The following is a 72,089-nucleotide window of genomic DNA, read 5'->3' on the forward strand; positions in this document are numbered from 1 at the left end:
CGTCCACAGAAGCCGGCTCTTGCTGCCTGCACATTTAGTTGTTGCTCTGTCGCTGTCACACACAGCGATGTGTGCTTCACAGCGGGAGAGCAACAACTAAAAAATGGTCCAGCAACAACCAACGACCTCAAAGCAGGGGCCAGGTTGTTGCTGGATGTCACACACAGCAACATCGCTGCTACGTCGCAAAAGTTGTTCCTTAGCAGCGATGTTGCTAGCGATGTTGCTTAGTGTGACGTGGCCTTTACAGCATTGAGTAGATGTTTGATGAGATAGTGCTTGTTGTCCAACTGACCACTGCTCCACTAATTCTTAGCTATACAGCTAGAGTGCTGTACTTTGCTTTTTCCAGCCATAAGGAGTGAATGGAGCTTCAGTCATTGATGCCAATTATTTCTGGGAATAAAAGTGACCTATTCTAGCTACCATTGGGGCTGAACTCTTTACCAAACTATTTACAGATTACCAATTTCACTATAATTGCATTATTCTTGTATGCATAAGGCATTATAGTCACTTTGTCCAGTGTATTAAGCATCAGCAAGGTTGAATAATTAGATATTTGCATAACTGATCAATTATATACAGTTGATTAAATTAATAATTTCAGATAAAAATAAATAGTCTAAAAAAAATTCAAATTAGTTACATTTTATTTTGTTTTACAGTTTTTCATTGAAAACTAATGATAATTTTGAGATACTTATACCATGCCTGAAATTTGGAGAACTTGCAGTTAAAAGTCAATCATGGATAGACCATATTATCATCCAGATTTTCCATCTGTTTTGTAGACATGGCCTCTGGTGCACAGACATTTTAATTGCTCCTTATTCTTGGGTAATCATTTTACGATAGGTTTATTGTCACATCTTCCTAATCAGGGCAAAGCACTGCTATGTACCCTAGTGACAAATTATGCGTTGTGACAGAAGACAGGTCTATGTTTATATGTGCAATAAAGCACTTTTCAAATGAAAAGAGTTCAATGCATTTAAATTCATGAAATACTCCTTGTGATTTTACACAGATTTTATACTGATGATTAGCTCATTAGTGAGGTTAATTGGATACATTTACTGGCAGAGTTACACAGAGAGAATATGAACCAGAAGATGAAGCATTTCAAATGGCAAACGCACTAGCAAATATAGCTGCTGGCTTCGGAAAATGTTTTTATTTATTTTTTTAATATTATGCTTCCATTTTTTATTTACTATAAAAAATAGCAGACTATGCATTTATATGTACTACTTTTATTTCTAATTATCTTTAAATTTAACAACCATAAATTCTTACATAAATTCTTTGATGGAGACTTTTCAGATTTATTACAAGTCACTTACATCATTTGAAAACTTTAATGGAGAAGGTAGCACCAGCAATTTTTGTTTGCAGATATAATAGTAACTAATCAGCAATATTCTGGTTGTTTGATTTCTTTAATCCATGCTGACTTGAATTCAAACATCTCCAAAAAAAATTGGAAACAATGGTGTAGGTTTCCCCATAGTTTGATACCCATTGCACAAAAAGAAGCAAGCTGGAGGCTGCAACAGACAGCTATGTGCTTCATCTTGGCTGTGTATGAAAATATGAGAACCCTAGAATTTTTTCTTAATTATTTAATGAAATAATTAAAATAAATAATTTAAAAAAATGTTGCGGACTCTAGTTTTGATCCTAACTAAAGAATGTATGTCTGGAACACCAATGGTGTGAACAGGGTGCAAGACTCAAAAATATACAACTAAACAATAGGATAAAGAGTTGCACACCAGTCACAATGTATAGGGGAATAATGAAAAGCATAACTGCTATAGGAATAATAGACTGAAAAATACAATGGACTATGTGAAATAAGTGAAAAACATGAAAATGGTATCTGCATAACTGCTATGAAAAATAGAAATGAGAGATATTTAGCCATTGTATTGATCAATGCAAAGGAGCCCCAAAACCAAACGCCAAGGTAATCTCTATTTTTGGGGTCCCTAACCTATGTGTAACCTCACCTGCAGTTAAAAAACTTGCTCTGTATGGGAAGCAAGGGACCAAGCTATATATGTGTGAAATAAGAGACATGGCTATGGGTGGGGCAGGGTTCTCAGACAAAAAGTGCATACTAACTAAAGAATGTATGTCTGGAACACCAATGGTGTGAACAGGGTGCAAGACTCAAAAATATACAACTAAACAATAGGATAAAGAGTTGCACACCAGTCACAATGTATAGGGGAATAATGAAAAGCATAACTGCTATAGGAATAATAGACTGAAAAATACAATGGACTATGTGAAATAAGTGAAAAACATGAAAATGGTATCTGCATAACTGCTATGAAAAATAGAAATGAGAGATATTTAGCCATTGTATTGATCAATGCAAAGGAGCCCCAAAACCAAACGCCAAGGTAATCTCTATTTTTGGGGTCCCTAACCTATGTGTAACCTCACCTGCAGTTAAAAAACTTGCTCTGTATGGGAAGCAAGGGACCAAGCTATATATGTGTGAAATAAGAGACATGGCTATGGGTGGGGCAGGGTTCTCAGACAAAAAGTGCATACTAACTAAAGAATGTATGTCTGGAACACCAATGGTGTGAACAGGGTGCAAGACTCAAAAATATACAACTAAACAATAGGATAAAGAGTTGCACACCAGTCACAATGTATAGGGGAATAATGAAAAGCATAACTGCTATAGGAATAATAGACTGAAAAATACAATGGACTATGTGAAATAAGTGAAAAACATGAAAATGGTATCTGCATAACTGCTATGAAAAATAGAAATGAGAGATATTTAGCCATTGTATTGATCAATGCAAAGGAGCCCCAAAACCAAACGCCAAGGTAATCTCTATTTTTGGGGTCCCTAACCTATGTGTAACCTCACCTGCAGTTAAAAAACTTGCTCTGTATGGGAAGCAAGGGACCAAGCTATATATGTGTGAAATAAGAGACATGGCTATGGGTGGGGCAGGGTTCTCAGACAAAAAGTGCATACTAACTAAAGAATGTATGTCTGGAACACCAATGGTGTGAACAGGGTGCAAGACTCAAAAATATACAACTAAACAATAGGATAAAGAGTGGCACACCAGTCACAATGTATAGGGGAATAATGAAAAGCATAACTGCTATAGGAATAATAGACTGAAAAATACAATGGACTATGTGAAATAAGTGAAAAACATGAAAATGGTATCTGCATAACTGCTATGAAAAATAGAAATGAGAGATATTTAGCCATTGTATTGATCAATGCAAAGGAGCCCCAAAACCAAACGCCAAGGTAATCTCTATTTTTGGGGTCCCTAACCTATGTGTAACCTCACCTGCAGTTAAAAAACTTGCTCTGTATGGGAAGCAAGGGACCAAGCTATATATGTGTGAAATAAGAGACATGGCTATGGGTGGGGCAGGGTTCTCAGACAAAAAGTGCATACTAACTAAAGAATGTATGTCTGGAACACCAATGGTGTGAACAGGGTGCAAGACTCAAAAATATACAACTAAACAATAGGATAAAGAGTTGCACACCAGTCACAATGTATAGGGGAATAATGAAAAGCATAACTGCTATAGGAATAATAGACTGAAAAATACAATGGACTATGTGAAATAAGTGAAAAACATGAAAATGGTATCTGCATAACTGCTATGAAAAATAGAAATGAGAGATATTTAGCCATTGTATTGATCAATGCAAAGGAGCCCCAAAACCAAACGCCAAGGTAATCTCTATTTTTGGGGTCCCTAACCTATGTGTAACCTCACCTGCAGTTAAAAAACTTGCTCTGTATGGGAAGCAAGGGACCAAGCTATATATGTGTGAAATAAGAGACATGGCTATGGGTGGGGCAGGGTTCTCAGACAAAAAGTGCATACTAACTAAAGAATGTATGTCTGGAACACCAATGGTGTGAACAGGGTGCAAGACTCAAAAATATACAACTAAACAATAGGATAAAGAGTTGCACACCAGTCACAATGTATAGGGGAATAATGAAAAGCATAACTGCTATAGGAATAATAGACTGAAAAATACAATGGACTATGTGAAATAAGTGAAAAACATGAAAATGGTATCTGCATAACTGCTATGAAAAATAGAAATGAGAGATATTTAGCCATTGTATTGATCAATGCAAAGGAGCCCCAAAACCAAACGCCAAGGTAATCTCTATTTTTACACCATTCACCATTCACACCATTGGTGTTCCAGACATACATTCTTTAGTTAGTATGCACTTTTTGTCTGAGAACCCTGCCCCACCCATAGCCATGTCTCTTATTTCACACATATATAGCTTGGTCCCTTGCTTCCCATACAGAGCAAGTTTTTTAACTGCAGGTGAGGTTACACATAGGTTAGGGACCCCAAAAATAGAGATTACCTTGGCGTTTGGTTTTGGGGCTCCTTTGCATTGATCAATACAATGGCTAAATATCTCTCATTTCTATTTTTCATAGCAGTTATGCAGATACCATTTTCATGTTTTTCACTTATTTCACATAGTCCATTGTATTTTTCAGTCTATTATTCCTATAGCAGTTATGCTTTTCATTATTCCCCTATACATTGTGACTGGTGTGCAACTCTTTATCCTATTGTTTAGTTGTATATTTTTGAGTCTTGCACCCTGTTCACACCATTGGTGTTCCAGACATACATTCTTTAGTTAGTATGCACTTTTTGTCTGAGAACCCTGCCCCACCCATAGCCATGTCTCTTATTTCACACATATATAGCTTGGTCCCTTGCTTCCCATACAGAGCAAGTTTTTTAACTGCAGGTGAGGTTACACATAGGTTAGGGACCCCAAAAATAGAGATTACCTTGGCGTTTGGTTTTGGGGCTCCTTTGCATTGATCAATACAATGGCTAAATATCTCTCATTTCTATTTTTCATAGCAGTTATGCAGATACCATTTTCATGTTTTTCACTTATTTCACATAGTCCATTGTATTTTTCAGTCTATTATTCCTATAGCAGTTATGCTTTTCATTATTCCCCTATACATTGTGACTGGTGTGCAACTCTTTATCCTATTGTTTAGTTGTATATTTTTGAGTCTTGCACCCTGTTCACACCATTGGTGTTCCAGACATACATTCTTTAGTTAGTATGCACTTTTTGTCTGAGAACCCTGCCCCACCCATAGCCATGTCTCTTATTTCACACATATATAGCTTGGTCCCTTGCTTCCCATACAGAGCAAGTTTTTTAACTGCAGGTGAGGTTACACATAGGTTAGGGACCCCAAAAATAGAGATTACCTTGGCGTTTGGTTTTGGGGCTCCTTTGCATTGATCAATACAATGGCTAAATATCTCTCATTTCTATTTTTCATAGCAGTTATGCAGATACCATTTTCATGTTTTTCACTTATTTCACATAGTCCATTGTATTTTTCAGTCTATTATTCCTATAGCAGTTATGCTTTTCATTATTCCCCTATACATTGTGACTGGTGTGCAACTCTTTATCCTATTGTTTAGTTGTATATTTTTGAGTCTTGCACCCTGTTCACACCATTGGTGTTCCAGACATACATTCTTTAGTTAGTATGCACTTTTTGTCTGAGAACCCTGCCCCACCCATAGCCATGTCTCTTATTTCACACATATATAGCTTGGTCCCTTGCTTCCCATACAGAGCAAGTTTTTTAACTGCAGGTGAGGTTACACATAGGTTAGGGACCCCAAAAATAGAGATTACCTTGGCGTTTGGTTTTGGGGCTCCTTTGCATTGATCAATACAATGGCTAAATATCTCTCATTTCTATTTTTCATAGCAGTTATGCAGATACCATTTTCATGTTTTTCACTTATTTCACATAGTCCATTGTATTTTTCAGTCTATTATTCCTATAGCAGTTATGCTTTTCATTATTCCCCTATACATTGTGACTGGTGTGCAACTCTTTATCCTATTGTCTAGTTTTGATCCGACATACTCCACAGACACGACGTCCCACGACGATCAAGGCTCTGCTATGTCCTGAGGTTGCAGTCCCTGATGCCACAGTGATTGGTCACATTTTCTAATATGATCATATACTGCTGCCTCAGGATGTAGCAGATCTGGGATCATTGTGGGATGTTGTGTCTGTGGAGTACGTAGGACTTGCAGGGGTGTTTTGGGGTTCATAAATTGGAGGAAGAGGGTGTTTTTTAACAAAGGATTTTTCTCTGTGTTTTGTGTTAATTTCTTTTTACTTACTCTCATAGACCCATACCCATTACTAATCCAGGGCTTTGTAACAGCTGTGATTTTTCACAAACCACAGCTGGTTAGGGGCCCAGGCAGATGTCCCCCCCCCAAGCTCAACCCTTAGCTACGCCACTGCACACAAGTCAAACACAAATAAATCTTACTTTATTCTTTTAATAATTGCTGGAGTGCTGCTCTAAAGTATATGATCACTCACAAAATATTAAAAATACTTAGAGGGAGTCTGTCATCCTCAACATGCAAATTCAGCTACTTAAACATTTATATAGGGAACTTAGCCCCTGTAAAGCTCATACTAGTATTATACATTTCAGTGTTGTACTTGTAGATTAATATAGTTTTAATCCATATACAAATGAGGGCAGCATGGTACACCCTTAACATGTTTAATGTCTGTGTTTAGAGATGAGCAAGTCTTTTGAAATTCCACTTACCCGAAATTATCCCCAAAATTTGATTTGCGGTGAATTAGTTTGTAGGAGTTTCAATAATGGAAAATAATTATTCATAAAATATACATAGGGAACAATAAGAACTTTCAATTTACTGGTAAGAAAATGAGAGAGAGGACCCCATTGGCCATAAGAACTTACATTTTAGAGGAGAGAGAAGACCCCACTGACCATTAGAACATACACTCTGCAGGTAAGAGAGTACCCTACTGACCATAAGAGCTTATAATCTACAGAAGAGAGGACCCTGCTGACCATAAGATCTTATAATCTACGGAAGAGAGCGAGAACCATTCGGACCATAATTACTTATAATCTACAGGAGAGAGGACCCAGTTGATTATAAGAGCTTACCCTCTACAAGAGAGAGAAAGAGAGAGAGAAAGAGAAAGAGGACCCCACCGCCCTTACACTCTGTAAGCAGTAGACAGAAGACCCCACTGACCATTACAGCATACACTCTTCAAAAGAGAGAGACTTACCCAATGACTCTGGAGATGGAAAATGGCCATGCCATGTAAGCTGTGATAAACTGGAAACCACTGATTTCTGATGGCCCATGTACTGATCAACAAACTACATAACAGGATGATCCAAAAGTTGTCATTGTAATAAGGCATTATGAGGAAGCACAGGCAGCAGTGCAAAAGGATTTTTGTTTGCTCTCTGATGTTTCCACAGAGTAGGAATTGGTAACTGGCAAGTTCTTTTTTTTGCGGAATGCAAATCGAATCTAAAAATGTTCTAAATCACATGAAATCACAAATTTCAAGAAATTTGACTGAAACCCAATTTTCAAGGTCTGTGCACCATTACATCCTTCAATTTGCATATCCAGCACAGTCTCTGCTGCGATTGACAGCAATAGCTTTCTTCCAATGAGCTCTCCTTAAACTCAAATTTCTGTTCCCATGAGTGCGCGCAAACAATTGAAGATAGTGGCTGCACAATGTCAGGGCTAGTGCACACTCAGTTTGGGTCAGGCAAGCTCTAATCTATGGCTTGTCTCTAAACCAACTTGCTTGCAATACTTACAGGTGTAGCGGACAGTGACCACAGAATGCCAGAGATCCAAACATACCCAAAAAAATCTTTTCTTAGCCATAGAGCTACATAAAAACATTTTGTTTGCTTGTAGCCATGACCATGAATATATTACTACCTTTAAACAAAGTTTCATGTAAATGTTTATACGCCGCAGATTCATAACATCATAAAGCACAGAATATTGTTCTCTAATGATATTAATATGTCGTTGGGAGAGTGTTATTTTCTTAATACAAAAAAAGGTTAAAAGGTAGCTACTTAATTTCAGAAAGGCAAAAACAATTCTATGTAAATATTTTTTACATCTGTTCTCCCTACTTGACGTGTTCATGGATATGAGAATGTATGAAAACACTTATTCCATTGAGAAATTAAATAATCACTTTGACCTTAAAGGGGAAAACATTAGTAGCAAATAGTTAAGATAATGCCTTAAAGCAGAAAGTAGCCTTTTCATGCCACCAAAGCAATTTATTCTGATGACCTTTACATTATTCAATCAAAGTAATGGTTTGATATTATTTTATAAGTCCACATAGAGAAAGAATGGAGTAACACATTTTCTTCTTGTTTTAATATGATGTGAGATAAATGTTAATATATTTATTGAAACATCACATATCTATAAATAGTTAATAATCTATTTATCCCTGTTTAAAATACTGAAAACACTAGCTTATATAGAAATTGGCTGATACTCACCCTTCAGTACTTGTTTATGATCATGAAAATAATCTTTTTGTAAGAACCCATTGAAAGTTTAAGAGAATATTTTTAATGGTATTTTTTTAAGGTACATACAATTGATTAGGATTATTATTATTATTATTATTAGACTTATTGATTAACGGATCTTTTGAAATTTGTGTATAAAGTGTTTTCATTTGATTTTCAAAGTTTGTGAACCAACATTTAAGGGGGAGGAAGGTTTAGGAAAGTTAACTTTATTGGGAAAACCTGGGAAAGATTTTGGGGAAAAAGAAAGGGGGGGCAGGACAGTAAGGGGGAAAGGAATGAACAGTTTACATAATGATTACATTTTAAAACAATTTACTAAGTTTTACTAAATATTTTTCCCATGCTTAATTACCTGAGAAAAGAGAACAATCATTCTGGATGTTTTTTAGTTGTAATGGACTCGTGAAGATATCAGTCCAGGGTTTCCATCTTGTGTTATATTTTCCTATTTGTTTTCCTCTTAATGCGAAGTTATATTCGTACGTGTTATGCAAGGACACTCTGTCTATTATATCATTTATAGCGGGTACTTGAGTTTGTTTCCATTTTGAAGTGATGGCTAGTTTGGTTGTTAACAAGATGTGGCAAATTATATGTCTGAATTTGACTGGGACTTGATCCAAACCTATTGAGAAAAGGACTAACTGAGAGGTTAAACTGATATTTAGTTTAGTAAGTCTTAAAATTAAATTTTTGATGTCCCTCCAAAGGAGGTCAAGTTCCTTACGGGACCAAAATATGTGCGACAGATTAACTATCTTGCCGCAATTTCTCCAACAGTCTGATAAACAATTGGGGTTTATTATGTTTAATTTATAGGGAGTAAGATACCATCTTGAAAGTACCTTGTAATGAGTCTCTTGGAGAGTGAAACAAAGCAAATTTGAGTAAGTTATTTCTAACGCTTTCCGAAGCTGATCCTTGTCAAGTATAATATTGAGCTCATTTTCCCATGCTATTATGTTTGTGCCTTTGTTAATTCCCATGTCCTCATTAAAATTATTATATATTATTATATATATTATTATATATTATATTTGTTTTCCAGAATAAAAGGCTTGAGGGATTGTTTAGGAGGTTGGTTATGTCTATAGGGAGTGTAAAAGTAATTTTCTCTTTTATTAAATAGTAATTAATATTTTCCCAGTTTATAATTTCTGAGTTGGGGATTTTATACTTAGACTGTATTGTCTGAAAAGGGGCTAAAATATCCTCTTCTATGATTCCAATAAGATTACCAATCCCTTGTTTTTTCCACTCCCTCAGGTTAAATCCTGGTCCAATAAGCTCCAAGACTACTAGTGGTATATATTTTAAAGATGTTTTATCCTAAATCTTATCAAGCAGGTTTAACAAGTATTTCCATGACAGAATAGTGGTTTTTAATAATTCATTTTTGGGAACAGGTTTCTTTTTATCTATTAGATGTGAGATAATTAAGGCTTGTAGAGATTTGGTTTACTCAAGAACTCTTCGATTTTTAACCATGAAGATCTGTCATTTTTCTGCAGCCATCTTTGGCTCATTTTGAGTATACCATGGTAATAGGCAAAGAGATTTCGGAGGCCCAAACCTCATCTCTTTTTATGTTTCACCAATATATTTTTTGCCACTCTTAGTTTGTTGTTGTTCCAAACAAAGGCTGTTACAATTTTTTTAAACTTTTGAAACGTTTTCTTTGGGATGATTAACCCCTTCACCCCCGGCCACTAAAACACCCTAATGACCGGGCCATTTTTTGCAATTCTGACCAGTGTCATTTTCACAGGTTATAACTCTGGAACGCTTCAACGGATCCTGGCGATTCTAAGATTGTTTTTTCATGACATATTGTACTTCATGTTAGTGGTAAATTTAGGCCGATATTTTTTGCTTTTATTTGTGAAAATTTAGAAAATTTTCCAAAAATTATGAAAATTTCGCAATTTTCAAACTTTGAAAATTTATGCCCAGAAATCTGAGAGATATGTCACACAAAATAGTTAATAAATAAACTTTCCCACTTGTCTACTTTCCATCAGCGCAATTTTCGAAACAAATTTTTTTTTCGTTAGGAGTTAGAAGGGGTCAAAGGTCATCAGCAATTTCTCATTTTTCCAACAAAATTTACAAAAGAATTTTTTTTAGGGACCACGTCACATTTGAAGTGACTTTGAGAGGCCGAGGTGACAGAAAATACCCAAAAGTGACCCTATTCTAAAAACTGCACCCCTCACATGCTCAAAACCACATCCAATAAGTTTATTAACCCTTTAGGTGCTTCACAGGAACCAAAGCAATGTGGAAGGAAAAAATGAAAATTTTACTTTTTAACACAAAAATGTTACTTTAGCCAAAAAATTTTCATTTTTACAAGGGAGAAAAGAGAAAGTGCACCCTACAATTTATTGTGCATTTTCTCCTGAGTATGCTGATACCCCATATGTGGTAAAAATATATTGTTTGGGCACATGGCAGAGGTCGAAAGGGAAGGAGCGCCATTTGAATTTTTGAACGCAAAATTAGCTGCACTCATTAGTGGATGCCATGTCGGGTTTGAAGACCCCCTGAGGTGCCTAAACAATTGAGCTCCCCCACAAGTGACCCCATTTTGGAAACTAGAGCCCTCAAATAATTTTTCTAGATGTTTGGTGAGCACTTTGAACACCTGGGGGCTTCACAGAACTTTATATCGTTGAGCCGTGAAAAGAAAAAAAAATTTTTTTTTACCACAAAACGGTTGCTTCAACTAGGTAGCTTTTTTTTTCACAAGGGTATCAGGAAAAAATGCACCATAAAATGTATTGTGCATTTTCTCCTGAGTATGCAGATACCTCATATGTGGTGGAAATCCAATGTTTGGACACACGGCAGGGCTCGGAAGGCAAGGAGCGCCATTTGAATTTTTGAGTGCAAAATTAGCTGCACTCATTAGCGAACGCCATGTCGGGTTTGAAGACCTCCTGAGGTGCCTAAACAATGGAGCTCCCCTATAATTGACCCCATTTTGTAAACTAGAGCCCTCAAATATTTTTTATAGATGTTTGATGTGCACTTTGAACCCCTGGGGGCTTCACAGAAGTTTATAACGTTGAGCCGTGAAAAGAATTTTTTTTTTTTTTTACCACAAAACGGTTGCTTCAACTAGGTAGCTTTTTTTTCACAACAGTATCAGGAAAAAATTCACCATGAAATTTATAGTGCATTTTTTCCTGAGTACGGCGATACCTCATATGTGGTGGAAAGTAATTGTTTGGGTGCATGGCGGGGCTCAGAAGAGAAGGAACGCCATTTGACAGCAAAATTGGTTGGAATCATTAGCGGACGCCATGTCACGTTTGGAGACACCCCTGAGGTGCCTAAACTGTGGAGCTCCCCCACAAATTACCCCATTTTGGAACTAGACCCCCTCAAGGAATTTATCTAGATATTTAGTGAGCCCCTTGAACCCCCAGGGGCTCCACAGAAGTTGATAACGTTGAACCGTGAAAATTATTATTTTTTTTTTAACCACAAATTTTTTGCATCAATCAGGTAGTTTTTTTTTTACAACGGTATCAGGAAAAACTGCGCCATAAAACGTATTGTGCAATTTTTCCTCAGTACGTAGATACCTCATATGTGGTGGAAAGTAATTGTTTGGGCGCATGGCATGGCTCAGAAGAGAAGGAACGCCATTTGACTTTTCAAACGCACAGACGCGGTGCACTGATCGGCCGCTACAGGACGCGTGGTCGGATCGTAAAAAAAAGTCACGCCAAAAATTGACCATGGATGCAGATACGTTATGTGCATCCCTGATCAGCGCTTGGCGGGATGCACGGACGGATGCGATACAAAAAGCGTCAGGGATACGGAAAAAAAGTCACGTCAAAAATTGACCATGGATGCAGATACGTTATGTGCATCCCTGATCAGCACTTGGCGGGACGCACGGACAGATGCGATACAAAAAGCGTTGCAGATACGGAAAAAAGTCACACCAACAATTGAGCAGGGATGCCGATCCGTTATGTGCATCACTGATCAGCGCTCAGCGGGACGCACCAACGAATGAGATACAAAAAGCGTCGCAGATAAGGAAAAAAGTCATGCCAAAAATTGAGCAGGGATGCAGATACATTATCTGCATCCCTGATCAGCGCTTGGCGGGTCGCATGGACGATGCGATACAAAAAGCGTCGGGGATACGGAAAAAAAAAGTAACGCCAAAAATTGAGCAGGGATGCAGATACGTTATGTGCATCCCTGATCAGCGCTCGGCGGGACGCACGGACGGATGAGGTGTAAAAATGGACAGGGGATACAGAAAAAAAAAAAAGTCATACTCACAGAGGGGGAGGGGGAGAGGGGGGGAAAGCAGAGGGGGAGGGGGGAGGGGGGGAGAGCATAGGGGGAGACCGGAGAGGGAGCTGCAGAAGCAGAATAGAGATAATGGGGGAGGCAGTCAGATCGCGGGGGGAGCAGATCGGGATGTCAGGGGGGGGGCGCAGATCGGGGCGTGGGGGGGCAGATCGCAGGGGGCCATGGGCAGGGGCCAACACGGGAGCATGCAGGGGGCAACACGGGAGTGCGCACGGGCTGCAAGGTGAGCACAGTACTCACATGCAGCAGGAGCGGTGACCTCAGCTACGGTGGCGGCAGCAGCAGCGGTGGCGTGGTACCACAAGTACGCTGCAGACATGTTGGGAGAGGGCTCGCAGGCCAGGACAGGCCTGGGGGGGCGGCCACCGGCAGATAAGACTGCCCCACTGCACACTGATTGGTGCGATTGCGCGTCATAGCACGATCGCTCCAATCAGTGCTGCAGGGGCTGGGGGCGACATTTTAGAGCTCCGGCTATGATTTGTTGAAGCTGCTAGAGCAGATCATAGCCGGATCTCACAGTATCGCAGTAATTCTGGCATTATTTTTGCCGAAATTAGTGCGAACGATGTGGTTGGCGGTTCAGATTTGAACAGCCAATCACATCGATCGTCGATAGGGGGTGGCGACGCCACCCCCCCTGGGTCAAGCAAAGGTCCCCTGCTGTAAGAAACAGCAGGGGGCATCATTTGAAAGCCGTTGCTATGGCTACGGCAATCAAATGAAGTTTAGGCAGTAAAATTACGTCCCTGGTCGTTAAGTCACGTTAAAATAGGACGTAATTTTACTGCCCACGGTCGTGAAGGGGTTAAAGGGATTGACCTAATTATATATCAATTTGGGTAAAATAAACATTTTGAAAGCTAATATTTTCCCCATCTAAGACAGCTCTGTTTTTTTAATTTTCAAAAAATCTTGCTGAATTGTTTTGTATAGGTTAAGCCCGCTTTACACGCTGCAATGTATCTTACAATGTGTCGGCGGGGTCACGTCGTAAGTGACGCACATCTGGCATCATAAGGTACATTGCAGTGTGTAACAGCTACGTGCGATTGAACGGTAAAGCGTTCATCGCACGCTCGTCGTTCATTCCTCATGAATTGAATGTCAGATTATTCATCGTACCCGGGGTAGCACACATTGCAGTGTGTGACACCCCGGGAACGATGAACAGATCTTACCTGCGTCCTGTGGCTCCCGGCCGGTAATGCGGAAGGAAGAAGGTGGGCGGGATGTTTACGTCCCGCTCAGCTCCGCCCCTTCGCTTCTATTGGCCGGCTGCTGCGTGGCGTCGCTGTGACGCCGAACGTCCCTCCCACTCCAGGAAGTGGACGTTCGCCGCCCACATCGAGGTCGTATGGACGGGTAGGTACGTGTAACGGGGGTTAATCGTTTGTGCGGCACGTTCAACAAATTGAACGTGCCACACATACGATGGGGGCGTTGCAAATCACATGCGATATCATATGCGAAATTGCAACGTGTAAAGCAGGCTTTGGTCATATTCGTTTAAATAATATCCTTGACAGGTTTCGTTAGATAGATACCTAGATACAAAACTTGTATTTTCTCCCATTTAAATGAGAATTCCTTTTGCATGATCTCCTGTAATTCTTCATCAAGACAAAGTCTTAAGATTTGTGACTTTGCTAAATTCACTTTGTACAAGGAGACCATAGAAACATTTTGTTAAGGTTTCTATTAAATTTCTGGTAGAATTCAGTGGGTCCGAAAAAGTGATAAGAATATCATCCGCAAATAATGTATATTTGTATTGCCTCTTATTAAGACTTATCCCTTTAATTTTTTCATGGAGTCTAATACTCTCTGCCAGTGGCTCTATGAATAATGCAAATAGACTCGGAGACAAGGGACACCTTTGTCTGGTGCCATTTGAGAGGGGAAAACTGTCAGATAGTTGATTGTTTTTATAAATTCTCGCTGATGGTGAAGTGTATAATGCTGTGATGCAGTTTAGTATTTGGTCTCTAAACCCAAATATATTTACAGTGGCAAATAAAAAACCCCAGTGTACCCTATCAAAAGCATTTTTGGCATCCAGAGCAAGAACTACAGAGGGAAATTTATTATTTTCTATATGTTTCATAATATTGATTACTTTCCAGGTTGCATCTGAGGTGTGTCTGCCTTTGATAAAACCAACCTGATCAATGTTAACTAGATCAGGGATATAAGTCTGAATTCTTGAGGCTATTAATTTTGCCAGAATTTTTGTATCAGTGTTTAATAGGGATATCGGCCTATAGTTTGCTAAATCATCATGGTCGCCTTTCCCTTTTGGTAGGACTATAGTCGTAGCCTAATACATTTCCTTGGAAACCAAGCCTCCCAGAGCTGCTTTGCTTGAAAGCTTTGTTAGGTGAGGTAAAAATAGTTGGGCAAAATTTTTATAATAATCTTTTTGAAACCCATCAGGGCCTGGTGATTTCCCTAGCTTTAATGACTTAATTCTGTTTGCAACCTCCATTTCTGTATATGGCAAGTTTAAGTACTCCAAATCAGTTTTGGAAAGTGAAGGGAGTTGCAGGGAGTCTAGGAACTTATTGATTAGGGCCTCCATTGGATCTAACAAATTAAGGTCCTGCTTTAGGTTGTATAATTTTGAGTATTATTGGGCAAAGGCTTCTGCTATGTCGTTTGGATGTTTGTATGTTTGGTTTAGATTATTTTTAACTTGTAAAATTCTAATTTTGTTTCTTTGCTGTTTGATTTTAGTTGCAAACACTTTAGAAGGCTTGTTATTTGAATGGTAGTGGTTTGTTTTGACCCTTTGAATAATTTTATCAAATTCTACTGATTCTTTTGAAATTTGAACTCTCCAACTTTGCGAAATTTTCTCCAAAAATTTTATTTGATGTAAATAGATTTGCGCGAATCCTAGGACTGAAAAGCTTGTAATTATTAGGAAAATACAAGTGTTGGAGAGGAGAGAGAGAGATAACCTTGCTTAGGGTACCTTCACACTTTAGCGATGCAGCAGCGATCCGACCAGCGATCTGACCTGGTCAGGATCGCTGCTGCATCGCTACATGGTCGCTGGTGAGTTGTCAAACAGGCAGATCTCACCAGCGACCAGTGACCAGCCCCCAGCCAGCAGCGACGTGCAAGCGACACTGCGCTTGCACAGAGCCGGCGTCTGGAAGCTGCGGACACTGGTAACTAAGGTAAACATCGGGTATGGTTACCCGATGTTTACATTAGTTACCAGCGCACACCGCTTAGCTTTGCTCTCCTAGCTACAGTACACATCGGGTTAATTAACCCGATGTGTAATGCAGCTACATGTGCAGAGAGCAGGGAGCCGCGCACACTGCTTAGCGCTGGCTCCTTGCTCTCCTAGCTACAGTACACATCGGGTTAATTAACCCGATGTGTACTGCAGCTATATGTGCAGAGAGCCGGAGCCGACAGCACAGGCAGCGTGAGAGCTGCGGAGGCTGGTAACTAAGGTAAACATCGGGTATGGTTACCCGATGTTTACATTAGTTACCAGCGCACACCGCTTAGCTTTGCTCTCCTAGCTACAGTACACATCGGGTTAATTAACCCGATGTGTAATGCAGCTACATGTGCAGAGAGCAGGGAGCCGCGCACACTGCTTAGCGCTGGCTCCTTGCTCTCCTAGCTACAGTACACATCGGGTTAATTAACCCGATGTGTACTGCAGCTATATGTGCAGAGAGCCGGAGCCGACAGCACAGGCAGCGTGAGAGCTGCGGAGGCTGGTAACTAAGGTAAACATCGGGTATGGTTACCCGATGTTTACATTAGTTACCAGCGCACACCGCTTAGCTTTGCTCTCCTAGCTACAGTACACATCGGGTTAATTAACCCGATGTGTAATGCAGCTACATGTGCAGAGAGCAGGGAGCCGCGCACACTGCTTAGCGCTGGCTCCTTGCTCTCCTAGCTACAGTACACATCGGGTTAATTAACCCGATGTGTACTGCAGCTATATGTGCAGAGAGCCGGAGCCGACAGCACAGGCAGCGTGAGAGCTGCGGAGGCTGGTAACTAAGGTAAATATCGGGTAACCACCTTTGTTACCCGATGTTTATCTTGGTTACAGCTTAGCGCAGCTGCCAGATGCCGGCTCCTGTTCCCTACTCACTTCATTTCGTCGCTCTCTCGCTGTCACACACAGCGATCTGTGTGTCACAGTGGGAGAGCGCCTTTGAAGAAAACGAACCAGGGCTGTGTGTAACGAGCAGCGATCTCACAGCAGGGGCCAGATCGCTGCTCAGTGTCACACACAGCGAGATCGCTAATGAGGTCACTGCTGCGTCACAAAACACGTGACTCAGCAGCGATCTCGGCAGCGAGCTCGCTGTGTGTTAAGCACCCCTTACTGTGTGTGCTTATACACTACAGATAAGAGATAGAGGACTTTGCTGACTTTAGGATTTTACATACTTACAGGAGAGAGATAGAGAGAAGCTTTTTGACCATAAGAGCTTACACACTACAGAAGAGAGAGTGAGGACCCCATTGACCGTATGAGCTTAAACTCTACAGGTGAGAGCATGAGAGAGGACGCTGCTGACCATAAGAGGTACACGCTAGAGGAGAGAGGACCCTGCTGACTGTACACATAACAGAAGAGAGAAAGAAGACCCAGCTGACCATAGGAGCTTGCACTCTATAGGAGAGGGAGAGAAAGGACCCTGCTGACCCTAAAATCTTAAACCCTACAGGAGAGAGATGACCCTGCTTACCATAAGAGCTTACACAATAGGAAAAAGAAAGAGAGGACTCTGTTAACCATAAGAACTTACACTCTACAGAATAGAGACTTAACCAGAGATTCATAAAACGTAGTCCTTGCGATTCATTAAGAACAACATCAAATTGATTGAATGAACCAGGGCATTAATGTTTATTCCATCATGGTTAAACTAAAGTATAAAAAACAGAAGTTCATGAATTGGCAAACATATTTTTCCAGGTTTTGTCTTATTCATGGCCAAAATCTTTAGAGTTAGTTCAGATAGCTGTACAAATCTTAAGGTAAGTCACATCTCCAAATTGTCAACATAATATACTTTGAGTGCTTGTCTACGTGGAAGGCTTTAAGAGTTGCTCCTATTTCATATATGTGGCGCCCCTGAGGCTTTCATCACCACAGAGGTACTGCACCTCAGCCAGAGGTGTGGTATCCCATCCTGGGTAGGAAGGGGGTCATCTACCGGTTCACAGATAAAACCTGCACACTCCAATTGTTAGGTTACACACTGGGTTTAAGGAAGGTACCCCATTAATGCTGGGAGTAGCGACCAGTATACTTGGTTATGGGGCCTTAAGTCCCATTCACTGTCCTGAAGGGGTAAAGCCTGGCAGGGGGGAGTGTAGGAGGAGTCAGTGGGTCAGTTATAAAAACCGGTTAGCTCAAGTTTGAACAGGGCAGTCTGTCAGAGAAGTGAAAGTTGACAGGAGTCTGTGAGAGGGTCTGTGACAGAATGTCTGAGAGAAAGGAGTGAGGAGACTGGGTTTTTGTGGTGAAGACCCTGGGGCCCTGCTCGGTCCAGGTGACACCGAAGAGGAGGAAAAGGGTTCCAGAGTGCCACAGATGTGCGGGAGGCCTCCGTGGACTTGTTCCACCAAGAACACCGGGGTGGAGGAATCTGGTCGCAACAACGGGGACGGTCCCCAAGCTAAAGGAGGAAAACATTTCCCTTTAGTAATCCGAAGGCTCGCGAGATTGCTTCAGGCACCTGAGGCCACAACCTGCCAGCCATCACCTGCAAGGGGGAGCAATAAAAGGACTGAGGTCAGCCACCCTTTGAACAGGCTCAGTGGCGGAGGCGCAGGACAGTCTAGTGAAGGTCGGTGCTAGTGAGACAGCCAGTGAAGGCACATTGACGGGTGCACCGGTACTGACCTTTGAACTGCTCGGGATCGGCGGAGGCCCAGAACAGTGAATCCCGACATACCACGGGTAACCGGTCAACGCAACAGTGCCTGTGTGTAAAATTGATCATGTGTCCTGTCACTTATGCTAACATTATTCAATGCGCTGTCCATACAATGTCCATTGTGTGCATAGACAATGCAATCACCAAAAATGCAATTGTATAAACGAGACCCAAATTTAAATTCTTCTATATCCAAAATGAATGAGTTTTTACAATGTTATGTGATTATGTTTTTGCTATCACATAGGAACTTTTTTTTCAGGTTTCACATGTATTGATAATTGTAAATCAGATGATGAAGGAAAAATGATGTTTCCTCTTTGGGCCAATGAATGCTATTTATTCAGCAATTTTGAGCCTCAAGAATTTTAGCACTAACTGCTCCATGTTTGTGTTTTTATCTTTACATTGAGCTAGTCCTTCCATATTGAACTTAACATCCTTTTCGACAAATTTGTTAAAACGTTATTTTTGCTTTTATACTTTCAAAAGAATTATGTTTAATTTATGAGAGTATGCTAAATAAGCTGTAATATAAAAAGCAAACATTGAATAAAACAAATAGAAAAGTTATATGGGATCCAGTTTTGGGCTCCACATTTTAAAAATGACATTCAGAAGTAAAGGGGGCTTTACACGCTACGATATCGTTAATGTTTGGTCGTCGGGGTCAAGTTGTTGATGACGCACATCCGGCGTCATTAACAATATCGCAGCGTGTCACACTAACCAGCGACCTTAAACGACCTCAAAAATGGTGAAAATCGTTCACCATAGAGATGTCGTCCCAAACTCAAAAATCGGTATGGGTTGTTTATCCAGGTGGTTCATTGCTCATGCGGCAGCACACATCTCTATGTGTGACACCGCAGGAGCGAGGAACGTCTCCTTACCTGCCGCCGGCCACAATGCGGAAGGAAGGAGGTGGGCGGGATGTTACGTCCTGCTCATCTCCGCCCCTCCGCTTTGATTGGCCGGCCGCTTAGTGACGTTGCGGTGACGTTGCTGTGATGTCGAACGTCCCTCCCCCTTGAAGGAGGGATTGTTCAGCAGTCACAGCGACGACGACGACCAGGTAAGTATGTGTGACGCTGCCATAGCGATAATGTTCGCTACGGCAGCGATCACAAACAATCGCATGCGCGACGGGGGCGGGTACTTACACGCTCGCTATCTCTACAAATTGCTAGCGATATCGCTACCGTGTAAAGCCCCCTTTAGAGTCAGTTCAAAGGCGGGAAACTAGACTACTACAAGGAATGGAAGGCCTCCCATATGATGACAGGTTGAAAAAGTTAGATATGTTTAGCTTAGAAAAAAGACGTCTCAGAGGAGATCTCATTTATATGTATAAATACATGTGTGGTCAATATAAAGGACTGACACATGACTTATTTCTTCCAAAGACAATACTAAGGACCAGGGGGCATACACTGCGAGTGGAAGAAAAGCGATTCCGACAGCTAAATAGGAAAGGGTTCTTTACAGTTAGAGCAGTCAGACTGTGGAATGCCCTACTACAAGAGGTAGTAATGGCAGATACTATAACAGCTTTTAAAAAAGGGCTGGATGATTTCCTCAGTACACAAAACATTGTTGTTTATAAATGACTTAGTGACCAAATGTAGAATTGGTGGAGGAAGGTTGAACTAGATGGACCTAGGTCTTTTTCAACCTAAGTAACTATGTAACTATGTAATATCAAATAGTCCCCTCATGATAAATTCTCAATAAGTTTACACTACTTATAGGTTCAATATGTGCCAGAAACTTGTGCAAAAATTTTATTTCACTTTTTATAATATGTTATATTGAGCCATGCAACTTTTCTTGTAAATCATGTTTTTTTTTGAAAAAAGTCCCCTGACAAACAAAGTGTCAAACAACTCAGAGGAGACTTTTTTAAAGACTTTAAGCCCAATTTATCATTTTTGAGATTTTCTAAATTCATTCTTCTTTTTTATGTTGAAATATTTACTGATGTTTTTGAGCCTAGTTCATAAAAATGGCTCATGTGGGTCTTGACTAGAGTTGAGCGCCGTTCGTGGTTCGTGGTTCTCCAGTTCGCGGCTCGAGTGATTTTGGGGGCTGTTCTAGATCGAACTATAACTCGAGCTTTTTTGCAAAAGCTCGATAGTTCTAGATACGTTCGAGAACGGTTCTAGCAGCAAAAAAAACAGCTAATTCCTAGCTGGCTCTCCGCTGTAATAGTGTAAGACACTCTGTGACTCACACTATTATAACATTTCAGTGTATAGTGTGCGGGAACAGCGCGTTCAGATCACTGCTGTATGTATATTGGCGATCGCCATTTTTTTTTTTTTTCCTTGTCTTCCTTCCCTAAGCGCGCGCGTGTAGTGGGGCGGGCCAGCATGTCAGCCAATCCCAGACACACACACAGCTAAGTGGACTTTTAGCCAGATAAGCAACGGCATGTGTGATAGGATGTCCATGTCACATGTCCCTGCATTATAAAAACGAGTATCTACCCGTCCGGACGCCATTATCTCTTCTGCGTCCTTGGTGTCAGACATCACTGGCGCAGCTCCTATCGCCGATACAGCTGTATACGCTCCATACACAGTGCTGGACAGCATAGGGATAGCACTTTCTATCAGTCCTTTTAAGGGCTCATACCGGCAGGGTCAGAGCCATAGGTGACAGGTTCTGAAAACAGAGTTTAAAAGCTACACAAGATGACAGCGTCTGTGTAGCTAAGGTCAGGGATTTCCTCGCTGCATTTCCCCATTAGGAGGGATAGAAAGGCAGGCTTCCTTTCCACTACCCAGAGACCCACAACCCTGCCACTGTACCCTCCTGCCCTTTGCACACTCCAACTCATTGTTACTAAGCCATTATACTAGCAAACACTGAGTGAACTTAGTGGCATCCTAAACGTGGCTATTGGACTTCTGTATAGTCCCACTAGTGCAAAGATATTTGCAGCACGTCTGCCTGCATTGCACACTCAAACTCATTGTTACTAAGCCATTATACTAGCAAACACTGAGGAAACTTAGTGGCATCCTAAAAGTGGCTGTTGGACGTCTGTATAGTCCCAGTAGTGCAAAGATATTTGAAGCACGTCTGCCTGCATTGCACACTCAAACTCATTGTTACTAAGCCATTATACTAGCAAACACTGAGTGCACTTAGTGGCATCCTAAACGTGGCTATTGGACTTCTGTATAGTCCCACTAGTGCAAAGATATTTGCAGCACCTGTGCAGGACACCCTCCTGCTCTGTTTTTAATAAGCGATATTGATAGCAAAAAAATACTGCCATTTAGTGGCATCATAGAACTGGATGTTGTATTCCATTATTGTCCCACTGGTGCCAAGCTATTTGTAGCACCTGTGCAGGACACCCTCCTGCTCTGTTTTTAATAAGCTATAATGATAGCGAAAAATACTGCCATTTAGTGGCATCATAGAACTGGCTGTTGTATTTCATTATTGTCCCACTGGTGCCAAGCTATTTCTAGCACCTGTGCAGGACACCCTCATGCACATTTTGCTACGCTAATGTTATAGCAAACTCAGGGAATTCATTGCTGCATTTGATAATTCGGAGGGGTAGAAAGTGAGGCTTTCTTTAGCTTTTCCTTCTGTTCATAGACAGCATCTCCAAGTCCACACCCGAAGAGCAATTTCTCCTCCACGTGTAAGTGTGGAGAGGCAGCTAGTGTGCATGCGTGTGCCGATTTACCCCAGCTGCAGCCTAACTACAGTGTTTCGCCTAGTGAGTATGCTCAGCCTGACTGTGCCATTCCTGACACTAAAGGCTGCTTTACACCAGACAATCTATCGTGCGATAGATCGTCGGGGTCACGGTTTTTGTGACGCACATCCGGCATCGCTGGCGATGCCGGCCTGTGTGACACCTCCTAGCGACGCAGTATCGCTCACAAATCGTGAGTCGGGTACTGCTCGTTAGGTTCCATAATATCGTTTAATTTGGTTGATCATCGTTTCCGTGGTAGCACACGCCGCTCTGTGTGACACGACGGGAACGATGACCAGCTCACCTGCCTCCCGCGGCCGCCGCCGGCTCTATGTGGAAGGAAGGAGGTGGGCGGGATGTTTACATCCTGCTCATCTCCGCCCCTCCGCTTCTATTGGCCGGCGGCCGTGTGACGTCGCTGTGACGCCGAACGTCCCTCCCACTTCAGGAATTCAGGAAGTGGACGTTCACCGCCCACAGCGAGGTCGCACGAGAGGTAAGTATGTGTGACGGGGGTTACTGACTTTGTGCGACACGGGCAGCGATTTGCCCGTGACGCAGAAAGGACGGGGGCGGGTACGATCGATTGTGAAATCGCACAATCGATCGTACCATGTAAAGCAGGCTTTAGTCTTCATTTCGGGATACAGCGCATGCTCCCACACTTAGTGTGAAAAGCCTCTTTGCACAGGCACTTGCATTCCGTGCCGGGTCTAAGTCCTGTTTTGTGCCGAGACACCATGCTAAAGCTGATAGTCTTTTTTTAGAGACTCTATTTCATGCAACTGACCATGCTCAGGCACTTACTGCATCAGAAACTAGGTCCGTTACTGAACTCTTTGGCCCTGCCCCTAATGTAGGGGGGGGCCCATATAGACCACAGGGCATCAGCTGTCCTGACGATGTGGCCAGGCCACTCCCAAATGGCTTGCAGAGGCCCGCCCCTATGACTTGTCACCTCATTATTGATGGTCAGACGATGACTGGTGAGGTGTTTGTGTCGTGGCAGCCATGAGGTCATTATTGAAGTTGCGGTTCCAAATAGGACGCTAGTTATGCCACTCATGACGTGTCACTCTGCTTTTGTCTCCAGGAGGTGCATTGTGGTCCACCCTGGTTTGGGGCGGACCCAGGTTATAAAACGGGCTGGAGCAAACAAGGAGGTGCGCAGTCTTCTATTATGCTCTGAAAGAGCACACCTCCATGTGTTGAACCCATTGCGGCTTTAGGACAGAGGTAGGCAGGGATAGGTCGTCGATGCAGGCTGCCACCACAGTTGGTAACGCAGAACGTTTAAGACCAGCTCCTGTCCTACAAGTCCTGCTTGTGCAGCCCAGTGGCATTAACAGGCCTGCTGCTGCTGATGCGCCTGCTGTCCACAGGTGTGGCCCCAATGCACACGGTCAGCGTACTCAATGGCCCCTGTGATGTTAACAGGGAGTTCCTGGGCTGGGTGGGCGTGTGGACCCTGTGACGCTAACAGGGCTCCCACTCTCAAGATCCGAGTCACGTCTAACTCGGTTCAGGCAACTATTAGTTTCATAGCCACACAGCTCTGTATCCTCCACCTAACCTTCCAGTTGCCAACCTCTCCTTTTCCATCTGGGAGCACGGTGGACATTGACTGCTGATGGGGATATATACCTTTCTCTTTCTTTTCTTATTAATTTTCGTTATATACCGCTAACATAGTATATACCACCTTATCCAAATCTGCCAGTCCCACCGTAACAGATGGTGTTTCATCATCAAATGTAACTTTTGCTTAACCACCAAACCCACGGACAAAAACTTTTTTCCCCTTTCCAACACACCTGTTCCCCTTTCCACCAGCATTTGTCCTTTTTCAACTCATTTGGTATATGACCAAAAGTGCAACTCTGCAGGGACACCGTACTCAATGCCATCTCAGCCCAGCAGCCAGCCCTCGGTCCCTCAGATGTGGACAAGTAAAAGCCCATTTCCTCCTATCCATGACAAAGCATTGAGATTCACTCTGTGCAGCACTGGTGTTTATTGGAAAAGCAGATCTAAGAATCCGTACCACCTTCCGCAGATACTCCTGTATACGTGCGTCCCTTTCTATGGCTGGAATTATTTCGCCAAATTTTGTCTTGTACCGGGGATCTAACAGTGTGGCAACCCAGTAGTTAGCATTACTTCGAATTCGTACAATCCGAGGGTCATGTTGTAGGTAGTGCAGCAAGAAGGTGCTCATGTGTCTTGTGCATCCAGGAGGACCAAGTCCTTGGTGTGTTGGTGGCAGAGAGGTGAGAATCGTGCCTCCTTTCTCTGCCCTCTCCCCCCAACCTCGCACAACTGAAATGTGAGCAAGCTCTCACTCATCTGCTGAGTCTTCCATGCCCATCGCAAGTTCGTCCTCCATTTCTTCATGGGTTCCTGTACCTTCATCAACAATTTTTGCTGATACTATGCGCCCTTGTTAATCCCTATCCCCCACCATGACTGCCGCCTAGGTGCCGCTCAACGTATGGACCTTGTACATCTTATTATCCCTTCTGCATATGACTCCTCCTGTACTTCCTCCCCTTCCTCTTGGACCAACACCTGACTCCAAATAATGCTTACAGTGTGCTCCATCTTGTAGATGACCAGAATTGTCACTCTGAGAATGGCATCGCTAGTGCTAAACATCTTCGTCGACATTTGTAAACTGTGTAAAAGGGTGCATAGGTCCTTGATCTGACACCACTCCAGCAGCGTGATCTGCACCACCTCTGGATCAAGTTAGCCCAGGGTATACATCATACCGTATTTCAGCAGGGCTCTGCGGTGCTGCCACAGACGCTGCAACATGTGCAGATTCCAATTCCTGCGTGTCGGAACATCACATTTCCGGCGTTTAACCGCCAGACCCTAAGACTTCAGGAGCGATGAAAGTTGTTGAGCTGCTGGGTGCGAAGGATGAAAGTGAGCACATAGCAGCGTGCCCGCTGCACAAGGCCATGTAGGCCGGGATGGTATTTTAAAAATTGCTGGAGAATCAGATTCAACACGTGAGCCATACAAGGCACGTGTGTCACATTGCCCTGACGAAGGGCCGCAGACAGGTTTGCATCATTGCCGCACACGGCTGTTAAGTCACCAACGTAGTCCACTCAATCAATTTGTACTCCGGTCGCCAGGTGACAACGTGATCCTTTCGTGCATAGTGCTGATGATGGAAAAGGAGTCGATGCCTGCGGCGCAGGTGGACGCAGGTTATGGTCACCCACTGGGTTGCGTTACCTTGACAGATACAGAACCACAGGCTGAATGTAGGTGGTGGGTATCTCACAGATGAAGTACCATCATTCAGGTACAACCAATGGGAAGACACCACACCCTTTTTTAGGCCCCTCCTGTCTGCAGACCACTGCCAGACAAAGCTATGAACCTCTTGTTACTGTTACCCCCAGTTCAGTTTTATGAGTTTGTGTGCTTGTTACCTGACTACTTTTCCTGCTTGCTGTTTATGTACCTCGTTGGCCGATCCGCATTTCACCTCTGCTTGTTTTCTGATTAAGTCCTGGCCATCCCATTCTGTTCCTCTTCCTCAATTAATGTTTTTGACCCTGCATGACTACTATTCTCTGGAACTGCAGCCTTCCACAGGTATTGATCAACTTGGGCCCTGTGTAATTCCAAATCACTGTATAGGGGTTAAAGGGTTTCAGGGTTCTGGGTGTCCAGCTTGGTGAGAGGCTTGCCTCTAGCCTATCCTTTACAGCCCATCTGAGTGTGTCGATCCAGGCAGGCGTTACACCGTGCCCTGTGCAGAAGGCCATGTAGGCCGGGATAGTGTTTTAAAAATTGCTGGACAACCATGTTCAACACGTGAGCCATACAAGGCACGTGTGCCAAATTTCCCTGACGAAGGGTCGCAGACTGGTTTGCATCATTGTCGCACCCGACCTTCCCTGGCTGCTGGTTGAGTGGAGACAATCATTCATGAAACTCGGTCTCACTATGCAGAGCTAACCGTCCACAATTCCTCAGCGGTGTCTCACATTTCCCCTACATTTCAAAGTAAACATTTGTCCGCCTGATGGCCTTGAGCTCTGCTGCCAGCATAGTAAGGAGGTGTGTGGGATTCCTTGGGTGCAGTTACAAGGAAGGGTGGACTGACCACATAGGGTTTGGGCCGAGGTGGAGGACGTACACGAGGTTGAGGAGGCAGAAGCAGCGGAGGAATTTGTACATACAGAGGAAGGATTGACACAGTAGTGTCGTGGGGACGGCAAGACTTGTACAGCAAACTCTTCTCCATCTCTCACCATAGTTACCCAGTGCCCAGTCAGCAACATGTAACTCCCCTGTCCATGCTTACTGGTCCAAGTATCTGTGGTGAAATGCACCCTGTCACACACAGAGTTTCTCAAGGAATCGGTGAGGTTGTATGCGACCTACTGTGGTAGCGCGGGCACGCCTTTCTTGGAGAAGGAGTGACGACTGGCCATCGGCTCTTGGGGCACTGCAATGGGCATAAGGTCTCGAAAATCCTCGGTCTCAAAAGGGTGTAAAGGCAGCCTTTCTGTTGCCAACAAGTTGCTGATGATGTCTCCCTCGTTTACACTAATTGGGCCACACACACCCCACTTGACTGGCATCAGTTGATCCCCCTTTTCAAAATGAAAAAGATGCTTTGCTTGAAGCACTCTCAAAAATACACGTGCCTTTCCCGTCCCCTGGATGACCCAGGGGAAGAAAAGTCCTCTGAGAGCCATGACTTGTTCATCTTGGTTCTTTTAGAAACACAGCGAGGGGACTCCAACCACAGTCTCCCTCGTTGCCACTAATTGGGCCACACACACCCCACTTGACTGGCATCACTTGACCCCCCTTTTGAAAAAAAAAAAGATGCTTTGCATGAAGCACTCTCAAAAATATGCATGCCTTTCCCATTCCCTGGCTGTCCCAGGAGAAGAAAAGTCCTCTGAGAGCCATGTCCACATTGTCAGTGGACAGACATGTGTGCTTATCTGCCAGCAGACCCCCAGCAGCACTGAAGACAGGTTCCGAGAGAACGCTGGCTGCAGGACACGACAAGATCCCCAAGGCGTACGTGGCAAGCTCAGGCAATTTATCCATATTGGAAGCCTAAAATGAGCAGGGCTCAAGTTGCACAGTAATGGCATCGATGTTTCCTTGCATATACTCATATATCTGTGTGTCCTCCTCTTTTTCCTTGTCCAGCTCTTTTGTTTTCGCATGAGTATATGTCCTTGTCACTTCCCCATGTGTTTGTGTTGTGTTGTGAGTTGTTTGTCACCTTTTGGACACCTTTGAGGGTGTTTTCTAGGTGTTTTTATGTGTTTGTGCATGCCTGCCATTGTTTCCTATGCAGTTCGAGTTCGGTTCGTCGAACGTTCGACGAACCGAACTCGAACGGGACCTCCGTTCGGCGAACCGACCTCGAGCCGAACCGCGACCGGTTCGCTCATCTCTAGTCTTGACTTTTGTACAAAATAAAAAAATGGTCTTTTTTACAGCATAAAGTTAAATCTTTTTTAAAATGTTTCAAAAAAATCTCAAAAACATTTGCCATACATGAAAACACTCAAGGGGGACTAAAGCAAGCAGCAAAGTCACAAATAATGAATCAGGCAAAATCACCTGGAAACTCTGAATCACATCCACCAAGGTGAACTAAAAAACAGTCAAGCACAAAAAGAGAGAATTAAAAGAAGTTGAATGTTTAAAGGCCCCATTACATGTAATGACATCGCTAACATGATGTCGCTGGGGTCACGGAATTTGTGACGCACATCCGGCCTCGTTAGCGACGTTGTTGCGCGTGACACGTACGAGTTACCGCTAACGATCCCAAATACTCATCAAATCATTGATTGTTCTGGACACAGGTTGTTTGTTGTTCCTGAGGCAACACGCATCGCTAGATGTGACACACCAGGAGCGACAAACAACAGCGTTCCTACATCCTCAGGCAATGAGGTGGGAGTGATGTTTATCCGGCTGCTCTCCGTCCCTCCGCTTCTATTCGTGGACCGATGTGTGACGTCGCTGTGAGGCCGCACGAACCACCCCCTTAGAAAAGAGGTTGTTCGCCGGCAACAGCGACGTCATTAGGAAGATAAGTTCTTGTAAAACGCACTACCGATATTGTTTGCCACGGGCAGCGATTTGCCCGTGACATGCAAACAACGGGGGTGGGTGCTATCGCTAGCGACATCGCTAGCAATGTCGCTGCGTGTAAAGCAGCCTTTAGATTACAAAAAATGTATAACTTTTAACACATTTATGATAAAAGGGTGGAGTTTAGCAGAAGAGCCATGGTCTAACAAACAGAAAATCATAGCATCCCAGCTGTTGACATGCTGAGCTAAAATGTGCATACCTTGTAATGATTAGAGATGAGCGAACCGGTCCCGGTTCGGTTCGAGGTCGATTCGCCGAACGGAATCGAACTCGAACTGCATAGGAAACAATGGCAGGCATTCACAAACACATAAAAACTCCTAGAAAACACCCTCAAAGGTGTCCAAAAGGTGACAAACAACTCACAACACAACACAAACACATGAGAAAGTGACAAGGACATATACTCATGTGAAAACAAAAGAGCAGGACAAGGAAAAAGAGGAGGAGACACAGATATAGGCATGGCACGCCCTTCTAAAATCATGTAAAACACCGCAAGGTGACTCCAAGCGGAGTCTCCCTTTTTTCCAAAAATTGGGCCCCACACACACCCACCCCTTCAGTGGCAGCAGTTGTGCCCCAGTTGTACACTTCACACCTAGATTTGCATCAAGCACATTCAAAAATATGCCATACTTAACCGTCCCCAGGATGACACCGGGGTAGGTAGCAAAGTCTTTGCTGAACCATGACTTGTTCATCTTGGCTTCTTTTAAAAGCAATGTAAGCAAGGGTTACTCCAAGCGGAGTCTCCCTTTTTTCCAAAAATTGGGCCCCACACACACCCACCCCTTCAGTGGCAGCAGTTGTGCCCCAGTTGTACACTTCACAGCTAGATTTGCATCAAACACATTCAAAAATTCGCCATAATTAACCGTCCCCAGGATGACACTAGGGTAGGTAGCAAAGTCTTTCCTGATCCCAGCTCTGTTCATCTTGGCTCCTTTTAAAAAACACAGCAAGCAAGGGTTACTCCAAGCGGAGTCTCCCTTTTTTCCAAAAATTGGGCCCCACACACACCCACCCCTTCAGTGGCAGCGGTTGTGCCCCAGTTGTACACCTCACAGCTAGATTTGGATCAAGCACATTAAAAAATACGCCATAATTAACCGTCCCCAGGATGACACCAGGGTAGGTAGCAAAGTCTTTCCTGATCCCAGCTCTGTTCATCTTGGCTCCTTTTAAAAAACACAGCAAGCAAGGGTTACTCCAAGCGGAGTCTCCCTTTTTTCCAAAAATTGGGCCCCACACACACCCACCCCTTCAGTGGCAGCAGTTGTGCCCTAGTTGCAAACAGGATGTTTTGATTTGCATTAAGCACATTCCAAATCCACAAGCATTTACTCTCCCCAGGATGACACAGGGGTAGTAAATTCCTTCTGGATCCATGACTTGTTCATTTTGATGAACGTCAGTCTGTCCACATTTTCACTGGACAGACGCGTGCGCTTATCTGTCAGCACACACCCAGCAGCACTGAAGACACGTTCAGAGACAACGCTGGCAGCTGGACACGACAAAATCTCCAAGGCGTAACTGGATAGCTCTGGCCATTTTTCTAGATTTGAAGCCCAAAATGAGCAAGGCTCCATTTGCAAAGTCATGGCATCAATGTTCATTTGGAGATACTCCTGTATCATCCTCTCCAGCCGTTGACTATGTGTCAGACTTGTTGTCTCTGGTGGCCTTGCAAAGGAGGGTCTAAAAAAATTATGAAAAGATTCCATAAAATTGCTGTTACCAGCACCAGATACGGTCCTACTGGTACGGGTAGACTGTTGAAGATGACGAGACCGTCCCATGTTTGGCAAGTTACAACTGGGAGAATCACTCCCTGCACCTGCACGGTTGTTTGGTGGAAAAGCCGAGCAAAGATCGAGTAACAGCTTCTGCTGATACTCCTGCATACGTGAGTCCCTTTCTATGGCTGGAATTATGTCACAAAATTTGGACTTGTACCGGGGATCTAATAGTGTGGCAATCCAGTAGTCATTATCACTTCTAATTTTGACAATACGAGGGTCATGTTGGAGGTAGTGCAACAAGAAGGCACTCATGTGTCTTGCGCAGCCATGCGGACCAAGTCCACGCTGTGTTTGTGGCATAGAGGTGCTAACCGTTCTTTCTTCCTCTGACATCTCCCCCCAACCTCTTTCAACAGAAATTTGACCAAGGTCTCCCTCATCCGCTGAGTCTTCCATGTCCATGGACAGTTCGTCCTCCATTTCTTCATGTTGTCCTGCACCTTCCTCAACATTTAGCCTGCTACCATGCGCCCTTGTTGATCCCTGTCCCCCATGGTCCCATTCCTGCCGCGTTGGTGATGATGAACGTCTGGACCTTGGTAATGTTGTTGTCCCTTGCGCATATGAATCCTCCTGTAGTTCCTCCCCTTCCTGTTGTCCCACCCCCTGACTCCGAATAGTGTTTAGCGTGTGCTCCAGCATGTAAATGACTGGAATTGTCATGCTGATAATGGCATTGTCAGCGCTAAACATATTCGTCGCCATGTCGAAACTGTGCAGAAGGGTGCATAGGTCCTTGATCTGAGACCACATCATCAGGGTGATCTGCCCCACCTCTGCATCTCATTGGCCCAGGCTATACGTCATGACGTATTGCACCAGGGCTCGGCGGTGCCGCCACAGTCGCTGTAACATGTGGAGAGTTGAATTCCAGCGTGTCGCCACATCGCATTTCAGGCGATGAACCGGCAGGCCGAAAGACTTCTGGAGCGATGCAAGTCGCTCAGCTGCGGCGCTTGAATGGCGGAAGTGAGCAGACAGTTTTCGTGCCCTGTTCAGAAGGCCATCTAGGCCGGGATAGTGTGTTAAAAATTGCTGGACAACAAGGTTCAACACGTGAGCCATACAAGGCACGTGTGTCACCTTGCCCAGGCGAAGGGTCGCACCCAGGTTTGCAGCATTGTCGCACACGGCCTTACCAGGCTGCAGGTTGAGCGGAGACAACCATTTATTAAACTCGGACCGCAGAGCTGACCACAACTCCTCAGCTGTGTGACTCTTATTCCCAAGACATGTCAAGCTAAAGACCGCCTGATGCCGTTGCGCACTGCTGCCAGCATAGTAATGAGGGGTGCGTGATTCCTTCCTCGCAGTGAGAACGCTGGTGGCCTGACCAGGCAGGCTTGGGGCGGAGGTGGAGGACCCAGATGAGGTGGAGGATGCAGAAGCAGTGGCGGAACTTGGACAGACAGAGGATTGACACACAAGTCGTGGGGACGGCAAGACTTGTGCAGCAGACCCTTCACCATCTATCACCATAGTTACCCAGTGCCCAGTCAGCGACATGTAACGTCCCTGTCCATGCTTACTGGTCCAAGTATCGGTGGTGAAATGCACCCGTTCACACACAGAGTTTCTCAAGGAAGCGGTGATGTTGTGTGCGACATGCTGGTGTAGCGCGGGCACACCTTTCTTAGAGAAGTAGTGGCGACTAGGCATCTCGTACTGGGGCACAGCGACAGACATAAGGTCTCTAAAATCCTGTGTCTCCACTAGGCGGAAAGGCAGCATTTCGGTAGCCAACAGCTTACAGAGGGATAGAGTCCACCTCTTAGCTTTGTCATGGGTCGCAGGAAGTGGCCTTTTATTTGACCACATCTGAGGGACAGAGATCTGGCTGCTGTATGTAGACGGTGTTGAGTAGGGTGTCCCTGGAAAAATGCAGGTTTGTGAGGAAAGTGCAGGCGGAGACATGATGTTGCCTTCATCCAACGTTGGTGCTATCGATGTCTGAGAGAGCTGTACAGACTCACTTGTTTCCCCTTCCAAACCAACTGACGACCTACCAAGCAAACTGCCTGTTGCGGTTACAGTGGTGGAAGTTGTGGGTGGAAAAACAGGTGTGACAGCTGTCCCCACAGTCCTAGAAGATGACGAGCGCGCGGATGCACTGGAAGGGGCAGGCGGTGGATGGTTCGCTCCGCTAGGCCGCATTGCAGCACGGTGAGCTTCCCACCGGGACTTATGATATTTATTCATGTGACGATTCATGGAAGAAGTTGTCAAACTGCTGAGGTTTTGACCTCTACTAAGAGAACCATGACAAATTTTACAGATCACATAATTTGGGCGATCTTTTTCTATGTCAAAAAAGGACCAGGCTAGGCAAGGCTTAGAGGCCATGCGACCTGTTGATCCACCCCGAATAATGCTCAGAGGCAGAGTGGTGGCTGAGGATGCAGTTGTAGACGTGCTACCAGTACTCCGACTGTGTCCAGGAAGGCGCAAGGTAACTTCGTCATCAGTTGCATCCTCCTCCACCACCTCTGTTGACCTCCTCGAGTGCCTGACTGTGGGTTGACAGTAGGTGGGATCTAGAACTTCATCATCAATTGTTGTGTTTGCACTCCCCTCCCCCTCAGACCGAGCCTCTTCTTGCCCTGACCGAATATTTAAGTTGTCATCCCAATCGGGTATCTGCGCCTCATCTTCATCTGTATGTTCCTCATTGTCTATAACCACAGGTGTTACAGTTTGTGACAAAGGGTCAACATTATGCTCAGAAACGTGGTCCTCACGGCCTGAATCAGAGTCACAAAGGTTCTGGGCATCACTGCAGACCATTTCCTGTTCTGTACTCACTGTAGCTTGGGAGCAGACCTCTGATTCCCAGGCTATAGTGTGACTGAACAGCTCTGCAGACTCAGCCATCTCAGTTCCACCATACTGTGCAGGGCTGATGGAGACTTCAGAGCTGGGAGAAAGTAAGTTTGATTGGGATGACAACTCAGAGGACTGGTGTTTTTTGGTTGCAGTACTTGAAGTGGCTGAGAGGGCACTTGTTGGACCACTTGAGATCCATTCAAGCATTTTCCTTTTTTGGCCATCATCTACCTTTGTTCCTGTTGTTCGTGTCCGTAAAAAAGGGAGCACATCGGATTGTCCACGGTAAGTAGTAGACATCTTACTTTTGCTGTTAGATGGTCTATCTTCAGCAGATGATAATGGAGCTTTGCCACCTTCCCCACGGACAAACCCTTTTTTTCCTTTTCCACCACGCCTCTTCCCCTTTCCACCAGCATCTGTCATTTTGCCACTCATGTTGATTGCGACAATATTGTGCACTGAAAATGTGGTAGTAAAAATTGAGAGGTGGTGTAGATTGCAGCGGTGGTCTAGCTTTATTAACAGCAGAATAATAAAGAAGAAATATCCCTGACAATGCAACTACGGCCCTTAAACTGGCAGCATCAATTGCTAGTATAATGGCTTAGTTATAATGAGTTTGAGTGTGCAATGCAGGCAGAGGTGCTGCAAATGTCTTTGCACTAGTGTGACTAGACAAAAGTCCAATAGCCACGTTTAGGATGCCACTAGGTACACTGAGTGTTTGCTAGTATAATAACTTAGTTATAATGAGTTGGAGTGTGCAATGCAGGCAGAGGTGCTGCAAATGTCTTTGCACTAGTGTGACTAGACAAAAGTCCAATAGCCACGTTTAGGATGCCACTAGGTACACTGAGTGTTTGCTAGTATAATGGCTTAGTTATAATGAGTTGGAGTGTGCAATGCAGGCAGAGGTGCTGCAAATGTCTTTGCACTAGTGTGACTAGACAAAAGTCCAATAGCCACGTTTAGGATGCCACTAGGAACACTGAGTGTTTGCTAGTATAATGGCTTAGTTATAATGTGTTGGAGTGTGCAATGCAGGCAGAGGTGCTGCAAATGTCTTTGCACTAGTGTGACTAGACAAAAGTCCAATAGCCACGTTTAGGATGCCACTAGGTACACTGAGTGTTTGCTAGTAAAATGGCTTAGTTATAATGAGTTGGAGTGTGCAATGCAGGCAGAGGTGCTGCAAATATCTTTGAACTAGTGGGACTATAGCAAAGTCCAATAGCCACGTTTAGGATGCCACTAGGTACACTGAGTGTTTGCTATAATAATGGCTTAGTTATAATGAGTTGGAGTGTGCAATGCAGGCAGAGGTGCTGCAAATATCTTTGCACTAGTGTGACTAGACAACAGTTCAATAGCCACGTTTAGGATGCCACTAGGTACACTGAGTGTTTGCTAGTATAATGGCTTAGTTATAATGAGTTGGAGTGTGCAATGCAAGCAGAGGTGCTGCAAATGTCTTTGCACTAGTGTGACTAGACAAAAGTCCAATAGCCACGTTTAGGATGCCAATAGGTACACTGAGTGTTTGCTAGTATAATGGCTTAGTTATAATGAGTTGGAGTGTGCAATGCAGGCAGAGGTGCTGCAAACATCTTTGCACTAGTGGGACTATAGCAAAGTCCAATGGCCACGTTTAGGATGCCACTAGGTACACTGAGTGTTTGCTAGTATAATGGCTTAGTTATAATGAGTTGGAGTGTGCAATGCAGGCAGAGGTGCTGCAAATATCTTTGCACTAGTGGGACTATAGCAAAGTCCAATAGCCACGTGTAGGATGCCACTAGGTACACTGAGTGTTTGCTAGTATAATGGCTTAGTTATAATGAGTTGGAGTGTGCAATGCAGGCAGAGGTGCTGCAAATATCTTTGCACTAGTGGGACTAGACAAAAGTCCAATAGCCACGTTTAGGATGCCACTAGGTACACTGAGTGTTTGCTAGTATAATGGCTTAGTTATAATAAGTTGGAGTGTGCAATGCAGGCAGAGGTGCTGCAAATATCTTTGCACTAGTGTGACTAGACAACAGTTCAATAGCCACGTTTAGGATGCCACTAGGTACACTGAGTGTTTGCTAGTATAATGGCTTAGTTATAATGAGTTGGAGTGTGCAATGCAAGCAGAGGTGCTGCAAATGTCTTTGCACTAGTGTGACTAGACAAAAGTCCAATAGCCATGTTTAGGATGCCACTAGGTACACTGAGTGTTTGCTAGTATAATGGCTTAGTTATAATGAGTTGGAGTGTGCAATGCAGGCAGAGGTGCTGCAAACATCTTTGCACTAGTGGGACTATAGCAAAGTCCAATGGCCAGGTTTAGGATGCCACTAGGTACACTGAGTGTTTGCTAGTATAATGGCTTAGTTATAATGAGTTGGAGTGTGCAATGCAGGCAGAGGTGCTGCAAATATCTTTGCACTAGTGGGACTATAGCAAAGTCCAATAGCCATGTTTAGGATGCCACTAGGTACACTGAGTGTTTGCTAGTATAATGGCTTAGTTATAATGAGTTGGAGTGTGCAATGCAGGCAGAGGTGCTGCAAATGTCTTTGCACTAGTGTGACTAGACAAAAGTCCAATAGCCACGTTTAGGATGCCACTAGGAACACTGAGTGTTTGCTAGTATAATGGCTTAGTTATAATGTGTTGGAGTGTGCAATGCAGGCAGAGGTGCTGCAAATGTCTTTGCACTAGTGTGACTAGACAAAAGTCCAATAGCCACGTTTAGGATGCCACTAGGTACACTGAGTGTTTGCTAGTAAAATGGCTTAGTTATAATGAGTTGGAGTGTGCAATGCAGGCAGAGGTGCTGCAAATATCTTTGAACTAGTGGGACTATAGCAAAGTCCAATAGCCACGTTTAGGATGCCACTAGGTACACTGAGTGTTTGCTATAATAATGGCTTAGTTATAATGAGTTGGAGTGTGCAATGCAGGCAGAGGTGCTGCAAATATCTTTGCACTAGTGTGACTAGACAACAGTTCAATAGCCACGTTTAGGATGCCACTAGGTACACTGAGTGTTTGCTAGTATAATGGCTTAGTTATAATGAGTTGGAGTGTGCAATGCAAGCAGAGGTGCTGCAAATGTCTTTGCACTAGTGTGACTAGACAAAAGTCCAATAGCCACGTTTAGGATGCCAATAGGTACACTGAGTGTTTGCTAGTATAATGGCTTAGTTATAATGAGTTGGAGTGTGCAATGCAGGCAGAGGTGCTGCAAACATCTTTGCACTAGTGGGACTATAGCAAAGTCCAATGGCCACGTTTAGGATGCCACTAGGTACACTGAGTGTTTGCTAGTATAATGGCTTAGTTATAATGAGTTGGAGTGTGCAATGCAGGCAGAGGTGCTGCAAATATCTTTGCACTAGTGGGACTATAGCAAAGTCCAATAGCCACGTTTAGGATGCCACTAGGTACACTGAGTGTTTGCTAGTATAATGGCTTAGTTATAATGAGTTGGAGTGTGCAATGCAGGCAGAGGTGCTGCAAATATCTTTGCACTAGTGGGACTAGACAAAAGTCCAATAGCCACGTTTAGGATGCCACTAGGTACACTGAGTGTTTGCTAGTATAATGGCTTAGTTATAATGAGTTGGAGTGTGCAATGCAGGCAGAGGTGCTGCAAATATCTTTGAACTAGTGGGACTATAGCAAAGTCCAATAGCCACGTTTAGGATGCCACTAGGTACACTGAGTGTTTGCTAGTATAATGGCTTAGTTATAATAAGTTGGAGTGTGCAATGCAGGCAGAGGTGCTGCAAATATCTTTGCACTAGTGTGACTAGACAACAGTTCAATAGCCACGTTTAGGATGCCACTAGGTACACTGAGTGTTTGCTAGTATAATGGCTTAGTTATAATGAGTTGGAGTGTGCAATGCAAGCAGAGGTGCTGCAAATGTCTTTGCACTAGTGTGACTAGACAAAAGTCCAATAGCCACGTTTAGGATGCCACTAGGTACACTGAGTGTTTGCTAGTATAATGGCTTAGTTATAATGAGTTGGAGTGTGCAATGCAGGCAGAGGTGCTGCAAACATCTTTGCACTAGTGGGACTATAGCAAAGTCCAATGGCCAGGTTTAGGATGCCACTAGGTACACTGAGTGTTTGCTAGTATAATGGCTTAGTTATAATGAGTTGGAGTGTGCAATGCAGGCAGAGGTGCTGCAAATATCTTTGCACTAGTGGGACTATAGCAAAGTCCAATAGCCATGTTTAGGATGCCACTAGGTACACTGAGTGTTTGCTAGTATAATGGCTTAGTTATAATGAGTTGGAGTGTGCAATGCAGGCAGAGGTGCTGCAAATATCTTTGCACTAGTGGGACTAGACAAAAGTCCAATAGCTACGTTTAGGATGCCACTAGGTACACTGAGTGTTTGCTAGTATAATGGCTTAGTTATAATGAGTTGGAGTGTGCAATGCAGGCAGAGGTGCTGCAAATGTCTTTGCACTAGTGTGACTAGACAAAAGTCCAATAGCCACGTTTAGGATGCCACTAGGTACACTGAGTGTTTGCTAGTATAATGGCTTAGTTATAATGAGTTGGAGTGTGCAATGCAGGCAGAGGTGCTGCAAACATCTTTGCACTAGTGGGACTATAGCAAAGTCCAATGGCCAGGTTTAGGATGCCACTAGGTACACTGAGTGTTTGCTAGTATAATGGCTTAGTTATAATGAGTTGGAGTGTGCAATGCAGGCAGAGGTGCTGCAAATATCTTTGCACTAGTGGGACTATAGCAAAGTCCAATAGCCATGTTTAGGATGCCACTAGGTACACTGAGTGTTTGCTAGTATAATGGCTTAGTTATAATGAGTTGGAGTGTGCAATGCAGGCAGAGGTGCTGCAAATATCTTTGCACTAGTGGGACTAGACAAAAGTCCAATAGCTACGTTTAGGATGCCACTAGGTACACTGAGTGTTTGCTAGTATAATGGCTTAGTTATAATGAGTTGGAGTGTGCAATGCAGGCAGAGGTGCTGCAAATGTCTTTGCACTAGTGTGACTAGACAAAAGTCCAATAGCCACGTTTAGGATGCCACTAGGTACACTGAGTGTTTGCTAGTATAATGGCTTAGTTATAATGAGTTGGAGTGTGCAATGCAGGCAGAGGTGCTGCAAATATCTTTGCACTAGTGGGACTATAGCAAAGTCCAATAGCCACGTTTAGGATGCCACTAGGTACACTGAGTGTTTGCTAGTATAATAGCTTAGATATAATGAGTTGGAGTGTGCAATGCAGGCAGAGGTGCTGCAAATATCTTTGCACTAGTGGGACTATAGCAAAGTCCAATAGCCACGTTTAGGATGCCACTAGGTATACCGAGTGTTTGCTAGTATAATGGCTTAGTTATAATGAGTTGGAGTGTGCAATGCAGGCAGAGGTGCTGCAAATATCTTTGCACTAGTGGGACTATAGCAAAGTCCAATAGCCACGTTTAGGATGCCACTAGGTACACTGAGTGTTTGCTAGTATAATGGCTTAGTTATAATGAGTTGGAGTGTGCAATGCAGGCAGAGGTGCTGCAAATGTCTTTGCACTAGTGTGACTAGACAAAAGTCCAATAGCCACATTTAGGATGCCACTAGGAACACTGAGTGTTTGCTAGTATAATGGCTTAGTTATAATGAGTTGGAGTGTGCAATGCAGGCAGAGGTGCTGCAAATGTCTTTGCACTAGTGTGACTAGACAAAAGTCCAATAGCCACGTTTAGGATGCCACTAGGTACACTGAGTGTTTGCTAGTATAATGGCTTAGTTATAATGAGTTGGAGTGTGCAATGCAGGCAGAGGTGCTGCAAATATCTTTGAACTAGTGGGACTATAGCAAAGTCCAATAGCCACGTTTAGGATGCCACTAGGTACACTGAGTTTTTGCTAGTATAATGGCTTAGTTATAATGAGTTGGAGTGTGCAATGCAGGCAGAGGTGCTGCAAATATCTTTGCACTAGTGTGACTAGACAACAGTTCAATAGCCACGTTTAGGATGCCACTTGGTACACTGAGTGTTTGCTAGTATAATGGCTTAGTTATAATGAGTTGGAGTGTGCAATGCAAGCAGAGGTGCTGCAAATGTCTTTGCACTAGTGTGACTAGACAAAAGTCCAATAGCCACGTTTAGGATGCCACTAGGTACACTGAGTGTTTGCTAGTATAATGGCTTAGTTATAATGAGTTGGAGTGTGAAATGCAGGCAGAGGTGCTGCAAATATCTTTGCACTAGTGGGACTATAGCAAAGTCCAATAGCCACGTTTAGGATGCCACTAGGTACACTGAGTGTTTGCTAGTATAATGGCTTAGTTATAATGAGTTGGAGTGTGCAATGCAGGCAGAGGTGCTGCAAATATCTTTGCACTAGTGGGACTAGACAAAAGTCCAATAGCTACGTTTAGGATGCCACTCGGTACACTGAGTGTTTGCTAGTGTAATGGCTTAGTTATAATGAGTTGGAGTGTGCAATGCAGGCAGAGGTGCTGCAAATATCTTTGCACTAGTGTGACTAGACAAAAGTCCAATAGCCACGTTTAGGATGCCAGTAGGTACACTGAGTGTTTGCTAGTATAATGGCTTAGTTATAATGAGTTGGAGTGTGCAATGCAGGCAGAGGTGCTGCAAATATCTTTGCACTAGTGGGACTAGACAAAAGTCCAATAGCTACGTTTAGGATGCCACTAGGTACACTGAGTGTTTGCTAGTATAATGGCTTAGTTATAATGAGTTGGAGTGTGCAATGCAGGCAGAGGTGCTGCAAATGTCTTTGCACTAGTGTGACTAGACAAAAGTCCAATAGCCACGTTTAGGATGCCACTAGGTACACTGAGTGTTTGCTAGTATAATGGCTTAGTTATAATGAGTTGGAGTGTGCAATGCAGGCAGAGGTGCTGCAAATATCTTTGCACTAGTGGGACTATAGCAAAGTCCAATAGCCACGTTTAGGATGCCACTAGGTACACTGAGTGTTTGCTAGTATAATAGCTTAGATATAATGAGTTGGAGTGTGCAATGCAGGCAGAGGTGCTGCAAATATCTTTGCACTAGTGGGACTATAGCAAAGTCCAATAGCCACGTTTAGGATGCCACTAGGTATACCGAGTGTTTGCTAGTATAATGGCTTAGTTATAATGAGTTGGAGTGTGCAATGCAGGCAGAGGTACTGCAAATATCTTTGCACTAGTGGGACTATAGCAAAGTCCAATAGCCACGTTTAGGATGCGACTAGGTACACTGAGTGTTTGCTAGTATAATGGCTTAGTTATAATGAGTTGGAGTGTGCAATGCAGGCAGAGGTGCTGCAAATATCTTTGCACTAGTGGGACTATAGCAAAGTCCAATAGCCACGTTTAGGATGCCACTAGGTACACTGAGTGTTTGCTAGTATAATGGCTTAGTTATAATGAGTTGGAGTGTGCAATGCAGGCAGAGGTGCTGCAAATGTCTTTGCACTAGTGTGACTAGACAAAAGTCCAATAGCCACATTTAGGATGCCACTAGGAACACTGAGTGTTTGCTAGTATAATGGCTTAGTTATAATGAGTTGGAGTGTGCAATGCAGGCAGAGGTGCTGCAAATGTCTTTGCACTAGTGTGACTAGACAAAAGTCCAATAGCCACGTTTAGGATGCCACTAGGTACACTGAGTGTTTGCTAGTATAATGGCTTAGTTATAATGAGTTGGAGTGTGCAATGCAGGCAGAGGTGCTGCAAATATCTTTGAACTAGTGGGACTATAGCAAAGTCCAATAGCCACGTTTAGGATGCCACTAGGTACACTGAGTTTTTGCTAGTATAATGGCTTAGTTATAATGAGTTGGAGTGTGCAATGCAGGCAGAGGTGCTGCAAATATCTTTGCACTAGTGTGACTAGACAACAGTTCAATAGCCACGTTTAGGATGCCACTTGGTACACTGAGTGTTTGCTAGTATAATGGCTTAGTTATAATGAGTTGGAGTGTGCAATGCAAGCAGAGGTGCTGCAAATGTCTTTGCACTAGTGTGACTAGACAAAAGTCCAATAGCCACGTTTAGGATGCCACTAGGTACACTGAGTGTTTGCTAGTATAATGGCTTAGTTATAATGAGTTGGAGTGTGAAATGCAGGCAGAGGTGCTGCAAATATCTTTGCACTAGTGGGACTATAGCAAAGTCCAATAGCCACGTTTAGGATGCCAGTAGGTACACTGAGTGTTTGCTAGTATAATGGCTTAGTTATAATGAGTTGGAGTGTGCAATGCAGGCAGAGGTGCTGCAAATATCTTTGCACTAGTGGGACTAGACAAAAGTCCAATAGCTACGTTTAGGATGCCACTAGGTACACTGAGTGTTTGCTAGTATAATGGCTTAGTTATAATGAGTTGGAGTGTGCAATGCAGGCAGAGGTGCTGCAAATGTCTTTGCACTAGTGTGACTAGACAAAAGTCCAATAGCCACGTTTAGGATGCCACTAGGTACACTGAGTGTTTGCTAGTATAATGGCTTAGTTATAATGAGTTGGAGTGTGCAATGCAGGCAGAGGTGCTGCAAATATCTTTGCACTAGTGGGACTATAGCAAAGTCCAATAGCCACGTTTAGGATGCCACTAGGTACACTGAGTGTTTGCTAGTATAATAGCTTAGATATAATGAGTTGGAGTGTGCAATGCAGGCAGAGGTGCTGCAAATATCTTTGCACTAGTGGGACTATAGCAAAGTCCAATAGCCACGTTTAGGATGCCACTAGGTATACCGAGTGTTTGCTAGTATAATGGCTTAGTTATAATGAGTTGGAGTGTGCAATGCAGGCAGAGGTACTGCAAATATCTTTGCACTAGTGGGACTATAGCAAAGTCCAATAGCCACGTTTAGGATGCGACTAGGTACACTGAGTGTTTGCTAGTATAATGGCTTAGTTATAATGAGTTGGAGTGTGCAATGCAGGCAGAGGTGCTGCAAATGTCTTTGCACTAGTGTGACTAGACAAAAGTCCAATAGCCACGTTTAGGATGCCACTAGGTACACTGAGTGTTTGCTAGTATAATGGCTTAGTTATAATGAGTTGGAGTGTGCAATGCAGGCAGAGGTGCTGCAAATGTCTTTGCACTAGTGTGACTAGACAAAAGTCCAATAGCCACGTTTAGGATGCCACTAGGTACACTGAGTGTTTGCTAGTATAATGGCTTAGTTATAATGAGTTGGAGTGTGCAATGCAGGCAGAGGTGCTGCAAATGTCTTTGCACTAGTGTGACTAGACAAAAGTCCAATAGCCATGTTTAGGATGCCACTAGGTACACTGAGTGTTTGCTAGTATAGTGGCTTAGTTATAATGAGTTGGAGTGTGCAATGCAGGCAGAGGTGCTGCAAACATCTTTGCACTAGTGGGACTATAGCAAAGTCCAATGGCCATGTTTAGGATGCCACTAGGTACACTGAGTGTTTGCTAGTATAATGGCTTAGTTATAATGAGTTGGATTGTGCAATGCAGGCAGAGGTGCTGCAAATATCTTTGCACTAGTGTGACTAGACAAAAGTCCAATAGCCACGTTTAGGATGCCACTAGGAACACTGAGTGTTTGCTAGTATAATGGCTTAGTTATAATGAGTTGGAGTGTGCAATGCAGGCAGAGGTGCTGCAAATGTCTTTGCACTAGTGTGACTAGACAAAAGTCCAATAGCCATGTTTAGGATGCCACTAGGTACACTGAGTGTTTGCTAGTATAGTGGCTTAGTTATAATGAGTTGGAGTGTGCAATGCAGGCAGAGGTGCTGCAAACATCTTTGCACTAGTGGGACTATAGCAAAGTCCAATGGCCATGTTTAGGATGCCACTAGGTACACTGAGTGTTTGCTAGTATAATGGCTTAGTTATAATGAGTTGGATTGTGCAATGCAGGCAGAGGTGCTGCAAATATCTTTGCACTAGTGGGACTAGACAAAAGTCCAATAGCTACGTTTAGGATGCCACTAGGTACACTGAGTGTTTGCTAGTATAATGGCTTAGTTATAATGAGTTGGAGTGTGCAATGCAGGCAGAGGTGCTGCAAATGTCTTTGCACTAGTGTGACTAGACAAAAGTCCAATAGCCACGTTTAGGATGCCACTAGGTACACTGAGTGTTTGCTAGTATAATGGCTTAGTTATAATGAGTTGGAGTGTGCAATGCAGGCAGAGGTGCTGCAAATGTCTTTGCACTAGTGTGACTAGACAAAAGTCCAATAGCCATGTTTAGGATGCCACTAGGTACACTGAGTGTTTGCTAGTATAGTGGCTTAGTTATAATGAGTTGGAGTGTGCAATGCAGGCAGAGGTGCTGCAAACATCTTTGCACTAGTGGGACTATAGCAAAGTCCAATGGCCATGTTTAGGATGCCACTAGGTACACTGAGTGTTTGCTAGTATAATGGCTTAGTTATAATGAGTTGGATTGTGCAATGCAGGCAGAGGTGCTGCAAATATCTTTGCACTAGTGGGACTATAGCAAAGTCCAATAGCCACGTTTAGGATGCCACTAGGTACACTGAGTGTTTGCTAGTATAATGGCTTAGTTATAATGAGTTGGAGTGTGCAATGCAGGCAGAGGTGCTGCAAATATCTTTGCACTAGTGGGACTATAGCAAAGTCCAATAGCCACGTTTAGGATGCCAATAGGTACACTGAGTGTTTGCTAGTATAATGGCTTAGATATAATGAGTTGGAGTGTGCAATGCAGGCAGAGGTGCTGCAAATATCTTTGCACTAGTGGGACTATAGCAAAGTCCAATAGCCACGTTTAGGATGCCACTAGGTATACCGAGTGTTTGCTAGTATAATGGCTTAGTTATAATGAGTTGGTGTGTGCAATGCAGGCAGAGGTGCTGCAAATATCTTTGCACTAGTGGGACTATAGCAAAGTCCAATAGCCACGTTTAGGATGCCACTAGGTACACTGAGTGTTTGCTAGTATAATGGCTTAGTTATAATGAGTTGGAGTGTGCAATGCAGGCAGAGGTGCTGCAAATATCTTTGCACTAGTGTGACTAGACAAAAGTCCAATAGCCACGTTTAGGATGCCACTAGGTACACTGAGTGTTTGCTAGTATAATGGCTTAGTTATAATTAGTTGGAGTGTGCAATGCAGGCAGAGGTGCTGCAAATGTCTTTGCACTAGTGTGACTAGACAAAAGTCCAATAGCCACGTTTAGGATGCCACTAGGTACACTGAGTGTTTGCTAGTATAATGGTTTAGTTATAATGAGTTGGAGTGTGCAATGCAGGCTGAGGTGCTGCAAATGTCTTTGCACTAGTGTGACTAGACAAAAGTCCAATAGCCACGTTTAGGATGCCACTAGGTACACTGAGTGTTTGCTAGTATAATGGCTTAGTTATAATGAGTTGGAGTGTGCAATGCAGGCAAAGGTGCTGCAATTATCTTTGCACTAGTGGGACTATAGCTAAGTCCAATAGCCACGCTTAGGATGCCACTAGGTACACTGAGTGCTTGCTAGTATAATGTCTTAGTTATAATGAGTTGGAGTGTGCAATGCAGGCAGAGGTGCTGCAAATGTCTTTGCACTAGTGGGACTAGACAAAAGTCCAATAGCCACGTTTAGGATGCCACTAGGTACACTGAGTGTTTGCTAGTATAATGGCTTAGTTATAATGAGTTGGAGTGTGCAATGCAGGCAGAGGTGCTGCAAATATCTTTGCACTAGTGGGACTAGACAAAAGTCCAATAGCCACGTTTAGGATGCCACTAGGTACACTGAGTGTTTGCTAGTATAATGGCTTAGTTATAATGAGTTGGAGTGTGCAATGCAGGCAGAGGTGCTGCAAATGTCTTTGCACTAGTGTGACTAGACAAAAGTCCAATAGCCACGTTTAGGATGCCACTAGGTACACTGAGTGTTTGCTAGTATAATGGCTTAGTTATAATGAGTTGGAGTGTGCAATGCAGGCAGAGGTGCTGCAAATGTCTTTGCACTAGTGTGACTAGACAAAAGTCCAATAGCCACGTTTAGGATGCCACTAGGTACACTGAGTGTTTGCTAGTATAATGGCTTAGTTATAATGAGTTGGAGTGTGCAATGCAGGCAGAGGTGCTGCAAATATCTTTGCACTAGTGGGACTATAGCAAGTCCAATAGCCACGTTTAGGATGCCACTAGGTACACTGAGTGTTTGCTAGTATAATGGCTTAGTTATAATGAGTTGGAGTGTGCAATGCAGACAGAGGTGCTGCAAATATCTTTGCACTAGTGGGACTATAGCAAAGTCCAATAGCCACGTTTAGGATGCCACTAGGTACACTGAGTGTTTGCTAGTATAATGGCTTAGTTATAATGAGTTGGAGTGTGCAATGCAGGCACAGGTGCTGCAAATATCTTTGCACTAGTGGGACTATAGCAAAGTCCAATAGCCACGTTTAGGATGCCACTAGGTACACTGAGTGTTTGCTAGTATAATGGCTTAGTTATAATGAGTTGGAGTGTGCAATGCAGGCAGAGGTGCTGCAAATGTCTTTGCACTAGTGTGACTAGACAAAAGTCCAATAGCCACGTTTAGGATGCCACTAGGTTCACTGAGTGTTTGCTAGTATAATGGCTTAGTCATAATGAGTTGGAGTGTGCAATGCAAGCAGAGGTGCTGCAAATGTCTTTGCACTAGTGGGACTAGACAAAAGTCCAATAGCCACGTTTAGGATGCCACTAGGTACACTGAGTGTTTGCTAGTATAATAGCTTAGTCATAATGAGTTGGAGTGTGCAATGCAAGCAGAGGTGCTGCAAATGTCTTTGCACTAGTGGGACTAGACAAAAGTCCAATAGCCACGTTTAGGATGCCACTAGGTACACTGAGTGTTTGCTAGTATAATGGCTTAGTTATAATGAGTTGGAGTGTGCAGAGGACAGGAGGGTACAGTGCCAGGATTGTGGGGCTCTGAGTAGAGGAATGGAAGCCTGCCTTTCTATTCCCTCCTAATGGTAAAATGCAGCGACGAAATCCCTGACCTTAGCTACACAGACGCTGTCTCTGTTTTCAGGACCTGTCACCTATGGCTCTGACCCTGCCGGTACGAGCCCTTAAAAGGACTGATGGAAAGTGCTATCCCTATGCTGTCCAGCGCTGTGTATGGAGCGCATACAGCTGTATCAGCGATAGGACTCAGGACGGAGCTGCGCCAGTGATGTCTGACACCAAGGACGCAGAAGGCAGATAATGGCGTCCTTGAGGAAAATGTCCGGTTTTATAATGCAGGGACATGTGACATGGACATCCTATCACACATGCCGTTGCTTCTCTGGCTAAAAGTCCACTTAGCTGTGTGTGTGTCTGGGATTGGCTGACATAATGGCCCTCCCCACTACACGCGCGCGCTTAGGGAAGGAAGACAAGGAAAAAAAAAAAAATGGCGATCGCCATTATTCAAACAGCAGTGATCTGAAGGCGCTGTTCCCGCACACTATACACTGAAATTTCATAATAGTGTGAGTCACAGAGTGACTTACACTATTACAGCGGAAAGCCAGCTAGGAATTAGCTGTTTTTTTCTGCTAGAACCGTTCTCGAACGTTTCTAGAACTATCGAGCTTTTGCAAAAAGCTCGAGTTCTAGTTCGATCTAGAACAGGCCCCAAAATCACTCGAGCCTAGAACTGGAGAACCTCGAACCTCGAACCGCGCTCAACTCTAGTAATGATATTGGAGTGTTTTACTTTTGATCAAGACTAGCATAAAAAAAAATATATATATATATATATATATATATATGTTGTAAGTCATAAAACACTTTTTTTGCTGTGTGTATAATGTGTGTGTGTTTGTCAGTGGTGATAACTAGAGTTGATCGAATCCACCAAAATCCAGGACCAGCAGATCACTGCCGGATTGAAAAAAAAAACCGGATCCGCGCGTATCCGAATTTTTGCAGTTGGGATCCGCTCAGCCCTAGTCATAACGTTTCATTTATCCTTTCCTGTATAAATAACATGTTACATTTTTTCAGTTGGTTAGTTCAATTATATAAATACTACACTTAAATAGATATTCAGATTTACTGTATTCACACAGTATTAAAGTAAAATTACGTAGCTAAATTCCAAGACACTTTTTTTTTTGGGGGGGGGGGCTATTAGGTTAAGTTTTGGAGCACTTATGACATAGATTATTTTTTATTTGCTATTTTTTAAAACAAATGTATAGAAGCAGCAACTATGGCATCATGTTTTCATTTTCTATTTTGTGACCTCTGTTAGAGTCTAATAAGAGCACAAAGATCGTATTCTTGAGTTGCTACTTTAGGCATCTGGTTGCTATAAAATGTCATTGTATCATTATGATGTTTACAACTAATATGATGACCAAGTGAGATCCTTTTTTGTATTTTCTTTGGATTTAATTTCTCCATAACATGCCTTGATGTTCCAAACAAAACAATTTGAACTAACATTAAGGAATTTGCTTGGTTACTAAAGAAAATATATTTGCCTCTAATCAGGAACAATAACAATCCTACAATAAATTTAAAGAGAATCTGAAAGCTGATACATGTAAAGGTGAAGAGATACATAAGATAGTAAGAAGTAACTTATTTTTAATTAATGCATTACATAATAAAAGAAAATAGCACCATTTCGACCTTGCAAGATAGATATGTCTTTCTCAAGCCATAGAAAACAGAATACACTCCCACATGCAATAATAAATAAGAAGATACTTTTTGCTATTGTGAATGCTGTTGTCTCTCCCTTCCCCTTTGGATCTTAGGCTATGTGCGCACTAGAAAAGTGATTTTTCTCAAGAAAATTTCTTGAGAAACTTCTAGGAGTTGAAGATTACCGCACCTGTGGTAAAAAACCGCACCAAAACCGCGAGAAAAACGCATGCGTTTTTGCCGCGATTTTGCCGCGTTTTGCCAAGGCTTTGCCAAGGTTTTTCCGCAGGTTGGTCCCTGCATTTTATTATGCTGAACTGCAATAAATAATATAGATAATAGATAGATGATAGATAGACAGATAATGGATAGAGGGAAAGATAAGAGACGAACAGAATGTTCCCCATTGGCTGGGAGAGCAATGCAGTGACTTGAGCTAACATCAATAGGTCAGCCCAGGTCCCTGCAGGGGATGCCGAGCGCTGCCATCAGGAGGTTAGATGAGATCATTACCTGCTCTGATGATCTCCTGCAGTCCTGCCATCAGCGCTGTCACTGCCTTCTATGCCCGCCGCGTTCTCAGCAGTATCGCGAGAGCCCGTGGCGTCACCGCTAGTGACAGTCTCGGGCCGTGGGCATAGACGGCAGTGACAGCGGTGACGTCAGGAGGCAGGAGATCGTCACCGCAGGTAATGATCTCATCTCACCTCCTGACAGCAGCACTTGGCATCCCCGCGGCTGTACGCACTGCAGGGTGACAAGCTGCTGACACTGCGGGCAGACACTGACACACTGCAGGGCAGGCAGCGGCGGGGCTGGAGCAGGACACAGACTGCACGGGCACCTGGAGGTCACACGGAAGTGCTTCCGTGCGGCGTCCAGGGAGTGTGATCTCTGTGTTTACTCTGCTCCGCTTCCTCTTCTGTCATAATGACATCACTTCCTGCAAAACCACAGGCAGCGATGAACATTACTGCAGGTAAATCGCGGCTATACCGGGGGTATACCGCACATCATTTGCTACCTGTGGTATACCCCCGGTATTTCGCGATTACATTACAGTGAATGGAGTGAAATACCAAGGGTATACCGCAGGTACCTGCGGAAAAGAAGTGACATGCATATTTTCTCAAGAAATTTTCTCAAGAAAATCTTCAGAAAGAATTTTCTTGAGAAAAAAATGCAGTGCGCGCACAGCTATTTTTTTTTCCCATAGGTTTTGCTGGGAACTGTCTGCAGAAAGATCACAAGCATTTCTCAAGAAATTTCTGCAGCAAAACTGCAGGTAAAACCGCGGGTAAAAACGCCTAGTGTGCACAGGGCCTTAGAGAAGATTGGGATCATCCTCTTTTTGTTTTGCGTGCAACCTCTACCTGCAAATCGATTTATTTGCAGTGAAGTGCTCCCTTACATTTGCTATTCAGCTGATACATGTAGAATTGTCGAACAAAGGGTTCCCGGCGACAAATCTACACTATTCATTTAAAATATTTAGTTAACTACTAAAGAACTACTAAAGAAATAAATTTTCTTTAAATCAGGATATGGTACTCCTATTTGCTTAAAAAATCCTGATATTGTACTTCCAAAATAAGGTAACAAAGCACAAAAACACAAATTCATATAACTGACATGTCTTTGAAAAAAAACAAAAATGCTTTAGAAGGTATCTGCAGGTACCACAGTTTTGTATCATGCCACTTATGTTAAGAAGACCAGACTTGCCACTTCACTCAAATACAATGATGACCATTAGATTACCAGAGTCAACATTTGATGCAATGGAGAATCCAATATAACTATGCAGGGGAAGTGCCTCTAATAATAAATGTTGAACACAAAAGAAGAGAGTTAGTATGTGAGTGACAAAGAGTGAGGGAGGATATAAGGATTAGGCAATGTTAAGCAACATGTCCGTGACGAGATCAGAGTTTTGCTGTGTTAGGAGAAATGCAAATCCCCTATTTGTACAAATGGTGGGAAAGTAGAAAACTTTTATTTCTGCCAAGGATAAACTGTTTACTTTGTTTTTTCAGATGTAGTTCAGACGTCATAATGGTACCATAAATGTAATTCATTAATATATCGTATCATTGTTTAAGCCAATTATTTTTCTTACCAATAGTCATGCAAACAATTAGCAATATGTTATGCAAACAGGCCCATTAGAAAAGATGGGCTTATGTTATGCTAACATAAGCTTAAATCTTCAAAGATGAGTGAAAAAAGTTAATCCAGCTCACCATTTAATGTTATAAAGCATTCCAGAGGGCAAATGAAGGCTTTGCCATGGCATAAAAAATACAGGAAAAAGAGGTTATCCAAAGTGATGAGCGAGTACTAAAAAGCTCGGGTGCTCGAGGCTCGGGCCGAGCATCCCAAGATACTCGTGTACTCGGCCCGAGCACCGAGCCCAATGTTATCCTATGGGAGACCCGAGTATTTTTGTGAAATGACCACCGGCAGCATGTAGAAACCCTAAAAATGGCACAAAAGTCTCAGAAGAGTGCTCAAATGACATGGCAACAGCATGGGGAAGACCCCTTGAAGCATTTATCACTCAAAAGTCACAGCTGTGAACAATTTTGTCCGCGTTTTACGCCATTTTTATGGACTCACCAGAAAACCTTCCAAAATGACACCAAAATGAATTTTCATGGCGGAAATGTTAAGGGCACATACCCAATAGTGAGATAGAGCTAATGTATGTTACTTTTTGAGATCAATACATGAAAGATTTTACGTAAAACATTGTGTGGCACTCCGATGTCCCTGAGAAGAGACGTACATAAAGACAAAAAATTGGGAGGCTCCACGTTGTCCCTGGATAGAGACGTGCATGAGGGCCTGTAAACCTGAAGTGCCCATTGGAAGGAAGTGGGTCTATTGTAGTATAGCCCTTAGGCAGGGCAGCCAAAAATTGGGAGGCTCCATGTTGTCCATGGATAGAGACGTGCATGAGGGCCTGTAAACCTGAAGTGCCCATTGGAAGGAAGTGGGTCTATTGTAGTATAGCCCTTAAGCAGGGCAGCCAAAAATTGGAAGGCTCCACGTTGTCCCTGGATAGAGACGTGCATGAGGGCCTGTAAACCTGAAGTGCCCATTGGAAGGAAGTGGGTCTATTGTAGTATAGCCCTTAGGCAGGGCAGCCAAAAATTGGGAGGCTCCACGTTGTCCCTGGATAGAGACGTGCATGAGGGTCTGTAAACCTGAAGTGCCCATTGGAAGGAAGTGGGTCTATTGTAGTATAGCCCTTAGGCAGGGCAGCCAAAAATTGGGAGGCTCCACGTTGTCCCTGGATAGAGACCTGTTAGGTTCTTAGTGCCTCCGTGCTTGCATTTAAAAACCGCACGTGTGTGCCTGTTGGTGGCAGCTTTCCGCTGCACTTGTGTGCGTTTTGCAAAAACTTGGATATAACGCACAAGTCTAGTGAATACACATCAGCACAGCATTGCAAAATGCGCAAGGGCGTTGTCAACGAACAAGGAAGTGGACGTGATGGTGGTGCAGGCAGAGACCGAGGTCGTGTGAAAGCTCTAATTTCGCCACAACAAAGGGCCACATCTACTCGCTCGCACATCCTGTCCCAAATTCTTGGGGACCGCAGCAGTACACCGCTCTTGAACCAAGACCAGTGTCAACAGGTTGTTAGTTGGATAGCGGATAATGCTTCCAGTCAGATTGGCACCACCACAAACACTCTGTCTTCCACACAGTCAAGTGTCAGTAGCCGTGATACTGCACCGCACATTTCAGAACCTGATCCTCCTTCCTACCACCAGGCCGAGTACACGTCCACGGACATTACTGATCCCACACTTGGACACTCGGAAGAGCTGTTCGTTCACGTTTCCATTCACACATTCTGGCCTCTCGCCAGCTCCTGTTGAAGTGGGCCATGACGAGATTGTATGTACAGATGCCCAAATATTTGAGCAGCCACGTTCTCACGAAGTTGGCAACGTGTCTCAACAAGGGGTGGACGATGATGAGACACAATTGTCAGGAAGTCAGGAGGAGGAGCAGGGTGCGGAAGAGGAAGACGACGTGGTGGATGATCCAGTAACTGACCCAACCTGGCAGGAGGATATGCAGAGCGAGGACAGCAGTGCACAGGGGGAGGGAGGCGTAGCATCCCAACAGGCAGTAAGAAGCAGAGTGGTGGCCCCAGGCAGACGTCAGGCAACTGTTCCCCGGAACAACACGACACAAGGTGCCTGTACAAATGTTAGCTCTTCCCGAGTCTGGCAGTTTTTTAAGTTGGCTCCAGATGATTCTAAAAAGGCCATTTGCAACACCTGCCATGCCAGCATCAGCAGGGGTACCAAAACTAGCAGCCTGACCACCACCAGCATGATCAGGCACATGTCAGCCAAGCACCCGACTTTGTGGGAAGTACAACAGAGTCGAGGAGCAGTGCTTGCTGATGTCACTGCTACGTCTTCGCTGGTTGTGCATGCGAGCCAATCCCCTGTCCATGCTGCCTGCGAACAAGCCTCCTCCGGCCTTGCACCTGCAGTTACCCACGCAGAAATAACACCATCATCAAGCACGTCCTTGTCCCAGCGCAGCGTTCAGTTATCCATTCAGCAAACCTTTGAACGCAGGTGCAAATACACTGACAACGCCCCACATGCCACACTTCTAAATGCTAACTTTTCGCGACTGCTTGCGCTGGAAATGTTGCATTTTAGGCTGGTTGAGACAGAAGCATTCCGCGACCTGATGGTGGCAGCTGTCCCACGTTACTCGGTCCCCAGCCGCCACTATTTCTCCCGGTGTGCCGTCCCCGCATTGCATAACCACGTGTCACAAAACATCACACGTGCCCTGAACAACGCTGTTTCAGCCAAAGTCCACCTAACCACAGACACGTGGACAAGTGCATGTGGGCAAGGCCGCTACATCTCGTTGACGTCACACTGGGTTAATATTGTGGAAGCTGGGACCCAGTCTGAGCGAGGGACGGAACACAACCTTCACACACCAAGTTTTGCAGGCCCTACCTCAGTCAGGGTTTCACCCACACTCTACAGCTCCGGAATGTCATGCTCCTCAGCCTCCTCCTCCTCCTGCGCATCCTCATCCACTTTACCCTCCACACCAGTCCCAAGCTGGAAGTGTCGCGGGCGGAGGAGGGGACGGTGCGCTCTCCCACTGCTCGGGTCCGGCTGCCGCTGCTCTACGGCTGCTGCTGCTCATTGGCTCGAGCGATGGCCGGATCCCGGGGACTCGAGCGGCGCTACTCGCCCGTGAGTGAAAAGGGGTGTTTTGGGTTTTGGGGATATTGTTCGTGACGCCACCCACGGTTGTGGTGATTGTGTGGACACCACCGCTGCTCTGGACGGGGATCCCGGGAGCCTGTGACAGGGAGCAGCTTTGTTGTTATTTCTCCCCTCCGTGGGTAGGGGGGTTGGTTGTCCCGGGGCCCGGTGATGGGGTAGAGATGGATGACAGGCGGGTTGCGGGGCCTGATGAGGTGCAGGGTCGCAGGGGCAGCGCTGTGCCGCACGGCACGGAGGTACTCACTCAGCCCAATGATGATGACACAGTTCACGGTAAAACAAGTGGCTGGATGGACGGGTCCCTCGGACGGCTGCGGTTGTTCCTCCCTGCAGGTTAGTGATGACTGTCTCTCCCTGCACCTAAGTTAAGTGTTGGTAGTGATGGTTTCCCACCGGTAACCCGCTCCCCGACCTGGATATGTCCCGGAGGAGCCCCTTTTGCCCACAGGCGCTGGCCCTGGGAGACGGTTGCCCTTGGCGGTGGCGGTGTCTTCCCTTCACGGTTGGACGGTTGCCTTCTATCGGGACTTGGCTGTTTGGAAACCCTGAGGTCCCCTTCACTAACGGATTTGGCAAATTCACGGCGACACCAAGCCTTGCCGGGATCCGAAAGTCCTCTGCCAATGGTGCTGGCTTCTCTTTGTATACCGGTCCGGTACGGCCGGGTCACCACCCGTCCACGGTCCTTACGGCAGACTCCAATCGGCCTCCACTGCAGACGGTCACCACATCCTGCCAACCTTGCTGTCCTGTCCGGGCCACACACCCGGACCAACTTCAGGCTCTTTGCTGTCACTTTTCTCCTCTCTACTACTTTCCTCCTTCCACTTCCTTAGCTTAACTCTCACTGCCTGTGTTTTCCCTCCTCCTTGGTGGGTGGAGACCAACCGCCTGGCTCCACACCCTGGTGTGGACAACAGCCCCTGGGGAAGGCAACAAGGATTTTGTGTTTTGACTATGATATGCCTGCAGGGAGTGTGGGGTGTTTAAGTGTTGTGCTCTGTGGCCCCTGGCTTGTCCAGGGCGACACAGAAGCACTGCAGCACTGCCTCGGCGAAGCGGCAACAGGCAGTGCTGAAGCTAATCTGCATAGGTGACAAACCCCACAATGCAGAAGAGGTGTGGACAGCTCTGAAACAGCAGGCAGATCACTGGCTCACAACTCTGAACCTAAAGCCAGGAAAGGTCGTGTGTGACAATGGCCGTAACCTGGTGGCGGCTTTGAGGCGAGGCCAGCTGACACATGTTCCATGCGTGGCCCATGTGCTCAACCTCGTGGTTCAGCGGTTTCTAAAGTCATACCCAGAGCTGTCTGATCTGCTGGTAAAAGTTCGCCGCCTGTCTGCACATTTTCGAAAGTCACCTACTGCTTCAGTCGGCCTTGCCGGCTTTCAGCGCCGTTTGCATCTTCCGGCTCACAGACTGGTGTGTGATGTCCCCACGCGTTGGAATTCAACTCTGCACATGTTGGTCAGGATATGTGAGCAGAAGAGGGCAGTTGTTGAGTACCTGCATCACCTAAGCCGTCGGGAAATGGGTCAAACTCCACACATAACACCTGAGGAGTGGAGATGGATGTCCGACCTATGTACCATCCGCCAAAACTTTGAGGACTCCACCAAGATGGTGAGCGGCGATGACGACATTATTAGCGTCATCATACCGCTTCTCTGCCTTCTAAAATGGTCTCTGCTCAAAAAACAACCATGATGCATTGCAGGCGGAGCGCGATGAGTTTGAGCAAGAAACAGTAGTGGGTGTGGGTGATAACACACAGCCCAGCCTCGTCTCATCACAACGTGCAGTGGAGGACTATGACGAGGAGGAGGATGAAGACATGGAGCAGCTCTCTGGCCAAATTGAGGATATGACATGCAGTCATATCCTCGGTTCAGCGTGGCTGGCCAGAGGACAGGGTAGATGATGAGGAGGAGGAGGAGGAGGACAGCATGTTCAGTCATCGTGTTGGTCAGGATACTGAAGTGATGGCTGTTAAGAGTCTGGCACACATGGCTGACTTTATGGTAAGCTGCCTGTCTCGTGACCCTCGCGTTAAGAACATCTTGGCCGACAATCATTACTGGTTGGTAACACTGTTAGACCCACGTTAAAAGGAGAACTTTATGTCTCTTATTCCCGAGGCAGAGAGGTCAGGCAAAATGCAGCAGTTTTAGAAGACCATAGTCACGGAAGTAGGCAAAGCATTCCCCTCACAAAACGCTAGCGGCATAGCTCAGGAATCAGTGGACAACCAAGGCGTACAGCCGAGAGGGGCACAAGTCCAATCCGCCAGAGGTAGGGGAACAGTCTTTAAGATGTGGGACAGTTTTCTCAGCCCCTCACATACCACAGCCCCTGAGGTGAGGGGTAGTGCCACAAGAAATCCTAAGTTTGCCCAGATGCTTAAGGAGTACCTTGCAGATCAAACAACTGTACTCCGACATTCCTCTGTGCCTTACAATTAATGGGTATCCAAGCTGGACAGACACGTGGCATGAATTGGCTCTCTACGCCTTGGAAGTCCTGGCCTGCCCTGCCGCTAGCGTTTTGTCAGAGCGTGTTTTTAGTGCCGCAGGTGGAATCATTACAGATAAACGCACCCGCCTGTCAACTGTAAATGCTGACAGGCTGACTCTGATCAAGATGAACAAGGGTTGGATTGGGCCAGACTTCACCACACCACCAGCAAATGACAGCGGAATTTAAAGTTTGTAACGGGAATTTGCCATGTACCTCCACTCAACCATGGTAACACACTCCTGGACTTTGGCTAATCGCTGGACTGCTCCTCCTTCTCCTCATGCGCCATCATGATGACCGTTACAATAGTTAGGCCGTTGTTTCAGGTATACCCCCAGTGGTAAATTTTTTCGCCCATTCTTTCAGAATGGGCATTACAACGACAGGAGACCCGCTCCTTTGCAATGGTAACAATGTTTTGAGGCCCTCATGCACATCTCTATCCAGGGACAATGTGGAGCCTCCAAATTTTTGGCTGCCCTGCCTAAGGGCTATACTACAATAGACCCACTGCCTTACAATGGGCACTTCAGGTTTACAGGCCATCATGCACGTCTCTATCCAGGGACAATATGGAGCCTGACGCTGCCACTGACAGGCACACACGTGCGGTTTTTAAATGCAAGCACGGACGCACTAAGAACCTAACAGCTTTTTAGGAGCGACAATTACTGAGAAGTCTGACACTATCAGCCACTGCTGACTGACGTGTATTATTCACTAGACTTGTGCGTTATATAATAGTTTGTGAAAAACGCACACAAGTGCACCTGTACGCTGCCACCGACAGGCACACACGTGCGGTTTTTAAATGCAAGCACGGACGCACTAAGAACCTAACAGCTTTTTAGGAGCGACAATTACTGAGAAGTCTGACACTATCAGCCACTGCTGACTGACGTGTATTATTCACTAGACTTGTGCGTTATATAATAGTTTGTGAAAAACGCACACAAGTGCACCTGTACGCTGCCACCGACAGGCACACACCTGCGGTTTTTAAATGCAAGCACGGACGCACTAAGAACCTAACAGCTTTTTAGGAGCGACAATTACTGAGAAGTCTGACACTATCAGCCACTGCTGACTGACATGTATTATTCACTAGACTTGTGCATTATATAATAGTTTGTGAAAAACGCACACAAGTGCACCTGTACGCTGCCACCGACAGGCACACACGTGCGGTTTCTAAAAATGCAAGCACGGACGCACTAAGAACCTAACAGCTTTTTAGGAGCGACAATTACTGAGAAGTCTGACACTATCAGCCACTGCTGACTGACGTGTATTATTCACTAGACTTGTGCGTTATATAATAGTTTGTGAAAACCGCACACAAGTGCACCTGTACGCTGCCACCGACAGGCACACACGTGCGGTTTTTAAATGCAAGCACGGACGCACTAAGAACCTAACAGCTTTTTAGGAGCGACAATTACTGAGAAGTCTGACACTATCAGCCACTGCTGACTGACGTGTATTATTCACTAGACTTGTGCGTTATATAATAGTTTGTGAAAAACGCACACAAGTGCACCTGTACGCTGCCACCGACAGGCACACACGTGCGGTTTTTAAATGCAAGCACGGACGCACTAAGAACCTAACAGCTTTTTAGGAGCGACAATTACTGAGAAGTCTGACACTATCAGCCACTGCTGACTGACGTGTATTATTCACTAGACTTGTGCGTTATATAATAGTTTGTGAAAAACACACACAAGTGCACCTGTACGCTGCCACCGACAGGCACACACGTGCGGTTTTTAAATGCAAGCACGGACGCAATAAGAACCTAACAGGTTTTTAGGAGCGACAATTACTGAGAAGTCTGACACTATCAGGCACTGCTGACTGACGTGTATTATACACTAGACTTGTGCGTTATATAATAGTTTGTGAAAAACGCACACAAGTGCACCTGTACGCTGCCACCGACAGGCACACACGTGCGGTTTTTAAATGCAAGCACGGACGCACTAAGAACCTAACAGCTTTTTAGGAGCGACAATTACTGAGAAGTCTGACACTATCAGCCACTGCTGACTGACGTGTATTATTCACTAGACTTGTGCATTATATAATAGTTTGTGAAAAACGCACACAAGTGCACCTGTACGCTGCCACCGACAGGCACACACGTGCGGTTTTTAAATGCAAGCACGGACGCACTAAGAACCTAACAGCTTTTTAGGAGCGACAATTACTGAGAAGTCTGACACTATCAGCCACTGCTGACTGACGTGTATTATTCACTAGACTTGTGCGTTATATAATAGTTTGTGAAAAACGCACACAAGTGCACCTGTACGCTGCCACCGACAGGCACACACGTGCGGTTTTTAAATGCAAGCATGGACGCAATAAGAACCTAACAGGTTTTTAGGAGCGACAATTACTGAGAAGTCTGACACTATCAGGACTGTTTTAGACTGTGTACACCAGCCCCAGATATGATGAAGGCTGGTATACGGTCACCACTAGGATTGGCTATATACCCTGCCTGCCTGCCTGTATACTGCTACAATAGTCCTGACAAGGACTCTTCTGGTCACTAGCCTGTATTCCGACCTGGCTATACCCTGCCTGTATATAGCAACAATAGTCCTGAGAAGGACTCTGCTACTGTACTCCGACCTGGCTATACCCTGCCTGCCTGTATACAACTTATTGTATGTCCTGAGAAGGACTTCTGGTCACACTGTTTGCAGCCCTGCTCCGGAACTAACTATAAAGGGCCGCAAACCTTTCCCTGAAGCAGCAACACTCTCCCTGCACTGACTGTCTGGATGGCTGTGAGCAGAGCACAGCGCGCCCGCCGGTATAAAGGCTCGGTCACGCTGTGCAGGCCGGCCAATCACTGCAATTCCACAACTAACAGGGCTGTGGCATTACAGTGGTCTGCCAGCCAATCCCTGCATGAGGGCTGGCTCTCAAAAGAGCGCCAACATGCAGAAATGAAGACCACGAGTACAGCACGAGTATCGCGAGATTACTCGGTCCCCGCCGAGTAGCCCGAGTACAGTGATACTCGTGCGAGTACCGAGTAGTAACAAGCATACTCGCTCAACACTAGTTATCCAGTCTGAGGGACAGTAAATTATCCTTAATCATGATTAAGGGTTATGTGGCACATGAAACTGGTAGGTAAAGATATCAATAGGAAATGTAAAAAAGAAATCAAACAAGCAAAATTAGCTACTGAAACAAAAATCGCCAATGACATTAAAATAAATCCCAAAATCTTTTATAAATACATTAATGCCAAAAGGAAAACAAAGGATAGTATCGGCCCCTTAAAATATAATAACAAGTTAGTTATAGAGGACAAACAAAAGACTGAGATATTAAATAGGCATTTCTCATCTGTATTCACCAAGGAACTGACTGTACCAGGGATCATTCAACAAGTGAAAAATCAAAGTCCACCACCCGATATAATTAATTTAACACAAGATGAAGTACGCCTACGTCTGAGTAAATTAAACATTGACAAATCCCCAGGGCCAGATGGCATTCATCCACGAATATTGAGGGAATTGAGCTCCGTAATCGACAGACCGCTGTATCTCATCTTTTTAGACTCACTTGTAACAGGGTTGGTGCCTCAGGATTGGAGGATTGCTGATGTGGTACCGATATTTAAGAAAGGTAAGAGGGTAGATCCAGGCAACTACCATCCAGTAAGCCTGACATCAGTAGTATGCAAAGTTTTTGAGGGCATTTTAAGGGATGACATGCAAAAATATATTGCAGAAAATAATATGATAACTAACAAACAGCATGGATTCATGAAAGATAAGTCGTGTCTAACCAACCTGTTGGGGTTCTATGAGGGGGTAAGTTCAAACCTGGATATTGTTAATGCAGCTGATGTGATTTATTTGGACTTTGCAAAGGCATTTGATACTGTACCACATAATAGCCTTATACTAAAGCTCCAGAAGCAAGGACTAGGGGACACAATATGCAACTGGGTAAGGAATTGGCTAAAAGATAGGAAACAAAGAGTAGTCATAAATGGTACATTCTCTAAATGGGCTGTAGTCAGCAGTGGGGTGCCGCAGGGATCTGTGCTTGGACCGATTCTTTTTACTCTCTTTATTAATGACCTTGTGGATGGGATTGATAGTACAGTGTCAGTCTTTGCCGATGACACCAAACTATGTAGGATATTAAAAACTGACCTGGATAGTACAATATTACAAAAAGATCTGGATAAGATGTCAGAATGGGCAGATACTTGGCAAATGAGATTTAATGTTGATAAATGTAAAGTAATGCAGTTAGGATGGAGTAATCCTATAGCTGCATATACATTAAATGGAAGTAAACTCGGGACTACAGAACAGGAGAAGGACTTGGGTATTCTCATTACAAATAAGCTGAGCAGCAGCACTCAATGTCAAGCAGCAGCTGCTAAAGCAAACAAGATTTTAGGGTGTATAAAAAGAGAGATTAGATCCCGTGATCCCAACGTATTGTTACCCCTCTATAAATCACTTGTAAGGCCACATCTGGAATACGGGATCCAGTTTTGGGCTCCACATTTTAAAAAGGACATTCAGAAGTTAGAGTCAGTTCAAAGGCGGGCAACTAGACTATTACAAGGAATGGAAGGCCTCCCATATGATGACAGGTTGAAAAAGTTAGATATGTTTAGCTTAGAAAAAAAGACGTCTCAGAGGAGATCTCATTTATATGTATAAATACATGTGTGGTCAATATAAAGGACTGGCACATGACTTATTCCTTCCAAAGACAGTACTAAGGACTAGGGGGCACTCACTGCGAGTGGAAGAAAAGCGATTCCGAAACCTAAATAGGAAAGGGTTCTTTACAGTTAGAGCAGTCAGACTGTGGAATACACTACCACAAGAGGTAGTAATGGCAGATACTATAACAGCTTTTAAAAAAGGGCTGGATGATTTCCTCAGTACACAAAACATTGTTGGTTATAAATGACTTAGTGACTAAATGTAGAACTGGTGGAGGAAGGTTGAACTAGATGGACCTAGGTCTTTTTTCAACCTAAGTAACTATGTAACTATGTAACTATGTAACTATGTAACTCTATCAATCGTAACATGAAATGTTATCATCTGTCCTCTGTCTAACATTTGTTTAAATAAAGATTCACTGTCTGTTGGGATGGATATTCTTTTCTCTTGAAAGAAAACCACCAGTGTGTGTATTTGTCCATCTGTCAATGGAATATAAATATATCCTAGGTATTCCTATGCCGATCTACATGGTGGGGAACAACTAGTCTTTGGCAATCTAATGTGTGTGATGATAAAGAGATTCTAATATACAGTTAGGTCCAGAAATATTTGGACAGTGACACAAGTTTTGTCATTTTAGCTGTTTACAAAAACATGTTCAGAAATACAATTATATATATAATATGGGCTGAAAGTGCACACTCCCAGCTGCAATATGAGAGTTTTCACATCCAAATCGGAGAACGGGTTTAGGAATCATAGTTCTGTAATGCATAGCCTCCTCTTTTTCAAGGGACCAAAAGTAATTGGACAAGGGACTCTAAGGGCTGCAATTAACTCTGAAGGCATCTCCCTCGTTAACCTGTAATCAATGAAGTAGTTTAAATGTCTGGGGTTGATTACAGGTGTGTGGTTTTGCATTTGGAAGCTGTTGCTGTGATCAGACAACATGCGGTCTAAGGAACTCTCAATTGAGGTGAAGCAGAACATCCTGAGGCTGAAAAAAAAGAAAAAATCCATCAGAGAGATAGCAGACATGCTTGGAGTAGCAAAATCAACAGTCGAGTACATTCTGAAAAAAAAGGAATTGCCTGGTGAGCTTGGGAACTCAAAAAGGCCTGGTCGTCCATGGATGACAACAGTGGTGGATGATCGCCGCATACTTTCTTTGGTGAAGAAGAACCCGTTCACAACATCAACTGAAGTCCAGAACACTCTCAGTGAAGTAGGTGTATCTGTCTCTAACTCAACAGTAAAGAGAAGACTCCATGAAAGTAAATACAAAGGGTTCACATCTAGATGCAAACCATTCATCAATTCCAAAAATAGACAGGCCAGAGTTAAATTTGCTGAAAAACACCTCATGAAGCCAGCTCAGTTCTGGAAAAGTATTCTATGGACAGATGAGACAAAGATCAACCTGTACCAGAATGATGGGAAGAAAAAAGTTTGGAGAAGAAAGGGAACGGCACATGATCCAAGGCACACCACATCCTCTGTAAAACATGGTGGAGGCAACGTGATGGCATGGGCATGCATGGCTTTCAATGGCACTGGGTCACTTGTGTTTATTGATGACATAACAGCAGACAAGAGTAGCCGGATGAATTCTGAAGTGTACCGGGATATACTTTCAGCCCAGATTCAGCCAAATGCCGCAAAGTTGATCGGACGGCGCTTCATAGTACAGATGGACAATGACCCCAATCATACAGCCAAAGCTACCCAAGAGTTCATGAGTGCAAAAAAGTGGAACATTCTGCAATGGCCAAGTCAATCACCAGATCTTAACCCAATTGAGCATGCATTTCACTTGCTCAAATCCAGACTTAAGACGGAAAGACCCACAAACAAGCAAGACCTGAAGGCTGCGGCTGTAAAGGCCTGGCAAAGCATTAAGAAGGAGGAAACCCAGCGTTTGGTGATGTCCATGGGTTCCAGACTTAAGGCAGTGATTGCCTCCAAAGGATTCGCAACAAAATATTGAAAATAAAAATATTTTGTTTGGGTTTGGTTTATTTGTCCAATTACTTTTGACCTCCTAAAATGTAGAGTGTTTATAAAGAAATGTGTACAATTCCTACAATTTCTATCAGATATTTTTGTTCAAACCTTCAAATTAAACGTTACAATCTGCACTTGAATTCTGTTGTAGAGGTTTCATTTCAAATCCAATGTGGTGGCATGCAGAGCCCAACTCGCGAAAATTGTGTCACTGTCCAAATATTTCTGGACCTAACTGTAGAAAAAATGAAGAGGATAAGTGGAGTGATAGAATGAGAGAGCAAAAAGGATGGTGCTTACTAGAATTAATCTAATTTGGAATTTGCAGGCTTTACTGATTTTTCCCCCAAAAATTTCTTTGAGAAAAATAAATTGCAATATTTCAAAGCCATGCAATGAAAATAGATGATGCCAATGATGCCATGAAAATAGATGTCTAACACTCAGCGATTTCTTTTGACTGTATTGAAACCCTATATACTGAATATATCTGGTAACTGATGGTAAAGAACAAGCTATTTAAAACTACCTTGCAGTGTCAGACTTAAGGCCCCGTTACAAGCATTGATTTATCGTGTGATCGCATGTGCAATCGCACCCGCCCCCATCGTTTGTGCGTCACGGGCAATTTGTTGCCCGTGTCACACAAAGTCAATCACCCCTGTCACACGTACTTACCTACCGAACGAGCTCGTTGTGGGCAGCGAACATCCTCTTCTTGAAGGGGGAGGGACGTTCGGCGTCACAGCGACGTCACACAGCGGCCGCCCAATAGAAGCTGAGGGGCAGAGATGAGCGAGATGTAACATCCCGGCTACCTCCTTCCTTCCTCATTGCTGGCAGGATGCATGTAAGCTGTGTTCGATGTTCCCAAGGTGTCACACGGAGCGATGTGTGCTTCCTCAGGAACAACGAACAGCCTACATCCAGGAATGTGACCGATATTTTGAAAATGAACGACGTGTCAACGAGCAATGATAAGGTGAGTATTTTTGCTCGTTAACAGTCGCTCGTAGCTGTCACACGCTTTGATATGTCAAACTTTGCTGGATGTGCGTCACGGAATCCGTGACCCCGACGACATATCGCCCGATATATCGTAGCGTGTAACGGGGCCTTTAGATGGCTAATTAAATTGTACAATTGGTTAAAAAAGTTCCTTTTTTGAAGACAGATGCCTATCTTACTGGTTTCTATACCACGGATATATCTGGGAAGCGAGGGGATGGTGGGGAATTTGTCATGTGCTCAACCAGCAGAAGCTGCTTCTGGGCCTGTAATTTGGAGCTACAAGGTGTCTTCTTGGCATCCCCATTTGCGACCCTCTAGAGTTGGATTCAGCCATTTTCCAAAACAGTTGTCAAACTGACATCCAACTCAGAGAAAATATAAAACAATGGTACCCTGCATTCAATTATTCTCACGTCTAACAGTGGCACATGAAATTTAAGCTCTGACCTCCAGTACTCTTGGATCAATGAGAAATCAGCAGCATGATCAGATAGTCTGATCATGCTGATGATGTCATTCCTGGACTGTAGAGGAGGTGGTCTGAATTAAGGTAAGTGCTCTAATGGATCCTAAGAAACAGGGATGTCGGGGGGATTATGTGAGGGGACAGTATGGGGAAAAAGTGTAAGAGTGCAGTATGGAATATTAAGTGTAAGAAAATAGGATAAAGGGGGAAATTCCATGACATGACAGTTTAGAAGAAAAGTGGGAGGCTACAGTATGGAGGGATTTTGTGATTGGACGGTATGAGGAAGGGGTGAATTTAGAGCAGTATAAAAGCATAGTTGGAAATCTATGAGGGGAGAAAAGTAAGTGGGAACAGTTTTGGAGAGTACAAGAAGACAGAATAGAGGAAAGAGTGAGGGGGCAGTGAACGAGGATGAATGGACAGTATACAGGAGTAATTTATGAAGCAACGGTGGATTATGGAGACTGACTGGACAGTATGGGGGAATAAAGTGAAGGAACAGTAGGGAGAAGACAAAAGGACACTATTGGGGATGTGAAAGGGGACACTATGGACAGCAGAAAAATGTAAAAGGACAGAATGGAGAGGAGTTTGGGAGGACAGCAGATGGGAGGGAAGGAGTGAGCAGTATCCGAGTAGTTGTGAGGGAATAGTACGGGGTAAAAATGTAGGGGTTAGTGTGGGGAGAAATCTTTTAGGAGACAGTATGGGTTGAATTGTTTGTGGGGACACTATGGGGGACAAATGCATTAGGGGTCAGTATAGTGAGAAATATGTGAGGAGACAGTATGGTGGAGTAGTGTGAGATGACATTATGGGTGAGAAATGTATGAGACGACAGTATAGGGTATAGTGATAAGGGACAGCATGTAGGAGAAATGTGTAAAGTAATAGTAAAATAGTGAGTGTGAAGGGACAGTATGGGTTGGAATACTGTGAGGGGACACTATGGGGGTAGAAGAGTGTGAGGTGGGGAGAAACATCTGAGGGGACCAGACGACTTGCTATAACGGAGAGAGAGGTAGAAACATTAAGGATGTGATGCCTCAATCTGGAGGGAACAGTATGAAAAGAGGAGAATAAAGCTTGTCACTGGAAAGAGATTGGGCAGTAAAGGGGGGGGGGGTTTGAGTTAACATTGTTAGGCCTGGTACTATAAGAGGGATATTATGGGAGTCATATTTTGTGCAGGAAGCAGGGTGAGGAATTACTACCCAAAGGTATAGCATAAGGTAGATATTTTATGCATGAGTATCATGAGTATTATAATATAGTTACATAGTTATAGGTTGAAAAAAGACCTAGGTCCATCAAGTTTAAATTTCCTCCACCAATTATACATTGTTGTTACTAAATCACCTATAACCAAAATGTCATGTGTACTGAGAAAAGAATCATGCACATATTTAAAACTGTTATATTGTGTGCCATTACTACCTATTGCGGTGGGCACTCTACAGTCTGACTGCTTTAACTGCAAAGAATCCTTTCCTATTTAGCTGCCAGAATCACCTTTTTTCTACTCGGAGTGAGTGCCCCCTTGTCCTTGGTATTGTATTTGAAGGAATACGTCATGTGCCAGTCCTTTGTATGGACCACACAATTACTTATACATATAAATGATATCTCTTCTGAGATGTCTTTTGCCTAAGCTAAATAAGCCCAATTTTTCCTAGCTTTAATCAAATGGGAGGCCTTCCATTCCTTGCAATAATCTAGTTGCCTGTTTTTGAACTGAATCTAACCTCTGAATATCATTTTTAAAATGTGCAGCCCAAAACTTGATCCCATATTCTAGATGTGGCCTTACATGTGATTTATAGAGCGGTAACAATTTGTTGGGAGCACAGGATCTAAAATCTTTTATACACCCTGAAATTTTGTTGGCTTTAGCAGCTGCTGCTTGACATTGAGTGCTACTACTCAGCTTATTTGTAATCAGAATACCCAAGTCCTTCTCTTGTTCTGTAGTCCTTAGTTTACTGCAATTTAATGTATATGCAGCAATAGGATTACTCCATACTAGGTGCATTAGTATACATTTATCAACATTAAACCTCATTTTCAAGTATTTGGCCATTCCAACATCTTATCCAGATCATTTTGTAATATTATACTATCAAAGTCAGTTTTTTAATATCCTACATAGTTTGTTGTTGTCAGCAAAGACTGACACTTTACTATCAATCCCATCCACAAGATCATTAATAAAGAGATTGAAAATAATCTGCCATAGCACTGACCCCTGTGGTGTACCACTGCTGAATATTGCCCATTTAGAGAATATACCAATCAAAATAATTCTTTGTTTTTTATCTTTTATCCAATTCCTTACCTATCTGCATTTAGTTTCCCCTAGTCCTTGCTTCTGGAGCTTGAATATAAGGTTACTATATGGTACAGTATCAATTACCTTTGCGAAGTCCAGATAACTCACATCAGCTGCATTACCAACATCCAGATTTGCTGTACCAGATTTATATTTTATTTAAAAAAAATTGTTTTTCTGTCACCATATTCTGAGAGCTGTAAACCTTATTTTTTGTTAAACAGAGGTGTGTGATGGCCTATTTTCTTGTTTGATGAGCTGGAGATTTGGGGGTATATCATTTTTTTATAACATTTTAATCAGATTTTTCAGAAGTAGAATGAACAAACAACAGTAATCAATTTATTGTTTTTAATTTTTAGGTTTTTTTGTGCAGTTAATCATGCGGTGAAAGTGATCAGACTCATTTACTCTTCTGGTCAATACAGTTACAGCAATACCGGATTTATATCTTTTTTTATGCTTACACATTAAAAGCAATATTTTACAAAAAATAATTGATTTTTGAATCACCATATTTTGAGAGTTTTATTTTTTTATCAAAAAGCCATACTTGAGCTTGTTTTTTGTAGGACGATTTGACGTTTTCTATTTTGCCCTTTTTTTTACATTTTTTTTATTGCTTTTTACACTTTTTTTGTATGATGAAAAAGCTAACATTTTGTACGATGTTTGCGGTATGGAATATATACTATGATAGGATTAGACTGTGTGCACAAAGGGCATTTTTGATGCATTTTTCTTCTAGAAGACGCAGATTTCATGCAGAAAATTTCTGCAAAAAAATTTGTAATGTGCACATGTGCCCTAAAGTTGGGGTTATTCTGGATGTGGCAATATGAATTAATGTACTTTTTTGTTTTTCTTTTAAAACCAAGGCTGCGTTTTTAGTGGCAAAATGGGATTTTGTGATTGTAGTTTTTTTTTTACTTTGTTAATATTTTATTAAATTTATTACAAGCGCTGGCCAGATCAACCCCCATCACCTCTTACCCATGTTTCCCTGGAGCAGGAAATAGATGAGAGGAGCGGAGCACACCACCTTCAACAGGGTTCATCTGGTCAGCTCTTGCGCAGAACGGTGGAGGCAGAGGGGAAAGCGCAGGCACGAGATTATGGGCGGGTACTTGCTGATGACAATCACAGCGCCGCCCATAATCTCACGCCTGCGCAATCACGTCACCAGCGGTCACAGTGTGCACAGTACCGCGAGAGTGGCACGGCGCATGCGTGAGACCCCGGGAGCACTGGGCGGTGTCCTCAGTATGGAAATGAGCGATGGGGGATGGCGTAAAGCGGCAGGAGGGCGACTAACGGACGCAAGAGAGCTCGCCCCTGTGTCCAGAAAAAAATATTTGCATACAAAAAGTAAGACTTTATTAACTATTTATTTAGTTTTCAAAGGGGCAGAAGAGCAACAGGAACCTTGCTAGAATGCAGCACAGAGCTGCAGAGGGGGAATCTTTTAGGTTTATTACGAAATTTCTGCTGACAGGTTCCCTTTAAGCTTTCTGTAATAATTAGCAATCCTCAAGAACCGTTTTAGCACCTTTAGATTTTCAGGAAGGTCCCATTTTTGAATAACTGATTAATGGCAAAATAATACAAAGGCTAACTCCAACCTCAAGAACTCCTACAAAATATACAGAGTTAATAGCCAAAAAGAATTAGAAATAAAATTGGATCTTTATGGAAACAAATTTTATAACCACAATAAAAAGGTATATAGGAGATAAGCCAAAATCATTCTTTCCATCTTAGCTTCCTTTTAATAGACATGCGTGTATCACAATGGGACTAGATAATCTTCAATAACATGGATGTTCAGTAGTTGTCCACTAGGGGTCATCAGCATGCAGAATAAATATAAAACGATAAACGACCACTAATCGTATGGGTATATCTGGGTTAGTACAAATAATTCATATCGATCTAACCAGAAGTGTAAAAAGAAAAATTATTTTTTAAAGAGAAATATAACTATTGCAAGGCCCAGAATACAAAAATATGGATAAATATTGCACAAAATTAGCACATAGGTAAATAATATAAAAGGAATAAACAATCACAAAACCTTCCAAGTGCATATATAGAAAAAAAATTATATCAAAGTGATATTTCACATATAAAAATAAGGTATTGCACATTCCCAAAATAAGATACGATACCTATGCCCAATAGATGAATATTGCACAACTCCATAGGCGGTTGGTGAAGTGGCTGAATAGCTAAATTAAACATATAGGCTAGAGAAAAACGTCTACATAACCCAAAGGATGGCATATGGGAAAAACCTTGAAGGGTGGGAGCCACCTACCCTGACAAAGAAGCCCCCGGCAAAACGCGCGTCAGGGTATCTGTCCTTGTCATACATTCCTTCGAAGGTATTTGCAGCCTGACACTTATCTCTGTGGCTGTCTGTGTTTCTCTGTCTCTCTTTCTGTTTATGTTGCCACCTTTACTGATGGGTAAGTGCAAGATTCCTCAAGTTTTTCTCATATGCCATCATTTGAGTTATGTAGACGTTTTTCTCTAGCCTATATGTTTATTTAGCTATTCAGCCACTTCCCCAACCTCCTGTGGAGAAATGCAATATTCATCTATTGGGCATAGGTATTATATCTTGCAATCTTGCAATACCTTATTTTGATATATCTTGCAATACCTTATTTTGATATGTGCAATATCACTTTGATATATATATATATTTTTTCTTATATATGCACTGTTTGGAAGGTTATGTGATTGTTTCTTCCTTGTATATTATCTACCTATGTGCTAATTGTGTGCAATATTTGCCCATATTTTTGTATTCTGGGCTATGCAATAGTTATATTCCTCTTTAAAAAAAAATATTTTTATTCTTCTGGTTAGATAGGATTTATTTGCAGTAACCCTAATATACTCATATGATTAGTGGTCATTTATCACTTTATATTTATTCTGTATGCTGATGACCCCAGTGGACAACTTCTGAATACCCCTGTTACTGAAGATTATTTACTCCCCTTGTAATACATGCATGCCCATTAAAGGGAAGCTATGATGGAAAGAATGATTTTGGCTTTTCCCCTATATACCTTTTTATTGTGGTTTTAAAATTTATTTAAATAAAAATCCATTTTTTTTTTCAAATTCTTTTTGGCTATGAGCTCTGTATATGTTGTAGTAGTTCCCATTTTAGAATAGCCTGCAGCTTGGAGGGATCCATCATAAACCAGGAGGCGGAAATAACATAATGCAAAAACGTCAATTCCTGAACAGTTAATAGACATTTTGCTAGCTTAGCACACAGTTTGTTTGCCCTGAGTATCTGATATACCTGTTTAACATGTTCCATGTGTGACCTGCATTCTAGAAAATAAATGAGACTGTCATCCAGATATATTAAAGCAAACATTCCTAACAAGTGAGCAAATATGTAATTTATGAATGTTTTAACATCACAGGTGTGTTGGTGAAACCAAAGGGCATTATCAGGTTTTGAAAGTAACCGTACTGAGATTGAGTTTGGAGAACCACTTTGCATTGGAAATCTGGTTAAATAGGTCCGGAATCACAGGCATAGGATATGGATCCCGAAACATAATCAAATTAAGCTCCCGGAAATTCAGATACATGGGTAGTCCACCAGACCTTTTTACAAAGAAAAATCCTGCCACTACTGGGGATGAGGATAGCTTAATATGACCATTGGCCAAACTCTCAGTTTTGTACTCTTTGAGAGCTTGTCTCTCAGGACCGGACAGATTATACATCCTGCAAAGATACAAAGAAGTATAGGCGATACAATAAACCAATAAAGAACAATGAGAAAAAATGCTTTATTAAAACAAACATTCACTATAACTCTGTAATAATTCCAGGATATAGTATCACCCAATGATACATATCCAGTTATATATTCCGTTGTCTATTGTGCTATTGTATATGTTTATAAGAAATGTATAAAAATAATTCACTTTTATGTGCATGATTATTGGCCACTTTGTGCCAAAAAGTGGAAAAAAAATCCTGACCTATTTGCCTTTTTAAAATAAAATATGATTAGCCCATAAATCCCTTTCAGCAAGAAAAGAAATGTTTTGCATATGTTTTACCCTTCACTGGATCCAACAAAGAGATTGTTTTGGAAGTAAATTAATAAGGAATTTTGCCAAAATTCTTTTAATGTGTGTTCAGATGTGATAACTGCTAGGCACAAAATATTTACATGAAAATTTCATCCAAACAATGAAATATACTGAATACATCTTAGAAATAGTATAATTAAAAAAACATTTTTTTTCCGAAAAAAGTACATTTCCAAGTTGTTTAAGTAAAGCAAAAATCCCATCAGTTATCCCTTTTGTGATTTACCATCAGTGTTAACTATCCAGTGTCCAGTTGTAATCAATTGATCTATTTAAAGATGTTTCTGAAATTTAACAAATTGTTCTTATAATGGATTTGTTTTTATAAAATAAAGAAATAACAATGACCACTGAATTCTTTCTTGCACTGCCACTGCCACTCTGGTGGTCTTTACCAGTCTGAAAGTGATGTTGCACCCTTTATCTGTCACTTAAACGGGTTGAAAACCCCCTTTGCCCTGGTTGCAGTTTGTTTTAATGAGAAAATATTGTTCTTTGCTCCCCCACCCCAGGTCTTGCACTGTGTGTCTGCCACTATGACAGTCCTGAAGCCAGTAACGGAGCTCAGAGCCCAAACTCGAGTTGATGACATGAGCCGCTCAGAGCCACTGAGGTTACTGCTTAGCTGTCAACATGAAAATTTTATAAGACCAAAAGAAAAAATTATTTTTAACTCAGAAATGTTAGCCTACTGAAAGATATATACAATAAATGCACCCAATACTTGGTTGGGACTCCTTTTGCGTGAATTACAAAACAATGCGGCATAGCATAGAGGCCAACAGCCTGTTGCACTGCTGAGGTGTTATGGAAGCCCGGATTGCCAGGTGTAGCCTGCCAGGTGACTACTGACAAATCTCTATTACAATAGGCTACTGAAAAATAGCTCCTGGACCCTGAAAAAATTGCCTTATCATTGGTTCATGATTGGTATATTCTGCACTGCATGAAAACTTAATGTCAAATGCCAAGCCTAAAGAATTTAAACTGTCTCAGAAAGTGTTTACATGACGTTTGAATATGAGCTAAATGTCCAGCTACAAGTGTTCCATTGACCTGATTCCTCCCGTCATAAACGTTATCATAATGCAGAGCAAAATAGCAATCAAGGCTGGATTGAAGTTCTATTGTGTTCAGCAATCAGTTACCCTTTGTCTTGAAGATCAAATGAGCATCATCATGCAGAAGCCTTTTTGCAACCACTGATGTCACAGTGGTGGGTCTGAGTGGCAATGTGGCCATACTGGGTGCGAGCAATAGGCTTTTGTAATGGTGGTTAAAAATAATATTTAAAAAGGGAGAAAGAAAATAAAATAAATAAATAGTTTGTGATGCCAATTGGGATATTCGGTTTTGGTATGGCTGTGCACTGCTGGAGGTCCCCAGGAGTTAGCTGGTGATGTGCAGTGCCAGAGGGTTGTCCCCTCACCCTTTCCAACTTGGGCTTGTTCCTGGGGATATTGAAGAATGGATGGTGCAGCAGAGAATAATTCAGCCAGAGACAAGACAAGGAGCATTTACCTTTTACTGGAGATCAGCAGAACCTTTCAGTATATTTTCTAACAGCTATTACAACAATGGTAGCTTTTCCTGCCCTAAAGAGAGATGGCTTCTCTGCTATGTGGTGGTAGTGTATTCTTGTTGGTCGAGCTACTATTTCCTTACCTGGGAATAGGTATCTTGGTATCCTGGGATTTCCAAGACAAGAATAATCTGG

The sequence above is a fragment of the Anomaloglossus baeobatrachus genome, chromosome 1 (genome assembly GCF_048569485.1).
Source record: "Anomaloglossus baeobatrachus isolate aAnoBae1 chromosome 1, aAnoBae1.hap1, whole genome shotgun sequence".
Lineage (NCBI taxonomy): Eukaryota > Metazoa > Chordata > Amphibia > Anura > Aromobatidae > Anomaloglossus > Anomaloglossus baeobatrachus.